This window comes from Oryctolagus cuniculus, chromosome 19, assembly GCF_051225735.1.
Source record: "Oryctolagus cuniculus isolate XC-2025 breed Fujian yellow rabbit chromosome 19, ASM5122573v1, whole genome shotgun sequence".
NCBI lineage: Eukaryota > Metazoa > Chordata > Mammalia > Lagomorpha > Leporidae > Oryctolagus > Oryctolagus cuniculus.
The window spans coordinates 43,742,931-43,810,132 of NC_142885.1; the positions used below are offsets into that span (position 1 = coordinate 43,742,931).

At 54.6% G+C, this 67,202-nt stretch overlaps 4 protein-coding genes across 10 annotated transcripts in view; 3 read left to right on the forward strand and 1 right to left on the reverse strand.

The window, feature by feature from the left end:
- Nucleotides 1-23,546: 23,546 nt before the first annotated feature.
- IL27 (interleukin 27) lies at nt 23,547-29,004 on the forward strand. The gene is made up of 5 exons (XM_070064903.2): nt 23,547-23,668; nt 25,388-25,548; nt 25,639-25,737; nt 26,265-26,423; nt 28,485-29,004. The coding sequence occupies exons 1-5, from the start codon at nt 23,638-23,640 to the stop codon at nt 28,734-28,736; spliced, it is 702 nt and encodes a 233-aa protein (XP_069921004.1). The 5' UTR covers nt 23,547-23,637; the 3' UTR covers nt 28,737-29,004.
- On the reverse strand, nt 28,892-33,250 carry APOBR (apolipoprotein B receptor). Its single transcript, XM_008257948.5, has 4 exons — nt 33,069-33,250; nt 30,154-32,718; nt 29,807-30,069; nt 28,892-29,721 (listed from the first exon to the last, which is right to left on the reverse strand). Exons 1-4 carry the CDS (start codon nt 33,123-33,125, stop codon nt 29,652-29,654), a joined length of 2,955 nt encoding a protein of 984 aa, XP_008256170.3. The 5' UTR covers nt 33,126-33,250; the 3' UTR covers nt 28,892-29,651.
- Nucleotides 32,553-46,730, forward strand: CLN3 (CLN3 lysosomal/endosomal transmembrane protein, battenin). Of its 7 annotated transcripts, none has more exons than XM_089321207.1 (18): nt 32,553-32,691; nt 33,683-33,992; nt 34,787-34,919; nt 35,105-35,227; nt 35,386-35,464; nt 37,595-37,691; nt 38,466-38,537; nt 38,703-38,782; nt 38,895-38,980; nt 39,458-39,530; nt 39,622-39,765; nt 40,938-41,050; nt 42,709-42,755; nt 42,835-42,903; nt 43,004-43,059; nt 43,178-43,271; nt 46,101-46,241; nt 46,331-46,730. In XM_089321207.1, exons 4-18 carry the CDS (start codon nt 35,182-35,184, stop codon nt 46,448-46,450), a joined length of 1,317 nt encoding a protein of 438 aa, XP_089177333.1. In that variant the 5' UTR covers nt 32,553-32,691; nt 33,683-33,992; nt 34,787-34,919; nt 35,105-35,181; the 3' UTR covers nt 46,451-46,730. The 7 variants fall into 7 exon arrangements, 5 of the variants coding, with proteins under 5 accessions (XP_089177333.1, XP_017198052.4, XP_089177335.1 ...); XM_089321209.1 differs by lacking the exon at nt 32,553-32,691 and adding an exon at nt 37,038-37,160 and having other exon boundaries at nt 33,523-33,992; XR_016225901.1 differs by lacking the exon at nt 32,553-32,691 and having other exon boundaries at nt 33,514-33,992; nt 40,901-41,050.
- Nucleotides 46,731-55,308: 8,578 nt separating this feature from the next.
- The window catches only part of LOC100344472 (eukaryotic translation initiation factor 3 subunit C), a 19,872-nt gene continuing 7,978 nt past the window's right edge, over nt 55,309-67,202 (forward strand). Inside the window, exons 1-8 of the mRNA XM_002711877.6 lie at nt 55,309-55,356; nt 55,483-55,622; nt 58,176-58,241; nt 58,335-58,524; nt 59,221-59,346; nt 59,534-59,588; nt 59,718-59,827; nt 60,152-60,279. Coding sequence (XP_002711923.1) covers nt 55,522-55,622; nt 58,176-58,241; nt 58,335-58,524; nt 59,221-59,346; nt 59,534-59,588; nt 59,718-59,827; nt 60,152-60,279 — 776 coding nt within the window. The 5' untranslated portion in view covers nt 55,309-55,356; nt 55,483-55,521. The remainder of the gene's footprint in view (nt 55,357-55,482; nt 55,623-58,175; nt 58,242-58,334; nt 58,525-59,220; nt 59,347-59,533; nt 59,589-59,717; nt 59,828-60,151; nt 60,280-67,202) is intronic.

The following is a 67,202-nucleotide window of genomic DNA, read 5'->3' on the forward strand; positions in this document are numbered from 1 at the left end:
CAGAGGACGGCCCAAGTGCTTGGGCGTCTGCACCCACGTGGGAGACCAGGGTGGAAATCTGGGCTCCTGGCATCAGCCTGGCCCAGCCCAGGCCATGTGGTCATTGAGGGAGTCAATCAGCAGACAGAAGATCATTCGTTCTCTCTGCTATTCTGCCTTTTAAATGAGCAAATAAGTTCATTTTAAAAAATAAATTTATTTTGTTCCAAAAAAAGTTTTAAAATCCATGCATAGTCTTTCTTTTTTCTTTTCTTTTCTTTTTTGTTTTTTTTTTTTTTTTTTTTTTTTTGTTGTTGTTGTTGTTTTTTGACAGGCAGAGTGGACAGTGAGAGAGAGAGACAGAGAGAAAGGTCTTCCTTTGCCGTTGGTTCACCCTCCAATGGCCGCCGCGGCCGGCGCGCTGCGGCCGGCGCACCGCGCTGATCCGATGGCAGGAGCCAGGAGCCAGGTGCTTTTCCTGGTCTCCCATGGGGTGCAGGGCCCAAGCACCTGGGCCATCCTCCACTGCACTCCCTGGCCACAGCAGAGGGCTGGCCTGGAAGAGGGGCAACCGGGACAGAATCCGGCGCCCCGACCGGGACTAGAACCCGGTGTGCCGGCGCCGCTAGGCGGAGGATTAGCCTAGTGAGCCGCGGCGCCGGCCTTCTTTTCTTTTTTGACAGGCAGAGTTAGACAGTGAGAGAGAGAGAAAGAGAGAGAGTGAGAGAGAGAAAGGTCTTCCTTCGATTGGTTCACCCCCCAAATGGCTGCTATGGCCGGAGCAGCGCCGATCCGAAGCCAGGAGCCAGGTGCTTCCTCCTGGTCTCTCATGTGGTTGCAAGGCCCAAGGACCTGAGCCATCATCCACTGCACTCCCGGGTGACAGCAGAGAGCTGGACTGGAAGAGGGGCAACTGGGACAGAATCTGGCGCCCCAAGCGGGACTAGAACCTGGGGTGTTGGCGCCGCAGGCGGAGGATTAGCCCAGTGAGCTGCGGCGCTGGCCCGCATAGTTTCTCTTAAAGTACATTTTCTGTAAATGTCGCTCCCCCTCTTCATGGAGGAACGACACTAAGCCCTGCCTAGGCTTCATATCCGAGTCACGGCACCATTATGTCGCTCCCCCTCTTTGTGGAGGAACGACACAGGACCCTGCGCTGTTCTTTCGTCTGCTCGGCCCTCCCCGGGTTTGCTGCTGGTTCTTCCCGGGTTGGCTACTATCCCTTCCACCTCCGTGGAAGGGCAGTTCCCCCTGGCCACATTCCCCACTTCCGCAGGGGAGCGGCACACCGCCGGCCGGCTCTTCTCGGGGGCTGCACAGGTGTTCCTTCAGCTAGATGTTCCCCTTAGATGTTCCCTCGTGCATGCTGTCTCTCTCCTCCTTTATAGTCCTCCTCCGCCAATCCTAACTCGGCTGCCCACACGCCGAGTACGCTGCTCTCCAATCAGGAGCAAGTCCTACAGTTTATTGGTTGAACTGGAGGCAGCTGTGCGGAAGCTGTTTACTTCTCTCCCAGCACCATATTGTGGGAGAGCAGATGCATAGAATAAGTCTTAATTCCAGTAACTCAGTCCAGTCCGGGCTGCTCCCCACAGTAAATGTTTTAGAGACCCCCTTATTTGCATGGATTTCAAAATTTTCCCACCACAACAAATTTATCTTCTAAATGCCACCTTCCAAGAACTTTCTGAAGCTCCCTCGTGTCATCTAGCCACAGCAATTATTAGGGTCACACTGGATAGCAACCAAAGACTGCAGGAAGGAAAAGACATGAGCCACAGGTCCACCACTGGTCTCAGGCTGGGCCACGAGTGGGCCAGGTGTGGCCCCACTTTCTAGTGAGTTCTGTGGCCTCCAGGGAGTCCTGGGAGGGAGAAAAAGCAGGTCCCCCATCGACAGCACCCAAACCTGAGTGCCTGTGCCATCTGCCAGCATTTTTTTTTCAATTAGGAGTCCACATTGATGCTGTGGCATAGTGGGTAAAGACACTGCCTGCAGTGCTGGCATCCCTTATGGGTGTCAGTTCGAGTCCCAGCTGCTCCACTTCCCATCCAGCTCTTTGCTATGGCCTGGGAAAGCAGTGGAGGGTGGCCCAAGTCTTTGGGCCTCTGCGTCTGTTGGGAGACCTGGAAGAAGCTCCTGGCTTCAGATAGGTGCAGCTCTGGCTGTTGCGGCCATCTGGGGAGTGAACCAGTGGATGGAAGACCTCTCTCTCTCTCTCTCTCTCTGCCTCTGCCTCTGCCTCACTGTAACTCTGCATTTCAAATAAATAAATAAATCTTTTTTAAAAATCAATGTAATGTATTATTTGTGGTGCATTTTTTTCTCTTGGCAAGTACTGGAATAAATGAAAAACAATGAAACCAGGAGACCAAAGTCCATAATGCAAGATGCACACAAATCTACGTGCACTCCTAACGTACGGAGAGATCCTGTGGATGGACAAGGTTTCATGCCAAGTTGCAGCTAGTTTTGATGCAAATGTGATATGTACCACAGCCTACAAGCCTATGGTGTTAGGCAGGGTAGAGTTAAATGCTGTTAAGATTAAGATTTCAAAGTCAAGGCCGCTCAGGTAGTAACAGACCTCACACTTCATAGAGGTGATCCAAACCAAGGGAAGAGGCACCGTGGACAAACACAGTCTCCACTCCAGCTAACCTGGCTACCCCTGCTGAACGGCAGGCACGCTGCAGACTTACGAACTGCAGCTCATGGTAGTGGAAAACCCACTGCAGCATGAAACCGCTGTGCACATTAGCCTGCCTTGCTGGTGGCAGACCGTCCCCAGGGGCTGTGGCCGGCACCAGGCCCCTGTCAACCGGAAACACTTTCTTTTCTTTGTAAAAACCAGCTTCTCTTTGCCAGTCACAAAAGTGGTGGTTGCTGTGACATCACAGGTTGGTCCCCTGCCTGTGGCCTGTCCTCTGTCCCCAGCTGAACTCGCTCTCCTTCCGACTTCTGCAAAGCATTTAAATTGTTTTGTTTTCTTTTGAAAAATTTTTTTTTAATTTAATGAATGCATTTTTTCTTAGATACAACTTTAGGAATATAGTGGTTCTTTCCCCCTTGTCAACCCCCGTCCTGGGTCCCATCCCACCTGCCTCTCCCTCTCCCATCTCCTTCTTCATTATGGTTCATTTTTTGTATGGCTTTACATACAGAGGACCAACTCCATGCTAAGCATAGACTTCAACAATTTGCACTCATGCACACACACAACATATAGAGTACAGTTTGGGGAGAGAATTTGCAGTCGATTCTCACATTACGGTTCATTAGTGCCAGAGTTCCTACATGGGGAGCAAGTGCATAATGACTACTGCTGTTCCTTTAACAATTAACACTCTTTTTTCTGATGTCAGTGGTCATCTGAGGCTCTTGTCATGGGCTCCCAAGGCCATGGAAGCCTTTTGTGACCATAGACTCCATTGGTAGCTGGACACGGCCATAAGCAAGTGGACGTTCTGTCCTCCCTGCCGAGAAGAGTGTATCTTTCTTTGATGGCCCTTTCTTTCCTCTGAGGTCTCACAGAGATCCTCCACATAGGGTATTTTTGGTCACAGAATCGTGGCTTTCCATGCATGTAATACTCTTGCTCATCTCTCAGCCAGACCAGGAAGCCTTAAGGGTTGGTTCTGAGGTCAGAGTGAGCTTTACAGCGATGTCATTCTAGGCATCTGCTGTGTGGACTGCTTTCCATGTTGGTCTTTCCTTCCTTTATAGTTCTATTATTTTTTACAGGGTACTTGATGTTATTGATATCATCCCTTTGAAACTTAGACCAATCTATATGTTACCTTTACCATTAATATGATCATTTTAACTGTGAAGATGGCATTTATACTGCTGATTCTTATGGGTTCGGATCCCCATGACCGGTTCTGAGGCTGCACCCTTAGAGGTAAGTCTGTGTGACTGCATGCAGAACTGGACTGTATTACAGCTACAGACTAGCTCCTCCATCTCTTATTTCCCCTCTTATTTTTAACTAAAAGCCCTTAAGTTGTAACCTAACCCTCTAGGATCACCCCAAGGATGGTCATACCAGCTCTGTGGGACTATATCCTGTTCCACTATCCCCTCCCCCCAACATATTATAGATACATTTGTCCTCAAAGGCAGAGAGAGGATGTGGGGGGGGGGGGATGTGTTCCATCTGCTGGTTCACTTCCCAAATGCCCAGAACAGAAGGGATTCAGCCAAGCCAAAACCAGGAGCCAGGACCCTAATCTAGGTCTCCCACATGGGTGTCAGGGACCTAAGCCCTTGAACCATCATCTGCTACCTCCCAGGGACTTCAATATGGAATGCAGGGCTGGCGCTGTGGCATAGTGGGTAAAGCTACAATGCAATGCCAGCATCCCATATGGACAATGGTTCGAGTCCCGGCTACTCCACTTTCTTTTTTTTTAACTTTTATTTAATAAATATAAATTCCCAAAGTACAGCTTTTGGATTACAGTGGCTTTTTCACCCCATAACTTCCTTCCCACCCGCAACCCTCCCATCTCCCGCTCCCTCTCCCATCCCATTCACATCAAGATTCATTTTCAATTATCTTTATATACAGAAATCAGTTTACTATATATTAAGTAAAGATGTCAACAGTTTGCACCCACACAGAAACACAAAGTGTCAAATACTGTTTGAGTACTAGTTATACAATTGATTTACATAGTACAACACATTAAGGACAGAGATCCTACTTGGGGAGAAAGTGCACAGTGACTTTTGATTTAACAACTGACACTCTTGTTTATGGCTTCAGTAATCACCCGAGGCTCTTGTCATGAGCTGCCTTTTGAGTTCACCAACTCCGATCATATTTAGACAAGGTCATAGTCAAAGTGGAAGTTCTTTCCTCCCTTCAGAGAAAGGTACCTCCTTCTTTGATGGGCTGTTCTTTCTGCTGGAATCTCACTCACAGAGATCTTTCATTTAGTTAGTTAGCTTGTTTGTTTATTTTTTTGCCACAGTGTCTTGGCTTTCCATGCCTAAAATACTCTCATGGGCTTTTTAGCCAGATCTGAATGCCTTAAGGGCTGATTTTGAGGCCAGAGTGCTGTTTAGGACATCTGCCATTCTATGAGTCTGCTGTGTATCCGTCTTCCCATGTTGGATCATTCTCTCCCTTATTTTGTTCTATAGGTTAGTATTTCCAGACACTAGTCTTGTTTATGTGATCCCTTTGACTCTTAGACCTTTCATTATGATCAATTATGAACTGAAACTGATCGCTTGGACTAGTGAGATGGCATTGGTACCTGCCACCTTGATGGAATTGAATTGGAATCCCCTGGCATGTTTCTAACTCTACCATTTGGGGCAAGTCCAACTGAGCATGTCCCAAATTGTACATCTCTTCCCTCTCTTATTCCCACTCTTATATTTAACAGGGATCACTTTTCAGTTAAATTTAAACACCTAAGAATAATTGTGTGTTAATTAAAGAGTTCAACCAATAGTATTAAGTAGAACAACAACAACAACAAAAATGACCAAAAGAGATCCTCACCACGACACGTTGTAATCAAACTCACCACAGTGAAACATAAAGAAAAGATTCTAAAATGTGCAAGACAGAAACGTCAGATTACTCTCAGAGGACCTCCAATTAGACTCACAGCTGACTTCTCATCAGAAACCCTACAAGCTAGAAGGGAATGGCGAGACATAGCCCAGGTGCTATGAGAGAAAAACTGCCAGCCCAGAATGTTATATCCTGCAAAGCTCTCATTTGTGAATGAGGGTAAAATAAAGACTTTTCATAGCAATCAGAATTGAAAGAATTTGTCGCCACTCGTCCAGCCCTGCAAAAGATGCTTAAAGATGTGTTACACTCAGAAACACAGAAACACGGCTGCTCCACTTTCGATCCAGCTCTCTGCCGTGGCCTGGGAAAGCAGTAGAAGGTGGCCCAAATGCTTGGGCCCCTGCACCTGTGTGGGAGACCTAGAAGAGGCTCCTGGCTCCTGGCTTCAGATTGGTGCAGCTCCAGCCATTGTGGCCAATTGGAGAGTAAACCAGCAGATGGAAGACCTCTCTCTCTCTCTCTCTCTCTGCTTTTCTATCTCTGTCTCTCTATCTCTCTTTGCCTTTCAAATAAATATTTTTTAAAAATAGGCATAAAGGGGCTGGCATGGTGGCATAGTGGGTTAAGCCACCACCTGTGACGCCAGCATCCAATGTGGGCATCAGTTCCAGTCCTGCTTTTCCACTTCTGATCCAGCTCTCTGCTAATGCACTGAGAAAGCAGCAGAAGACGGCCCTAGCACACTTGGGCCCTGCACCCATGCGGGAGACCTGGAAGAAGCTCCTGGCTCCTGGCTTTGGCCTGCCCCAAGCCGGGCTTCTGAGGCCATTTGGGGAGTGAACCAATAGATGGAAGATCTCTCTCTCTCTCTCTCTCTCTCTCTCCCCCCTCACTCTCTCTCCCTCTCTTTCTCTCCCCCTCCCCCCGGCTTTCAAATAAAATGACTTAATTCTGTTGTACCTGAGCAAGTGTAGACAAAGGAGCACCACACAGTGATAACATCTGGTGTCCTTTATTGCCGGCAGTGGAGAGTGGGCTCATGCCCTAAAGAAGTCTCAACCCTGAAGTCCAAAGCAACAGGGTTTATAAAGGCAAAAACCAGAAAATCTGGAGGGGAATACACGGTGGCTGGGATCGGGGGGAATACTTGGTTACTGGGGTCAAGCTGACCTAAAACCTATGCAAAACTAGTATCAATTATGATCTTGACAATACCAGTTACAATCTTTTTTTTTTTTTTTTTTTTTTTTTTTTTTTTTTTTTTGGACAGGCAGAGTTAGATAGTGAGAGAGAGAGACAGAGAGAAAGGTCTTCCTTTGCTGTTGGTTCACCCCCCAAATGGCACCACGCTGTGCCAATCCGAAGCCAGGAGCCAGGTGCTTCTCCTGGTCTCCCATGGGGTGCAGGGCCCAAGCACTTGAGCCATCCTCCACTGCACTCCCTGGCCACAGCAGAGAGCTGGCCTGGAAGAGGGGCAACTGGGACAGAATCCGGCGCCCTGACCGGGACTAGAACCCGGTGTGCCGGTGCCGCTAGGCAGAGGATTAGCCTGTTGAGCTGTGGCGCTGGCCCCAATTATAATCTTGACATTAATCCAGGTATTGGTTTTAATCATATGTAGGACATAAGCAATTACATTTTTATCATTAACCCAGGTGCAGCCTATCCACTTCCAAGCTTGAGCGATCATGCTAGGGGGTTTCTATGCTCTGCCAAGTGTGATATAGTGGACTGCTATTGTCCAACTGTTTTAGATCACAGTTCAGACCAGAGTCTCACGGTGGGGGGGGGGGGCACCTTCCCAGAATGGAGTCTCAGGTTCTCCAAAATGGAGTCCCTACTGTCAAGGTGTTACTTCAATTCATTAATAGTATTTAAAAACAAAAACTAAAAATACCTTCGAAGCTTAAAACAACACACATTCATCAACGCACAGTTCTTGTGGGTCAGGTCTGTGGGCCTGGCTTAGCTGTGGGGGTCTCTGGCTCCAAGTCCCTCTCTTGATGGCAACCAATAGCTCAGCCTGTGCTACAGTCTTTTTTTTTTTTTTTTAAGATTTATTCATTTATTTGAAATTCAGAGTTACAAAGAAAGAGAAGGAGAGGCGGGGGGAGGGGGGGCTTCCATCCACTGGTTCGCTCCCCAATTGGCTGCAATGGCCAGAGCTGCTCTGAATCTGGAGCCAGGAACCAGGAGCTTCTTCTGGGTCTCCCACATGGGTGCAGGGGCCCAAGGACTTGGGCCATCTTCCCCTGCTTTCCCAGGCCATAGCAGAGAGCTATGTGGAGCAGCCAGGACTTGAACTGGCACCCATTTGGGATGCCGGCACTGCAGGTGGTGGCTTTACCTGCTATGCCACAGCATTGGCCCCTGCAGTCTTTTTAAGGTGTGGCAAATGGGAGGGGACACGGGCAGGCAGGCTTCCACGGTCACGGTCACTCGGTGCTGGCGTTAGTTTGCTTCTTGCCCTATACTGGAGGGTCGGTTCAAATCCCAGCTGCTCTGCTCCAATCCAGCTCCCTGCTAATGTGCCTGGGAAAGCAGCAGAGGATGGCCCAAGTGTTTGGACTGCTGCCACCCATGTGGATGACCGGACGAAGCTCCTGGCTCCTGGTGTGGGCTGACCCAGCCCTGGCTGTTGTGGGCATTCGGAGAGTGAACTGGCAGATGGAAGATCTTTTTCTTCTCTCCCTCTCTTGTTCTCTCTCTGTCACTCCGCCTTTCAAATAAAGGACAGCCAGAGAGCCTTTCCTGCTTAGGCAACCCAAGTCCTCACACACTGTGTGCACGAGGCTCCAACCCACCCTGCTTTCATGGCTGTGCGATGCCCCCCTCCCCCACCCCTGCCTCTGAGCCTCTGAGGATCACGCTGGGGGCTCAGCCTTCCTGGAGCAGCCTGTGGGAGACTGACTGTGCTGAGCGAGCGGTGTCGGCTCCTCTGCCTCAGTTCCTGTGCCCCTGTTCTTGCTTGCTCCCACCCTCTGGGTTACATGTGTACCAACAAGGCACATAGGTGCACATACGGAACGCGTATGCAGCTTTAAAGCCACTCCAAACACTGCGCTGGTCAGGACATCTCATCAAATCCCATGGAGAGAGCCCCCCACCCCTCAGGAATGCGAAACCTTATCAGATCCCCTCCTATGGGAGTTACTGACTTCAGCCAATACAAACTAGGGCGGGCACCCTGGTGCAGCTGTTCTATCGCTTAGGATGCTCCTGCATCCTGTATCAGAGGGCCTGGGTTCAAGTCCCACTTCTGCTTCTTTCCTTATTTAAGATTTATTTTGTTGGGGCGGGTGCTGTGGTGTAACGGGTAAAGCCGCCGCCTGCAGTGCCGGCATCCCATATGGGCACTGATTTGAGTCCCGGCTGCTCTACTTCTGATCCAGCTCTCTGCTATGGCCTGGAAAAGCAGTGGAAGATGGCTCAAATCCTTGGGCCCCTGCACCTGCATAGGAGACCTGGAAGAAGCTCCTGGCTCCTGGCTTCGGATCGGCGCAACTCTGGCTGTTGCGGCCAATTGCGGAGTGAACCAGCGGATGGAAGACTTTTCTGTTTCTCTGCCTCTCCTTCTCTCTGTGTGTACCTCTGACTTTCAAGTAAAATAAATAAATATTTTTAAAAAAGATTTGTTTGTTTGAAAGTGAGAAAGGAAGAAAGAGCGAGAGAGAGAGAGAGAGAGAGAGAATTTGTATCTGCTGGTTCACTCCTCAAGTGGCCACAATGGCTGAGGCTGGGCCAAGCCAAAGTCAGGAGCCAGGAACTCCATCCTGGTTTCCTATGTGGGTTGCAGGGACCCAAGGACTTGAATCATTTTCCACTGCTTTCCCAGGTGCATTAGCAGGGAAAATTGCAGGACAGCCAGGGACTTCAGCAGGTGCTCCTGTGTTATGCCGGCGTCACAGGTGGCAGCTTAACCCTCTGCCCCACAGTCCGCCCCTCCTCCCACCCCAGCCTCTGCTTCTGATCCAGTTTCCTGCTTATGCACACCCTGGGAGGCTGCAGGCGGTGGCTCCAGTACTCAGGCCTCTGCCTCCTCCGTGGGAGAGTGGGAGACCCAGATTGAGTTCTTGGCTCCTGACTTCCCTGGCTATTGTAGACAGTGAGGGTTGAACCAGCAAATAAAAGTTCTCTCTCTCTCTCTCTCTTGCTCTGCCTTTCAAATAAATGAAAATCAATACATAACTTTTAAAAAAAAATCCGTACAAATTCAAGAGTTTGGCCGACACTTCGAGAGCTTGGGCCATGCAGGGCTGCTGTCTGGCAGCTGCTTCTCCCCATGCCAGGGCTCCTGTTGTGATGCGGTGACACCTGCTTAGCCGGGAAACCAGATCCTCTGGCATCGAGCTAGCTCACTTGCTGTCCAAGATCTGCACAGTGGTGGTCAAGTCAGCTTCTCCTGGGAACTACTGGTACAGAGGTCCACCTGGGGTGCACTGGCTCAAGATGCCACATGCAATGCCTGCATCTCACATTGGAGCACCTGGCTCCAAGGCCTAGCTGGTTCCTGACCCCACCTTCCTCTAATGCGCACCCTGGGAGGCAGCAGGTGTTAGCTCCAGTAACTGAATCCCTGCCACGCATGTGGGAGACCTGGAACAAGTTCCTATCCCAGCCCCAGCCATTGTTAGACATCTGGGGAGTGAATCAGCAGGTGGTAGCTCTTTCTGTCCCTGTGTGTGTGTGTGTGTGTGTGTGTGATCATTCATAGCACAGAATTCCCCCATCCCATGGTCCTATAGGTGTGACTCTTCCAAGAACCACCCCCGTTTGACAGATATAGAAACTGAGGCTCAAAAGGAAAATGAACCATTCAACTGTTTTGAGGCAGAGCTGCAGCTGGAATCAGGTGGGGGGGGGGGCGAGGAGGGGCCAGGGTAGGGTCTCTCTCTCTCTCTTTCTCTGGAAGTCCTCTCCCAGCTTTCTCCCAGGAATGACCCCCGTCCTCACCCTGAGCCGCAGGCCCTTTGCACCTGTTGCTACAGTCTGGCCCATTTTATGGTGGTTAATCAAGGCATCCATTTGAATGAGACCCGAGCAGAGGCACTAGCAGGGTCAGTGTAACTCTGCAGCGTCCATATGTGATACTGTGCCCTCCTCCTCCAGCCTCACGGGGGACACTTGTCTTCTGAGACTCAGATCTGCCAGGCAGGTGGAGAGGACATGGAAATGCTGTCCTGCCAGTTCTTGGGGGAGCTCCCAGAGAATGCGGGACCAGCCCACCCCCAAGCGCCATCCCCCTCAGAGCAAGCGGAAGCTGGGGTGGGGACTGTGGCGGGATAGAGGGGCAGCTGACTATAGCTCTGGCCGCCGACCCCCTACTTGAGATCCCTCGTGGAGGGCCGGGCCCCCACCCTGGCAACCCGGAGGGGCAGGATTTAGGCACCAGCTGGGCACAGGCACAGCGGTTTACTCATCAGACCTTGGCTTTTCAGAGGCTGTTCCGGGAAGGCTGATCTTGCAACGTGGGACTGGGGCAGCTCGAGGACCAGTCAACCAAGGAAAGCGGCAAGAAACCGGTCTGAGTCAGAGCCTCGAACCCATAGCCGAGGGGGATGCGTGTTACTTGCACAGCGAGGGTCCTCCTGCTCCCCACTTTCTGCAGCCTGGACAGCCCTCACCCCAGCCACCACTCTTTAGGGAGCTCTGTCTTCCCGCTGTCTCCCTTACTTGTCCCAAGTCAATGAAGCTGCCCTCCGAGCGGCTCCCACTCGGGGCTGATTATTCGGTGACATCCTAAGTGAACCTATGCCAGCGCCTTCCCCACCTCTTCGCTCCTGGGGACCCCCAGGTATTTCCTGAGAAAGCCTGGGACACACGTTCCCGCTCTGGAATTTGCAAAAGTGGTTATGAGATTTCCGGTGGCGGTGGGAGTGGGGAGTGGGTGGGGGGCTGGGAGAGTTCCCGGGTCCCCGTCTCTCCGCCGCCCTCCCCTTGTGTTCTCTGTCCCCTGCTCCTGGTTTGACTTCTGTTAGCCCCCGTGGTCACACTCCGCCCCCCAGCGCTCCTCCGTGCTGGGAAACTGGTAGTTCCAGCTGCAGGGCGCGGATGGGGGCGGGGCGATCAGGGCTCCTCCTTCTCAGGATCATTTCTTTACAAAGATTGAAACCCCGGTCCGGTTTGGACATTCACACTCGGGGCTGGGCCACCCGCAGGGCGGGGTCCCATTTACACGTGCACACTCGCACTCGGCGCTGGGTCGCCTGCGGGCGTGGGCGCCTCTAGACATGCGCACTTGGGGATGCACCGCTGGTGAGCGTGGTCTCATTTAGACATGCGCACTTGGGGATGGGCCGCTGGTGGGCGTGGTCCCATTTAGACATGCGCACTTGGGGATGGGCCGCTGGTGGGCGTGGTCCTATTTAGACTCGCGCACTTGGGGATGGGCCACTGGTGGGCGTGGTCCCATTTAGACTCGCGCACTTGGGGACGGCCCTCTTGCTGCGCCAGAGCTTGGCGTTGGTTTTCTGCGCTCTCTTTATCCCTTCGTTCGTCACGGGCAGTTCAGCCTAGTGGGGAGGGATGCGGGCTCTCAAGCCAGACTGGGTTCGAATTTCCGCTCTGCCATTGTCCTTTAACCGTCGCTAAAATGGGCTGTTTTCAGGGTGACAGGAGCCATTTGGCCGGTGCCTGGCTCAGAGAGCAGGCGCGGGAGCTGCTGGCTGCACCAGGCTGAGAGAGCCGGCTACGAGCCTCCACTTGCTAGCTCCGAGACTTCAGGCACGACCTTTGTATAAAACAAACCTGATAGGGACCGGCGTCGTGGCACAGTGGTTAAGCCGCCGCCTGCTATACTAGCAGCCCATACAGGCACAGGTTCAAGTCCCAGCTGCTTCGCTTCCGATCCAGCTCCCTGTTAATGGCTTTCTGGCCACCAGTCTTTGGGCCCCTGCACCCATGTGGGAGACCCAGATGGAGCTTCTGGCTCCTGGCTTTCAGCCTGGCCCAGCCTCTGTTGCCGCAGCCATTTGGGCAGTGAACCAGTGGATGGAAATTCCCTCTCTGTGTCCCCCCTCTCTCTGTAACTCTGTCTTTCAATTAAATAAGTCAATATATTTTTTAAATGAGCGAAAAAGTAGTACTTGCAACACAGGATTATTGTGAGGGTTAAATGTGCCAGTGGTTGAAAAGTACCCATAGCCGGTGTTGTGGCCCAGCAGGTTTAGCCACTACTGCAAGGTGTCCGGCACGTAACAAATCTTCCCAGGCAGACAAATCAATTAATTCACAAGCTTTTATTGGGATTCCACTCCCGGGCGAGGTTCCCCGGTCCCAACAGAGCGGGGCCAGGGAAGTCGCCTGTCAGAGGTTGGGCAGGCTCCTTTTATAGATTCAGGGCATGGTGGTTAAAGGTTAAGGCAGGTCTGATCCTCATTGGTTGACCTTTAGGCACCCTTGACAAGGACTTTTCTTCCCCGGAAGTGCGGGTAGGGACTCTCCATTCCCGGAAGTATAGGTCTTCTCTCCTTGCGGATCCCAAAGCTACCAACTACTTGCCAAGTGGTGCCGGCCTCCCATACTGGAGAGCCAGTTTGAGTCCCGACTCCTCCACTTTAGATCCCACTCCTTGCGAATAGCCTGGGAAAGCAATAGTGGATGGCCCAAGTGCTTGGGCCCCTGCCACCCGCGTAAGAGACCCAGATGCAGTGCCTGGCTCCTGGCTTCAGCCTGACCCGGCCCTAGCTCTTGCAGGCATCTGGGGAGTGAACCAGTTGGATGGAAGATATCACTCACTCTCACTACTCTCTCTCTTTCTGTAACTGCTTTTCAAATAAAGAAATCTTTAAAACAAGAAAAGCGGCTGGCACACAGAGCACGTGACTAAATTTTAGCGATGCTTTTTCCAGTCCTGCTCCACTCGCCAATGCCTGGGCCAGCTTGAGTCAGCACCCAGTGAGTCCTGGCCGAGGTACTCTGCACACTTTTCTGTCTGAAGCACTCTCTCCACACTGGTTGCTGACATGATGCCCTTTCGACTAAGTGATTCTATTCACCTTACCGTGATTCCTTACATGATCTGGGATTTTTTAAGGATTTATTTATTTATTTGAAAGAGTTACACAGAGGCAGAGCCAGAGAGAGAGAGAGAGGTCTTCCATCTGCTGGTTCATTCCCCAAATGGCCGCAACAGCTGGAGCTGCACCGATCCGAAGCCAGGAGCTTCTTCTGGGTCTCCCATGGGGGTGCAGGGACCAAAGGACCTGGACCATCTTCTACTGCTTTCCCAGGCCATAACAGAGAGCAGGATGGGAAGTGGAGCAGCTGGGTCTCAAACCGGTGCCCATATGGGATGCTGGTGCTTTAGGCCAGGATGTTAACCCACTGTGCCACAGCGCCGGCCCCAGGATTTTTGATGTTAGAAAACAGTTTTGGGGCTGGTGCTGTGGAACACCAGGTTAAAGCCCTGGTCTGCAATGCTGGCATCCCATATAGGCACTGGTTCGAGTCCCTGCTGTTCCACTTCCAATTCAGCTCTCTGCTATGGCCTGGGAAAGCAGTGGAAGATGGCCCAAGTCCTTGGGCCCCTGAACCCATGTGGGAGACCGGGAAGAAGCTCCTGGCTTTGGATTGGCGCAGCTCCAGCTGTTGCGGCCAACTGTGGAGTGAACCATCGGATGGAAGACCTCTCTCTCTCTCTGGCTCTGCCTCTGTGTAACTCTGACTTTCAAATAAATAAATAAATCTTTTTTAAAAAATCAGTTTTGAGGACAGATCCAAACAAGGGAAAAAATGCCTGCTGCAGGGGGTAGAGGGAAATTCCAGACTAGCTTAAGCCAAAGGAGATCGGCTTGTGGAACTGAACATTTCAGAAGCAATTGCTTCAGGACTGGCTGGATCTAGGCACTCAGTCTCAATGATTTTCAAGATTCTAATCTCCGTCTCCAGCTCTCAGCTCTGCTTTCCCACGTGGAAGCCACCAGCCAGGAACTCACCCCGGTCTCCCACGTGGGTGGCAGGCGCCCAAGCTCTGGGCTGTCTCCTGTTGTCTTCCCAGGCACATTAGCAGGAGCTGGATCAGAAGCGGAACAGCAGGGACTGGAAGGAGTGCTCCGATGTGGATTCCCGGCAGCACAGGGAGTGGCGTTTTAACCCTCTGTGCTGCGGTGCCGCCCCCAGAGAGCCTCTTTCTTGAGGCAAATCCAGGGGCCCACGGCCAGTGAGCCACTTGGCCATCCCTGAACTGTTCACTGCAGAGGGGGCGTGGAGCACCCTGGCTGGCTGGGCCTGCGTCACGCCAGCCTCTAAGAAATGGCAGGTGACTGATTCCCCAAAGGAAATCCATGTCTTCCCTTCCTTCCCTCCCTCCGCACCCGCCCCCGTCTCTTTTCCTTTCATAAGGACAAATGGGGGGCTGGTGCTGTGGCACAGTGAGTTAACACCCTGGCCTGAAGGGCTGGCATCCCATATGGGCTCTGGTTTGAGTCCCGGCTGCTCCTCTTCCGATCCAGCTCTCTGCTGTGGCCTGGGAAAGCAGTAGAAGATGGCCCAAGTCCTTGGGCCCTGCACCCATGTGGGAGACCCGGAAGAAGCTCCTGGCTCCTGGCTTCAGATTGGCGCAGCTCCAGCTGTGCGGCCATCTGGGGAGTGAACCAGCGAATGGAAGACCTCTCTCTCTCTGTCTCTACCTCTCTCTATAACTCTGTCTTTCAAATAAATAAAATAAATCTTAAAAAAAAAAAAAAGGACAAATGGGAGAGCAGGTGAAAATGAAGTCCACCTCTGTCACCAAAAATGCTCTTTTCTCCTCACTCTCTCACCAAATAACCAGTTGACTTTTTTTTTTCTTAATCATTGACTTCTCAAGACAGGCTGAGCATCCCTAATCCAAAAATGCAAGCTCTGAAACGCTCCAGAGTGTTCCTCAACTACTCCAGGGCTGACTCGACTGATGCCGCAAACGAAGAACTCCCCACATGACGTGGCCTCATCGTCAAAACGCAGGTGCAGGCAGGCCTCGCAGTGCAGCGGGTTAAACCACACCAGGGACCCTGGCATTCCGCATCAGAGCGATGGTTCAAGTCCTGGCTGCTCCACTTCCAATCCAGCTTCCTGCTAATGTGTCTGGGAAGACAGCAAGGGGTGGCCCAAGTACTGGGGTCCCTGATACCCACATAGGAGACCTGGAAGGAGTCTCTGGCTCCTGGCTTCAACCTGACCCAGCACCAGCCATTGTGGCCATTTGGGGAGTGAACCAATGGATAGAGGATCTCTCTCTCTCTCTCTTTCTCAATATGCCTTCTAAATAAATAAATAAGTCTTTTTAAAAAAATCATAAATGCTCTAAAAATATTATCCAAAATCACCTTCAAGCTATGTGTATAGGGTATATGTGAAACAGTTCAGTTCCCAAGATATTTCATTATATATATGCAAATATTCCAAAATCTATAAAAAAATCCTAATCTGGAACACCGCTAGTCCCAAGCATTTTGCAGAAGGGGTGCTCGGCTCTTATGCACAGCACACTCCAGTTTCCGGCGCCTGGCAGAGCCTGCCCTGGGCTGACCCCAGAGTCCCTCTCTAGCCCACGCTCTCCCCACAGGGAGGCCATGAGGCCACTGGCTGGGGTGCCCGGGGAGGTGCAGGGAGAGGTGCTGCTGGAGACAGGTGGCACCCAGAGAACCCTCCCTTGTGGCTTGGGACCAGGGTCCCACCCATTGGTCCCCAGATCTGAGGCTTCCAGGCTGACACTGGGTCCCCAGTTGTCTGCCTCCGCTGGTGCTCAGTCAGCCCTGGGACCCACGGCGAGTGATGCTGCACGCACCAGAAGTGGAACAGCCCCCGGCCCAGGGCCCCCGCTGGCCTGGCTCCCTGTGGTGTCTGCTTCAGGCCTCATTTCCGCTCTGGGTTAGGTCTCAGGGCCACTGTCCCCATCTGCCTGTGGCTCCTCCCCACTTGTAACTGCAGCCTCTTCTTCTTACCTTTTTCTTTTTTTTTTTTTTTTATTTAAGAGGCAGAGTTACAGACAGAGAGAGGGAGAGACAGAGAGAGGTCTTCCATCCTCTGGTTCACTCCCCAAATGGCTGCAATGGCCAGAGCTTGGCCAGACCGAAGCCAGGAGCCAGGAGCTTCCTCCAGGTCTCCCACATGGGTGCAGGGGCCCAAGGACTTGGGCCATCTTCTACTGCTTTCCCAGGCCACAGCAGAGAGCTGGATCGGAAGCAAAGCAGCCAGGATTCCAAACAGTGTTCATATGGGATGCTGGGGTGGCAGGTGGAGGCTTAACCTGCTACGCCCCCTAATTACCTCTTCTCTTGCATTTACTAATGACAGCTGACCTCTCTCGAGAACTTCCTGTGGCTCAAGTCTTGCACAACTAATAATAGCTACAACCCAGAGAGGCTGCCTTGCCTGTTTGAAGTCTTTTATGCACTGCTGCTCACTGAATCCTCTAAGCGGTCTTAAGAGTTTGCACCTCTTTCTGCATGTTACAGCTGATGATACTGCGGTCCAGAGAGGTGAAGGAACTCGCCTAAGCTCACACAGCATTCCAGGAGGGGAGCCAGGCTCAGGGTTGCACGCTGGGAAAGGATCCTGGGTGTGTCTGACTCCCAAGCCAGGGACCCATGACCCCTCATAGGCTGAGAGGTGGACAGGATTCACAGGGAAGCTGAAGCACACAGCATGTGGCCATCTTGCCCAGAAGGGCAGCGCGGTGCTGGGACTGGAATGGGGACTTTTCACCTCCGGGCTGGTGTTTTCCTCGGCAGACCCTGTCTCCCGGGCTCCGAGCTCTTCCTTCCTGCACTCCCCGGCCTTGGTTTTCCACCTTCTCACTTCCCTTCCCCACTCCGCCTCCACAGGCCAATTCCAGAGAACGCCCGCCCGGGAGAGCATCCATCAGCCTCTGGATGTCCCCCGTGCCTGCCAAGGCTGCAGGAGTCGCGGGGCTGGGTGCATAGTCCCCCTTACAAGGAACTTGGAGATTGGACCCAGGCTGAGAAACCTTCTCCCCTCACATTCCCAGAGTCACACTTCACATTTGCAAAAAAAAAAAAATTATATTTATGTAGTTTTCATTTGTATTTGAAATTTAGAGAGACAGAGACAGAGATCATCTACCTGATGGTTCATTCCCCAAATGCCCACAGTAGCCATGGCTGGGCCAGGCCGAAGCCAGGAGCACAGAACTCAATCCTGGTCTCCCAAGTAGGGGCAGAGACCCAAGTACCTGAGCCTCCCAGGGTGCACATTGGCAGCAAGCTGGAATCAGCAGAGCCGGGACACGAACCCGGGCCCTCTGAATATGGGTGTCCCAAGCAAACGCTCAGCCCAGACACCACACTTAGGGGCAGCCCGCTAGGCGGCCGGGATGGGGCGGGACACCTAAGCCCCTTGTGGATAGGGCAGAGGCAGGTGTGATGGGAGGTGCGCATGCGCAAAGGGACAGTGGTCAGACATGGCGAGTGGGGGAATTGCGCCAGATCACCTGTGCTTGGAGTTCTGGGTGAGGCCTCGGCTCCCCGCAGCCTTCCTGCCTTCCCTGAAGGCCATCTTGCATTCCCTAAGGACTCAGCTCCAACCCTCAGAGCTGATGTCCCAGAGCCCACTCCCCATCCCCTCCACCCCCACCCCCCTCCGGCTGACACAGCAGACCGGGCTGTGGGCTCGGTGCTGTCCCTGATCTGCCGGCGGAGCTGAGCGGGACCTCCCGGCCCTGATCCCGGTGCTGAGGTCGTCTTCTACGCTCAGCTCCGGGTTGCCCTGTGCACCTGCCGAGTTACCCTCCACAGGCTCAGAGCTGAAACAGGGCCGGGAAAACAGCCATAAGAGAGGAGAAGCTGGGCCTGGCGCTGTGATGTAGTAAGCTAAGCCCCTACCTGTCTCGCTGGCACCCCCTATGGCCAGCGGTTCAAGCCCCGGCTGCTCCACCTCCCATCCAGCTCCCTGCTGAAGGCCTGGGAAAGCGGTGGAAGGTGGCTGGGGCCCCTGCACCCATTTTGGAAACCCATAGAAGCTCCTGGCTCTTGACTTTGAATTGGCCCTACTCTGTGGCCCTACTGTGGCCATTTGGGGAGTGAACCAGCAGATGAAAGACCTTTCTCTTTCTCTGTCTATAACTCTGCCTCTCAAACAAATAAATATTTAAAAGATTGGAGGATCTTCTGATTCCAGCTCCTTGCTCATGCAGGTTTGGGTCCCAGCCACCCACAGGGGAGACCCTGACTGCATTCCAGGCTCCTCTGGCCCGGCCCCAGCTGTTGGGAGCATTTAGGGAGCGAACAAAGCTGATGCAAGATCTCTGTCTCTGTCCCTCTCTGCCTCTCAAATAAAATGAAAAAGATGAAAGGACTGCCTCTCCTTCCTCTCTCTCTCTCTCATCTATATTTTCTTTTTTTAAAAAAGATTTATTTGAAAGGCAGAGTTACAGAGAGAGAGAGAAGAGAGAGAGAGAGAGAGAGAGAGAGAGAGAGAGAGAGGTCTTTCATGGCCGCAACAGCTGGAGCTGTGCCAATCCGAAGCCAGGATCCAGGAGCTTCTCTGGGTCTCTCACACAGGTGCAGGGGCCCAAGAATTTGAGCCATCTTCTACTGCTTTCCCAGATTATAGCAGAGCTGGATCGGAAGTGGAGCAGCCGGGACTCAAACTGTCGCCCATACGGGATGTGGCTCTGCAGGCAGCGGGCTCTACCCGCTACACCACAGCACCAGCCCCCACTGCCATTTTGGCCAACAGCTCCTCCAGACTCCCCCTGAGCCTTTCTTTCCCGAATGAATAATTTATTCATCCAAGAAGTATTTCTTAGTTGCTGAAGGCTTGGACTACAAGGAGGGGCGGATGGAACAGCTGGGACTTGAACCAGCGCCGATAGGGGATGCTGGCACTGCAGGAGGTGACTTTACCCGCTATGCCACAGTGCCAGCCCCAAATCCAGATTTTCACTTCTCTGTGTAGTAAGAGCTTTGCTATCACGTTTCAGTATGGAAACTGAGGTGCAGCACAGATCGGTGACTCACGTGAGGTCCCCCCAGGGTAAGCCACACGCTGGAGTCTGCCCCGACCCCGGGCTTCCTCCTTTCTGCAGGCCTCACTCCTCGCCACATCCCTTCCGTTTCCCACTGGCTCCAGCCCAAGCCTCAGGCCAGCAGTCATCACCCACTTGTGGAAATCGAGGCCAGGGAAGCCAGAGAATGACCCAGGCCCGCTGGCCCTGTGCACTGTGGCCCTGTGGGTCCTTGCTAAGGGGCTTCTCCATGCCAGGGCCGTGCCCGGCAGCCCAGGGGCCCCCTTTGCCATCTCTGGAGCATGGTGCCAGAACAGGGGCTGGAGGAGAGGGCCGACAGTGAGACCCAGCGTGCAGGTTAGCCCCAGGCCTGTTGCTCCATCCGGGTAACTGACATGTCACTGGCCATGAGCACATGGGTCTGGCACATGGGGCAGAAGACGGATTGGCTCAACAACGATTTGTTCAGAGCCTCCTCTTGCTAGCTTCTGGATACACATCAGTGCACAGAACAGGCAAAAGTCTCCACCCTTCTGGAACCCATATTCCAATGCTTGGAGACAGACAAAAGTCTAAATGTGCAGAGGTGAAGTCTCTACAATAAGTCAACACCAGGGGGCCGGCGCTGTGGCGTAGCATGTAAAGCCGCCGCCTGCAGTGCCAGCATCCCATATGGGCACTGGTTCAAGTCCCGGCTGCTCCACTTCTGAGCCAGCTCTCTGCTGTGGCCTGGGATAGCAGTGGAGGATGGCCCAAGTGCTTGGGCCCCTGCACCCACATGGGAGACCCAAAAGAAGCTCCTGGCTCCTGGCTTCGGATCTGCGCAACTCCAGCTGTTGCGGCCAATTGGGGAGTGAACCAGCGGATGGATGACCTCTCTCTCTTTCTGCCTCTCCTTCTGTGTGTAACTCTTACTTTCAAATAAAAAAAAAATCTCTAAAAAAAATGCTGACGTCTCCATGGGTCTCACATGAGACAGAGGTTTGAGGTGCGCTGGGGGACCTACGCCAACAAACCAGGTACAGATGCCCCGGAACTGCGTAAGGGGACGCCCATGCTTCTGGGGCCATGATTTGGCTCCAAAGCCACAACTCGCTGATGCCGCTTCATGGCACACACACTTAAATGGTTTTGCTGGGAGCTGGCGCTGTGGCATAGTGAGTAAGGCTGCTGCCTGAATATGGGCATCCCATAGGGGTACCTGTTTGAGCCCCAGCTGCTCCACTTCCGATCCAGCTCTCTGCTGTGGCCTGGTAAAGCAGTAGAAGATGGCCCAAGTCCTTGGGCCCCTGCACCCACGTGGAGACCTGGAAGAAGCTCCTGGCTCCTGGCTTCGGTCTGGCCAAGCTCTGGCCATTGCAGCCATCTGGGGAGTGAACCAGCAGATGGAAGCACTCTCTCTCTCTCTCTCTCTCTCTCAAGTAAGTAAATAAATCTTTAAAAAACAATGATTTTTCTGTCCACATCCTGGAGGAACAAAGCAGAACCTCATAGGAAATCTACCCCCACGTCATCCAGGAACTTAGACTACTTGTTAAATTTCAATTTATTTATTTTTCACTTGTATTTGAAATGCAGAGAGACAGACAGACAGACAAGACAGAGAGACCTTCCATCCACTGGACCACGCAGGGCTGGTCCAGGTCAAAGCCAGAAGCCAGGAAGTCCAGCCAGAACTGTAACGTGAGCGGCCGGGGCCCTATGGACTTGAGCCATCACCTGCTGCCTCCCAGGGTGCGCGGGAGCAGGAGGCTGGCTCAGCAGCGAAGGAGCTGGCTAGGACTTCCACAGGAGCCACAACGCCTGCCCCGAGGCCAATGTTAAGCCGCCTGGGAATGTGTGCTGCAGAGGTGCGGGGCCCTAACGATGTGTAAATCCCCACGCGTGGGCTTCCCGAGGATTTACTGATGTTGCTGCTGGATGGAAATCCTGATGACAACATAGGACCTTACCCGAGCAAGCTGTCCTTTACGGAGTTCCAACCTTGCAACAGTACCTTGAACTTCACTAAAGGGACTCGAGGGGTGGGTGCTGGACTCAGTGAGTAAGACCCCGCGTGGGTGTGCCCACCCCCATATAATTCCCCGGGCTGGAGCCCCCGCTGCACTTCAGATGTCAGTTTCCTGCTAGTGTGCACCGGGGGAGGCTGCAGATGGTGGCTCATCTGATGGGCCCCTGCCACCCATGTGGATGGAGTTCCAGGTTCCTGGCTTTGGCCTGGCCTACCCCTGGTTGTAGTGGGCATTTGGGGAGTGAATCAGAGGATGGAAGAGTTTTGTCTTTCTCAATCTGTCTCTCAAATAAATAAATTTAAATTTAAAAAGACAAACAAGGGGGCCGGTGCTGTGGCATAATAGGTTAAACATCTACCTGCAGCACCAACATCCATATGGGTGCCGGTTCAAGTCCCGGATGCTCCTCTTCTGACATGGGAAAGCAGTAGGAGATGGCCCTTTAAGAAAACAAAAACAGAAAGACAAACAGGCAAGTTGCTGGACTGGGAAGAAGGTGAGGCGAGGGGGGAGGCTGGCAGAATGTGACTGCGGCTGGGGTGAGAAGGGCAGGCGGAGGGAGGGCCGAGCTCCTGGGCACTTGGGAGAAGCCTGACCACACACCAGGTGGCTGTGATCAGAGAGTGCGAGAGGTGGGGGCTGAGATCTGAGAGGCGCAGCTGCTCGTGGTCATGGCGACTTCGGAGGGACACGGCGAGAGCGGCAGGCAGGACTCTTGTGGTCAAGGGTGAGGGCTGGCCTTGCCCTTGATGACAGCAGGACGTGGGTGTATGTGGAAGAGCCACCAGGGCTTGGTCTGTCCACACCACCAGGCCCGCAGTGCGCGGGACCCTCCCTCCCCAGCGAGAAGCCCCTGCGACCTGGGGCATGAGCTGCCACCACTGGGGGGCGCTGCCCAGCTTCCTGGTCCTCCTCCTCGTCCAGCTGCTTCCGGGGGGCAGCTGCTGGTACTTCCCTGGCACCGGGTCCCGGGCAGCTGCAGTGGGCAGCGCACAGGCAGAGCTGAGGAGGCAGGGTACGGGAAGGGGAAGTCCCTTTGGTTTCTATCTCACAGCAGGGACCTAGCAGGGAAACCCCACAGGTCCCAAAAGGAAAGTGGCAGCAGTGGGCCTTGGGGAAGACCAAGAAACCCCCATCCTCTCCCAGAAGATGGGAAATCCAGGGTGGGGCTGAGGGCGGGGCTGTGCTGGAAGAGAGCTCTGCGGTCACCCGAGCCATGACTGTGTCCTCCGCAGGGTTATTCTGGGTGCTGGCTGAGCCTTGATCCTGGCCATTGAACCCTTATCCCAGCCCAGCCCCAGCCCAAGCCACAGCCTCAGGCAGAACCTTGACCGCAGACTGAGCCCTGTCTGACAGTGGGCTGAGCTCCAGGCCCGACTCTGATGGGCCACACGCGGAGCCCTGGGTCACTGCGAGTGTGCTGACCTGAAGCCCAGACAGAGTCAGGACATTCACCCCAGGCCAGGCTCGGGGTCCTGCTGCTTGCTGTAGACCAGGCTCTAGTCCTGTGTCTGACTCTGGCCAAAGACCAACATTGTTGGTCCTTCCCGGAGCCCTGACCTTGATTCCAGACTTGGCCTTTGACCTGTTCTCTTCTAGCCCTGGCCTGGTTCCTGGCATGCTGGTCCCAGCCCTAAAAACCATCAGACCAAACCCCAGCCCTCCACCAAGCTCCACATCCATCAACCCCTCTGTCAGCCATCTGGTAAACCCAAGAATACGGCTGACTCGAAGTCCCAAGGCCCCTCTGGTGGGCAGTCCCCTCACCTGTCTGTGTATCTTTTGGGCCATGGTCCAGTGATGGCTCTGGGATGATGGTGAAAGGGTGGAGAAGCAAAGAGGTGGAGGAATTCTGAGTGCTTGAGCCCCTCCCAGTGAATAGAGCCGGGCGTTGAGGGAAGGCCCGGGCTCCGGCACTTAGCAATGGGTCAGCAGTTGCGTGGACTGAAACCCCAGCTTCCCGCTACCCCCACTGTGCCTCCCACCCCCTCTGGGAAGGGAAATTACATTTCCCCATTTTAGCAAGGGGTGGTCAAGGAGGGAAGACTGAGTGAATTCAAAGCTGAAAGTACAAGCAGGACGGAAAGTGAAACCGGGCGCAGCCCCCAATATAAGACTCCCCCTACCCAGGAGATGGCTGGCCAGAGAGGCTGGGCCCTGCCATGGGCCAGACAGCGGGCAACCTCGGCTGGCGTGAGTGAGAGGCTAGGGCTGGGGGCAGAGGGATGGAAGGCTTGTCTGAGACTGGGCAGGGTGGGGTGGGGGGAGAGGGGCTCGCCTGGTGGGGACAGAGCCGAGGGGCTGGGGACCAACGCCTTGGCCAAGACGGATGACGGAGCTGGCTGGAGGGGGCGGCAATGAGGGGCGGGGGTGCAAGGCACAGGGGTTTGGCCAGGGCTGGGCAGGGGATGGAAGAGTTTGACTGGCACAAATGGGGCAGGGGTGAGGGGTGGATGGGCAGTGGTTGGGCCAGAGCTGGAAGTCTGGACTGGGTGGTATGGGCAGGCAAATGATGGAAGCAGGGCTAGGCAGGTGAGTGGAGAGGTGGGAGTGAGCGAATGGGCAGGGGCCAGACCGTTGGGCTGAGGCAGCTAGAGGAGGAGCCGACCCAGGTGGGGCCAGCAGCCTGACTCCCCCCTGGGTGTTCAGCCTGGAAGAACGGCCGATCTGCAGTGGGTGGCTGAAGCCCTCAGAGGCTAGAACCAGACAGTGCGGAGGGAGGAACAGGTGACAGGTCCCGGGAGGGGCCAAGAACCGGAGGACGGGGACAGAGGGTTCAAAGGCCAGGGCCGAGAACCCAAGGACCTGCTGCAGAGGGCCAGGGCTGGTGTGGAGGCTCCAGGCTCAGGCAGGAGGTGGACATAGGTAGGGGTGACGGCACAGCTCAGTCTGGGTGGGCAGGGTGTGGGGGGCCCCCAACATGGAGCTAAGGAAGAATCCCATGCTGCTTTAAGTCCCTGGGATGCCCGGGGATCTGAGTGGCCCCCCAAGCCAAGGACCCTGAATGCCGGAGATCTTAGGCATTGCCCACAGCAGGGGCATGGGTATCTCCAGAAACTCCCCTTAACCCTTACTGGGAGGTGGGGGGCACATTCCAGGCAGCAGAGGCTCCGGCACCACAAAGCGACAAGGCAGAGGCACCAGGCACCGGCAGAGCAGGGCCCGGCCCGCGTGGACTCGGGGTCAGTTCTGGTTTGTTTCCAGCAGCGTTGTGTAACTCCTGCGATTGCTGGATTTCCTCTCCCTGGGGAGAAACTGCTGAACACTGCCCCTTCCCAGAGCCGGCCCCCACCGCCCTGCTCCCTGCCCCGCTGCCCTCTCTTTCCAGGAAAACACAAGGCGGGATGCACCCCCAGAAATCGGCCTGCTCCGACTCCCCCCATTTTACAGATCCCCCTCACTCCCTGGGATGGAGCCTCCAGCATTGCTAGTCTGGGCCCTGGGGCCTTGTGGGGTCGCAGCCATCAGAGTCGCCTGGCTGAGTCCCGAGAGTGCTTGGCAGGACACAGCATGCCCACTCCCGGGACAGGCGCCTGCCCCCTCTCAGTTCCTGGCTCTGCATCCCGACGGATCTAGAATCCAGTCCCGGCTCCCCCCTCGCCCTCTGGCCACCCGGCTTTGAACGCGATAGGCAGTTGTACAGTTTGTTCACTGAACAAGGCAGCTGGCCAAGGGTGGTAGTAGGGGTCAAGATCCAGTCTCTGTCTTCTTGCAAATGTGGGCCTTCTGTGTAGAGATGGCACCTGGTGACCTCAATCGCCCCCTCATGTTTTTTGGGGGGAGCTGTGGGTTGATGCCTGTGACACCCCCCACCTCGCAGTGCTCGCATGCGGGGCGGGCTCTCGGCAAAGGCACAAGATCTTCCTTCTTCCACATCTTTCTCCAGCTTCTCGCCCACCCTCACCTCTCCAGGGCTCAGCCTGCTGCTGCTGTCCTTGCTCCTGGTGCGAGCCGGCGTCTGGGGATTCCCAAGGCCCCCGCAGAGCCCGCAGGAGCTGCGCAGGGAGTTCACGGTCAGCTTGCACCTCGCCAGGAAGCTGCTGTCTGAGGTTCGAGGCCAAGCGCACCGCTTTGTGAGTCTCCCTTCTGCAGCCGACGGTGGGGGTGGCCAATCCCCGAGCCCCGAGCCCCTCCGGCCCCCACTGACAGACTTTGCCCTACAGGCTGAAGCTCACCTGCCGGGGGTGAACTTGGACCTCCTGCCCTTGGGGGAGCAGTTCCCCAACGTGTCCTTGACCTTCCAGGTCTGGCGCCAGCTCTCTGTGAGTGAGGGACTAGGGGTGGGGGGGGCAGGGAGCTGCAGACGAAGCTGGGGGTTGAGTTCAGGTGGATTTGGAGACAGCTGAGGCTGAGGATGGCATTGGACATGAACATGAGGCTGGAAGAGGGAAATGGGGCTAGGGAGAAGGCAGATGATGGAACTGTCTGGGGTCCAGGGGATCAGAGGGAAGGGGGACGGGGTTGAGGTTTGGGATGAGGATGGGCGTAGAAGGGGCCTGGAGAGGAGGGTGACGGTCGAGTGGGAGGTGGTGGGGTGGGCAGGGGCCGGGAGGTGGGGGAGGGAGTCTAGAAGTGGAGGAGGTGAGAACGAAGCTGGGACTGAGGAGGGAGAGAGCACAGAAACGTGAGAGCAGATGAGGAGCGCGGGTGGTGGAGAGGGGGTCCGGCAGGGGACTGGAGGAGGAGGAGGTGAGGAGGGGCCGGATCCTGGGGTTTGTGCTGGATGGAGACGGGGAGGGGTTTGACACCGGTCCTCCGGGCCTCTGGGGCTCTCCTCCCCCTGTAATAGGACTCAGAACGACTCTGCTTCCTCTCCGCGGCGCTCCGGCCCTTCCGCGGCCTGCTGGGGGAGCTGGGGAGCCAGGCAGGCTGGAGCGGCTCCGAGAGGATGCGGCTGTGGGCCGCGAGGCTGGACCTCCGGGACCTCCAGCGACACCTCCACTTCCAGGTAGAGCCCCTCCCCCAGCCTGTCCTCCCCCAGCACCTGACCTGCAGGACTGAGGCTCACGCCCCGCCCACGGGGTGAAGCAGCCTGGAAGGGGTTGTTCCAGATTCTCTGAGTGTGAGTGTGCAAGAGCGTGCAGGCGTGAGAATGGATGGGCTTGTGGGTGAGCAGGTGTGATAGAGTGTATGCGTGTGCATGAGAGTATGTAAGAGAGCATACGAGTGCACAGGTGTGATCATGGATGAGCGTGCAAGCGTGCAAGTGTGTGTGGGTGGATGTGCAGGTGTGATAGTGTGTATGAGTGTGCGTGAGTGTGCAGGTGTGAGCGTGGAAGAGGGGTGTGAGTGCAGATGTGAGAGTGGATGGGTATGTGGGTGAGCAGGTGTGAGAGTGTATATGAGTGTGCAAGTGTCTAAGAGGGTGTGTGGGTGTGCGAGATGTGCAAGTGTGTGTGTGAGTAGATGGGTCTGTGGGTGTACAGGCGTGATAGTGAGTGGATGCGCGTGCAAGCGTGTGAGTGGATGGGTGTGTGGGTGTGCAGGTGATACTGTATATGAGTGTGTGTGTGTGCATGAGTGTGCAGCTGCACCAGGCCCTGACTCTGCCCCCTACTCTGACTCCTCTTGCCCACCGCTCCTCAATGAGACAGCTGCTCTGGGGCCCCCAGGACAGCATCAGGTACCAGCAGCCCTGGTGACAACATCGGCTCTCTCCTCCCTCTGATTCTCTGACGTCACCCAGACCCTCCTCAACCTCTCAGGGAAATAGCAACTTCACCTTTAGTAAAAACAGAATAGAAAATGCAAGCAGCAGGAAGAGTAGGTACGTCATCGCTCTGCCCGGCTCTGCTCCCGTGTCAGGTCCAATGAGCAGAAAGGAACCTGCTGGACCCCTCCCCCACCCCCCCAGCCCCCGGGGACAGTCCTGTGGGAAGGGCCCAGCTCTCTGACACCTTGCTCCACAACTTCCAATTTCCCAAACCAAAAAGTCAGGTAGGACCTGAGAGATGGCCACATAACGGAAGATCCAAAGTAGGGGTTGTCGGGGGAAACTGTGGCTCTGTGGTCACTGACGTCATTATGAGCCGTCGGGCACCGGCGAGGGGACTTCAAAAAGTTCATGGAAAATGGAATTAAAAGATAAGCGGCCGGCGCCGCGGGTCACTAGGCTAATCCTCCGCCTTGCGGCGCCGGCACACTGGGTTCTAGTCCCGGTCAGGGCGCCGGATTCTGTCCCGGTTGCCCCTCTTCCAGGCCAGCCCTCTGCTGTGGCCAGGGAGTGCAGTGGAGGATGGCCCAAGTGCTTGGGCCCTGCACCCCATGGGAGACCAGGAGAAGTACCTGGCTCCTGCCATCGGATCAGCGCGGTGCGCCGGCCGCAGCGTGCCAGCCACGGTGGCCATTGGAGGGTGAACCAACGGCAAAGGAAGACCTTTCTCTCTCTCTCTCTCTCTCACTGTCCACTCTGCCTGTCAAAAAAAAAAAAAAAAGATAAGCTTATTTTGGTGCCAAAAATTCTGAAATCCATGCACGTTTTTCATGATGTATATTTTAATGACCTGTTTGAAGATCCCTTGTGTGCATGGATTTTGGTAAAAAAAAAAATGTAAGATTTATCTATTTATTTGAAAGGCAGAGTGATAGAAAGAGAGGGATCTTCCATTCGCTAGTTCACACCCCAAATGGCTACAACAGCTGGGGCTGGGGCCTGGCCAAAGCCAGGAGCCTGGAAAGCCATTTGAACCTCCCACATGGGTGCAGGGGCCCAAGCACTTGGGTCATCTTCTGCTGCTTTCCCAGGCGCATTAGCAGGGAGCTGGATTGGAAGCAGAGCAGCTGGGACTTGAACCGACGCTCCAATATGGGATGCTGGCATCTCAAGTGATGACTAAACCCACTGTGCCACAATGCTGACTCCCCACCCCCACATTTTTTGCACCCCAATAAACGTTATCTGTTCGTTTCAGTTTTCCATGAACTTTTTGGATGCACCCTTGACTAAGGCACGAGGATTCGCTGAGCTTCTCAGCCTGGCCACTGTCTGACCCCTGGGCTTCTCCTACAGGTGCTGGCCGCAGGATGCGACCTCCCCGAGCAAGAGGAAAGGGAAGAGGGGAAGGGGCTGCTCCCAGGGGCTCCAGGCGGCCCCTCCCCAGCGTGGGCCCAGCTGTCCTGGCCCCAGCTCCTCTACAACTACCAGCTGCTGCACTCCCTGGAGCTCGTGCTGTCGCGGGCTGTGCGGGATTTGCTGCTGCTATCCAAAGCCGGGCACCCTGTCCAGGCCTTGGGGCTCCCCACCACCCAGCCCCAGCCCTGACCAAGGCACTTCCGAGCCCGTGCCCCTCACCTTTTAGGGCTGGAATCATGGCCAACGGGACAGGGTCCAGTTCATTGCCTTGGACCAGGCGGGGCCCCTCCACCGGCCCCCAGCCGCAGGCCCCACCCAAAAACTCCAGCCCCTTCAGTCCTTGCCAGTATTTATTTCTTGGATATTTATTTATTTAGTGGGGAGATGATGGTTTATTTATTGTATCGTCCTTGGGCTGGGCCACCATGGTGGGTCCTAATAAAGCCCTCTTACCCTCACTCTGGTCTCTGTTTCTTTTCAGAGAAGGGGGACCGGCGCCTGTGGGGCAGGAGGGCCTGGGAGGGAGTTGGTGGCCCCTATTCTCCCTGGGCCTCTCCCTCTGCACCTTCATTTTTGGGGTTCCTTACCCATCGTCCCCACCTCTGGCCTGCACAGCTGGCGGTTGCCACAGTAACCAGTTCTGAGACCAAGTGACTGTTCCGGATGCTCCAGACACTGGTCTGTTACCCATCAACCTTTGCTTCCTAGCGGTGCTCCCCAGGTCCCCTGAACCTGGCTTTGACCCCCAAAAGTGACAGAGGTGTCACAGTCAGCAGAGTGCATGCAGAGTTTGGGAGCAGAAAGACGAGAATCATCTCTGTCCCCTGTCCTTTGTCTGGGCCCCCGAGCAGGCTGGCGAGGTCGGCAGGGCAGGGACCCGTGGGTGGTGGTTCCAGCAGGGTAGGTGGTCCACAGCCACACTCAGGAAGTTCAAGGTCTTTGCAGATGTCTGCTTTTGTCTGCGCCACAAAGAACACACTGAGAAACTGAGGCTCGGGGAGGGGAACACGTGTGTCTAAGGTGACAAGGGGCGCTGGAGGAGAGCGGGCCTGGGGGTCTTCTGTCCCCTCCTCAGGGTCTGACTCTCGGGGTGTCAGCTCCCCATCACTGTGGCTTCGGCCGGCCCAGGCGGGCTTGCAGCTCCTGCATCATGCCAGGGTGTGCAAGGCCAAACCTGGAGACAGAAGACAGGTCATGCGTGCTGTCCCCAGGGACCCCCCAGCACCCTGTGTGTCCCCACCCAGTGCCCCCACGCCTACCCTTGTCCCAGGGGCCTCCTGGCTGGCACTGGGGTCCCTTCAGGCCTTGGAGGGCTTGGTTCCTGGGGTTCCTGTGCCTGGAGAAGTCTCTCCGCAGGGGCCGACGGCCCCTCCTCGGGTTGCGGGCTGTGAGGTCCCTCCTGCTCCTTGGGGCCGGGAGTCCGCCGGAAGGAGGGCCGGGAGCGACGCTGGGATGAGCTCCGGGACAGGAGTGCGCGGCTCCGTGGGACAGAGACGTCCAGGCGCGCGCCAGGGAGCAGGTCCTGCAGGCGAGGGGCTCAGAGGACTGCTGGGCCGGCTTCCAGAGCCTTCTGGCTCCCGCCCTGCACCCCGCCAGGAGCCCTCACCTCGCTCCAGCTGCTGCAGGCATCAACGCCAGCGTCTCCCAGGGCCTCAGCAGGGGCCAGGGCTGGTGGCGGCCCTGCCTTGCTCTGGATGGCTACCACACCTTCTGGATCCGAGTCTTCGGCCCCCACCCGCTGGTCTCCAGTCACCTGGATGCCCTCGGTAGGGAGTCCCCAGGCCTCTCCCTCTGGGCGATGCACCCCGCACCACCCCTCACTTTGCTCACTTGCTTGCCTTCCCCCCGCCTCTTCTTCTAGATGCTTCCACTCTTCCCCCCTTCCCCCCGCCTCTTCTTCTAGATGCTTCCACTCTTCCCCGAGAGTCTCCACTAGGGCTCCGAGCTCCTCTGCCCTGGCTGCCTGGGAGCCCGAGCTATGGTGACCCATCCTGTCACTCCCTTCTGCCACCGGCGATGCCCCCACCTCGGCCTGCTCCTCTTCCCTGGGCCCCCAGGTCTCCGTGTGGTCCTCTCTGCCTGTCACCTCCTCTGCTGGGCCCTGCGGGCTAAACTCCTGTCCTGCTTGGGTCTCTCCCTCTGCAGCCTGCACCAGCTCCTGGCCTCCGCCAGCCTCCTCCCTCCCAGCTGAATCCCAGCCTCTCTCAAATGCCCCCAGCCCAGCCGCCCCAGCCTCCCTTTCAGTCCCCTCGCTGGCCTCAGCGGTGCTCACACCGGGCACGGCTGCATCCTGCATGTTCTCTTCCGCTGAAGGAGTGGGTGGCGCGGCCCCGCTGTCCTGCAGGCTCTGAGCCCCCTCCTGTGGCCTGCAGCCCACCCCAGGAGTTCCATCTGCCTCCCACTGCCTGTCTGTGGTCTCTCTGGCCTCTGACTGTCCCGGGAACCAGCCTGTCCCTTCCCCTGTCCCGTGGCTTCCGGTCACCTCTTGGTTCTCGGCCTCAGAGGCCTCGCCCTCCCCAGCTCCACACCCAGTTTCTTTTGCTCTCTCCCACTCTCCACCTGCGTTGCCCGGGATCTCCCCGCCTCCTTCCTCCTCGGCCTCGGCCTCCGGGGCCTGGCCTCTTGCGGCCACCTCCGGCACTGTGTCCCCTCTTTCCTCCCAGGTGTCCCTCCTCTGGTTTTCCCAGGCGTCTGCCTCCGGGACCTCGGGCTTTGCAGACCCCACGTGCCTGGAACATTCCTCTGTCCTCGCTTCGCTCAGGGCTGCTCCTCTCCCTGGCCCGCTCCAAGCCCCCTGTTCCTCCTCCAGCAGCTCTGTTGGGGTCTGGGCACCTCCCGTCAGCTTCCAGTCCTGGCCCCCAGAGCCCCACTCCTCCCCCAGTGCTTCTTGGCTCCTCTGCACCTCCTCGCTCTTCCTCTCCCCTGCCAACTCCTCCTCCTCGGGCCTGGTCTCTGGGGCGGCCTCCAAGTCAGCATCAGGGTGCGCCTCTTTGTCAGGCGGCAGCTCAGTCTCTGTGGCCCACTGACTCCCTCTCTCCTCCTGGGTCTCCTCTGCCCACACTGCCTCCTGCACCCTGGGCGCATCAGCCCCGAATTCCAGGTCCTGCCTCTCTACCGCCTCTGCGCGGAGCTGGCTGGCCTGGCCCCCAAAGCCCTGCTCTGCCTCCTCCTGGCCTGCGGCAGCCTCCCCAGCTGCTGTGGGGCCCTCAGCTCCCAGGGCCTGGGTCTGCTTGTGGAAAAGGCTCAGCGCAGCCTCTGTCTTCTCATCTGCCTCCTCCTCTTCCTCCTCCTCTTCCTCCTCCTCCTCCCCCTCCCGGGGGGTCTCCTCTTGGACCCAGCTTCTCCCAGAGGCCTCTGGGGCCTTTTCCCTCAGGACTGGCCCATAGCCTGTCTCCCTGACTCCCAGGAGCTCAGCCTCCTCCCTGCTCGGGGCTGTGCAGGCCTCCGCCTCCTCTTGCTCCTCCTCCTCCCTGGCCAAGGCTGTCCCGCCCTGCTCCTTGCCCAAGGCTGCCCCGTCCTCAGCCTCTGCCCCAGTGCTCGGGCCACTTCTCCCCACTGCCACTCCCTCTTCTCTCTCAGCCTCCTGGGCCCCAGGCTCCTCCGTTTCCTCGATGTCGCCTCCTGCCACCTGCTGCCCCTCCTGGCCAGCAGCACCAGCAGTCCCCTGGGGCTCTCTGTGCCAGGTCCACTCTGGCTCCGCCCCTCTGGCCATCCCTGGCACTCCTGCCCGGACCTCTTCCTCCTCCCCCTCCTGTTCCCAGATCCTCGGCGGCTCCCCCCTGCTCACTTCCTGTTCTCTGGGCTCCTGCCTCTCCTGGGCTTGGCTGCTGCTGTCCCGGTGAGCCCCAGACATCACATGCTCCAAAGAGGCACTCAGCTCCTGGCCCCTGGCAGCCTGGGCTGCCTCCCCAGCCCCCGGGGCCTGCCTCTCTGCCCAGGACCCACGGGAGCTGCCTTCTCCCCACCCCGGGGGCTGTTCTGCCGCTGAGTGTTCCTCCTGGCATCTTCCCGCCTCTCCACCTGCCTCGCTTGGGCTGCCACTAAGACCCTCCAGCGCCTCTTGGGCTTCCTCCTCCACAACCTCCCCCAGCTCCGCGGCTGCCCGTGCCTCCCTCTCTACCGTGGGGACCTCATCTCCCATGAGGTAGGAGACAAAGGCACTGAAGGAATCCTAGGAAAAAAAAAAAAAGAGAGAGAGAGAAATGTGGGCAGAGGCATTAAGGGGAGGCCCAGCCCTTCCCAGAAGGCCCCGGGCCAGGGGAGCCCCCAGGGAAATGAAGCAAGGGTTTTGGATGTGGGAGAGAAAGGAAACAGAATCTGCAGGGGGGCGGGGGACAGGAAAGGAGCCCAGGTTACAGGTGTGTGTGTGTGTGCGCGTGCGCGCACGCGCGTGTGACTCGAAGGACAGAACAGATCGGGCCAGGAGGCTGCCGTGTTTTGCGAAAGGAATCTGTAGCAGGGAAAGAAAGGTTCCCAGGGAGTGGGGTGAAAGCCTTGGACACCTCCTTGCCCCCTTCTCACCAGTGCCCCTCTCCAGGCCTGACGCAGCCCAGGGAGGTAGAGCCGCAGGAAGTCCATTCTGTCTGTCTCTGTGTCCAGAAAGCTGATAATGACCGTCCACACCCGCCAAGGCAGCCCAGGACCCAAGACACTTCCTCTTCCCCTGTCTCTCCCTGACACATCCCCACCCCAGGCCCTGCCCACCTTCCCCACACCCACAGTAGCCTACACCCCAGGTCTGGGTGTGGGTGTGCGTGCATCTCCCAAGGGACACATGTGGAGTTAATGGGCTGGGGAGGGGCGGGAGGAGGGAGGGCAGAAAGGAAAAAGTGGGAGCAGGAGACCTCAGGATTTGGGATGGGGGAGGGGACACGGGGCCACCGCCTCTCTAGTGACTCAGGTCTTGTATTCACACCTCAGCCATTTCCGTCTCCCCCAAGCCACAGCCACTCTGGGAGAGGAAGCTGGGGTTTGTGGTTCCTGTTTTGCTTGGGGACAGGAGTAGGAGTGAGGAGGGGGCGGGTGGCAGGCCTGGCTTCTCATTTCCACACAATTAGTGCTTTCCCAAGGGGACAAAGCGGTTGGGTTCGTGGTGGCTCCAACCCCCATGTCTTCTTTTCGGGTTATTTTTGCAGAAGAGAACTTGGCTGAACTCTGCATTGTTGTATGTCAGCCTCTCACCCTCCTGTGGATTTCCTGAGGGCAGGGGACAGGTACACAAGGCTACTCTATAGGGCTCTGCGCGGGTAGCAGGATCCCGTTTCTCATCGGTTGAGCAACCTGGGAAACACGCCATAGAGGGCACATTTTCAAACAGCAGCGTGAAGAGCCAGTGGTGGGAAAGGGCTGGAAGTGGGCCCAGGCTGTTGGAAGCCATCGCTGAATTTAGCAGGGGAAGGACGTGTTGAAGAGAATTCAGGATGCTGATTTCCCACCTAGAGGAAGGTAAGGGCGCAACTTCTTACTTGGGACTCTGTGACGTGACCTTGATTTTACCTCTGTTCCTCATCCCCCAAGCGCCAAATGTCCAGTTAGGGCACTTGGATGAGCTCACACAATGATCTTGGGCCCGGAATGATCTGGCGTAAGCGTGCTTGGTGGAGTGGAGGCATGGCGTGCTGCCTCTAGTGCTGTGTTTCTTGTCGCTAACTTTGTGTGCTCTTCAGTAACTCTGTGTGCGTGTGTGTGTGTGTGTGTGTGTGTACGTGTACGTGTGTATGTCTGTCTGTCTAGGCTTTCTTATCTGTAAAACCTGGGGCTGCACAACTTCCAGGATATTTCTTGGTTCTAAGAAAATTTGGAATAGAGGATCTCTTCAGGCCCACAATAGATAATTGTGGAGACCCACAATAGATAATTAATGAAACCTCCATAGCAGGCTGTTATCTTTATTTTAGGTTTCTAAAAATAATTGAAGCAACAGAGTCGAATGAGCGACTTTGAGAAAAGTAGAAAGCAGATAAAGGTGAGAGAGAGAGAGAGAGAGAGAGAGAGAGAGAGAGAGAGAGAGAGAGAGAAAAGAAAAAAGGAAAAAAAAAGTGCAGGTGGCCATATTTGTTGTTGGCAAGTGAGGGCCGCGGGAAAGGAGCTGAAGCCGCTCGCAGCCATGACTAGTGCTGGCAGTATTACGTCAAGGCCTTGAGGACAGCCAATCTAACATCGCGGCTCTACTGGCTGCTCCTACCCGTTCCAGTGTAAAAGCAGGGGTTCCTGGCCTCTCCTTTTCTCACCTTCCAAAGCCTACAGCTTAGCAAGGGAAAAGACCCGGAAGTAGGGAGGACCTCCGCGCACGTGATGGGGGACCCGCGAGGGCTATCACGTGACCCGGCAACCCGCTGCTCCGCGGTGCGGAACGCTCGTTCGTTCTTAAAGGTACAGGCCGGGGACGCTCTCTTTCCAGGGGGCGGGGGCAAGTTGGCTGGGCAGGGGCGTGGTGGGGGCGTGGGAGGGCTCGAGACAGAGCCCCGGGCTTGCCTGATGGATTGCGGGGCGCGAACGCAGCAGACCAGCGGGGGCTGCGATGGCCGTGGGGCGTTGAACCTTCTCATCTGTCGCAGACCCTCACCCGCCCGGTGGGAGCCAACCCTGAACTCTCGCCGACTTGGGGCTCCTCGGGGGAGCTGCGCTTGAGGCCATGGGAAGCCGTGCGGGCTCGCAGCGGCGCCGCTCGGATTCCGGGGGTGAGTATTGCGGCGCGTCCTCCGGGAGTGGCCACTTATGCCCCGCGACCCACCCGAGGGGCTCGGGAGCCGGCTCGGCCCCGGGAGAACAGCCGGGGGGCTGTCGTGCACCTGAGGGCGGCGCGAGGGGTCCTGCCTGCTTGTTCTCTCCCTCGCAGGGGAGGAGACGGACACGGAGCCTGAGTCCCCTCGGTGGGACGATCGGACCGCGCATTGGAGGAATGCAGCGGGCTTCTGGTGAGTGGTCTGGGGGTTCAGCCCAAGCCAAAATGGGGTGAGAAGAGGGAAGCGACAGGAGGAAAGGGGGGAAGAAGGAGCTGAATCAAATATTGACCCAGTGCGTCGGTTTGCCCGGGGCAGCTGCCAGCGCTTTTTCAAGCTTCACCTGTTTACTTACCACCTCCGAGCTGGCCGGATCCTCCTGGCCTTGGAGCTTTCCGCCAGCCAGTCCAGCTGTAAAATTCTTTAATGCAATTATTTTTAAGAGAAAACTTTTAGGCCGGCGCCGTGGCTCAATAGGCTAATCCTCCACCTTGCGGCGCCGGCACACCGGGTTCTAGTCCCGGTTGGGGCGCCGGATTCTGTCCCGGTTGCCCCTCTTCCAGGCCAGCTCTCTGCTATGGCCAGGGAGTGCAGTGGAGGATGGCCCAGGTGCTTGGGCCCTGCACCCCATGGGAGACCAGGAAAAGCACCTGGATCCTGGCTCCTGCCATCGGATCAGCGCGGTGCGCCGGCTGCAGCGGCGGCCATTGGAGGGTGAACCAACGGCAAAGGAAGACCTTTCTCTCTCTGTCTGTCTCTCTCACTGTCCACTCTGCCTGTCAAAAATAAAAAAAAAAAAAAAAAGAGAGAGAAAACTTTTATTGATTTATATGAAAGTGTTACAGAGAGGGAGGGAGAGACAGAAAGAGAGAGAAGAGTCTTCCGCGCACTGGCTCACTGTCCAACTGGCCCCAGCGGTCAGGGCTGGGCCAAGCTGGAGCCAAGAGTTTCATCCGGGTCTCCAACGTGGGTAGCAGGGGCCCAAGGACTTGGGCCATCCCCAACTGCTCTCCCAGGCCTTTAGCAGGGAGCTAGATGGATCAGAACTGGGGGCAGCTGGGACACAGACCAGCGCCCATATGGGATGCCGGCACTGCAGGCGGCTCTACTTGCTGCGCCACAATGCCAGGCTGCAAAAGAAAACTTGTGAAATCCAGATGGAAGAACCGGTATTTTTCCTTGGTGCACGTTTAAATAAATGCATCCGGGGTGAAACTTTTTCGAAGGTCATTGCTTGCCTAAGCTCACTTGAATACCGAGCATTGGAAAACACATGGAGCGTGAGTTTTAGCAGCGGGGACTTGAGTGGCACATTTGAGTTGGCCGTGGGTTCCTCTGTGACCCTTGAGAAGACTGACTTAGCATCGCTGAGCCCGCTTCCCTCTCAGTGAAATGGGAAGAGCAGTAGTGCCTCTTCCTAGGATTCTGAAAAGGATGCCTGGGAGACCTGTGGCACGAGATCTAGTTTCTTTCCCTTCACGGTGTGGAACTGCAGGAGAGGAGAGTTAGTGAAAGACACTTTCCAGGGTCTTAAGGGCCTTGGTATTTTTTTTTTTAAGACTGATTTTATTTATTTGCAAGGCAGAGTTAACAGAGAGAGAGAGAGAGAGAGAGAGAGAGAGAGGAAGATCTCCCATCTGCTGGTTCACTCCCCCAAATGGCCACAATGGTCAGGGCTGGGCCAGGCTGAAGCCAGGAGCTTCTTCCGGGTCTCCCACGTGGGTGGCAGAGGCCCAAGCACTCGGGCCATCCTCTGCTGCTTTCCCAGGTGCATTAGCAGGGAGCTGGATCAGAAGTGGAGCAGCCGGGACTTGAACCGGCGCCCTTGTGGAATGCTGGCATCACAGGCAGTGGCTTGACCTGCTGTGCCACGGCGCCGGCCGCAGCTTTGGTATTATCTTATTTTGATCCGTGAGGGGGTCGAAAGAGAAATTAGTGTCCCCGTTTCATACACAAGGGGACTCCAGTAGGAAGCATGGGACAGGAGCACAGTCCCTTGGGTCTCAAGCCCTGGGACATTTATTTATTTATTTTCGTTGCGCCACCCTGTATCAGTGGATGAGGGATGTCCTGGAGCTGAGGGGCAGGCGGGCTCAGAGGAGAGTGACCAAGGATGGTTTCGGGGTGAGGTCTTGGAGAGCGGAAGCGATCCCAGGTCTGTGAGCCCAAAGCCCGTGCTTCTGCTCCCACACCCAGTGAGGACAGGATGTGGCGGTAGAGAGGGGGAAGGGAAAAAAGGAGGGGGTTGGTGGGGGGGCGGTTTGGTGTGGGGACTGTGGTGGGGTCGCAGGCCTGGAGGGGAGCTGAGACCTGCGCTCACCCCAGGATCCTGGGTCTCTGCAACAACTTCTCCTACGTGGTGATGCTCAGTGCCGCCCATGACATCCTCAGCCACCAGGGGTCACCAGGGAACCAGAGCCACGTGAGTGACCCCTGCCCCCTGACCACCACCACCACCACCACGCTTAGTCTCACCCTGGGCCAGAAGCCCCCTTGAAAAACTCACCGAGTGGGTGGCCAAGGAGTGGGGGGTAGGGGGCTAAGTGTCCAGTCTCCTAGGCCTCAGAACAAGGAGGGTCTTTATGAGACCAGAGGGTGGCAGGCGTGCAGACTCACGTGTGACCGGTGGGACAGCCGTGTGTGACAAATTCTGAACCTGGGCCCTGCTGACAGCTGGGGCTGGGTGAGTCTGTTGGAGGCAGTCCTGTGCATCATAGTATTTAGCACCATCCACGTGCCTCTCTCTGCCTACATGGTGCCAGTAGACCTGGAGGGTCTCAGACAGCCAAGGGTGTCTACAGACCATGGCAGGTGTTCCTGGTGGGGGGGGGGGGGGAGTGACACCACCCCCAGCTGAGAACCACTTGTCGGTGGTGAGCAGGAAGCTGTGCGTCCCATCCGAGGGCACCAGCCACCAGCGTACAGGTCCACCAGGGATTTGGCCCAGGAGCAGATTGTTCTGGAACACCAGGTGTCTGTGTGAAAGCCCCTGAGTGTGTGAGCCACACCACACGATGTCTACACGCAGGGCCACCTTTGAACCGTGGGCTGTTATTCTGAGACATCTATAGACAAGGGGCCAGTGGGCTTGCAAGAGGCCAGTGCTGACCGCAGAACCACCCTTCAAGTCAGAGCCGAGCTGGGACATTGCCTGCCCTTCCGTCTTCCTGGGTGACAGACTTGTCTTCCCCATCAGGTGGACCCAGGGCCAGTGCCCAGCCCCTACAACAGCTCCTCTCGATTTGACTGCAACTCGGTCTCCACAGCTGTGAGTGCCCGGCTACTCCTCCTCTGACCCCCTGATCTAGGCCCCCCCACCCCAAGCCATCAGCACCCAGAGGAGACATCAGGGCTGCCAGCTCCCGAGCCCTTCCTCTGTGGCTTGTTGCGTGCTGGGCAGGCCCGGGGGTCTCACTTTCATCTCCTGTCCCAGGCGGTCCTCCTGGCAGACATCCTCCCCACCCTCGTCATCAAACTGCTGGCTCCCCTTGGCCTTCACCTGCTGCCCTACAGGTACGGGCGGACAGGGCAGGAGGAAGGGCAGTGGGGTCTGAGGGTCTAGGGGAGGCTGGCGAGCTGAGAGCGGGGCCTCACCGTCCGCTCCTCTCTCCCCACTCCCTCTCAGCCCTCGGGTTCTCATCAGCGGGGTGTGTTCTGCTGGAAGCTTCATCCTCGTGGCCTTTTCTGGCTCCGTGGGGATCAGCCTGTGTGGTGAGTGTGGGCTTCTGTGGCGGGTGTGGGACCCAGAGCACCTGTGGGGAGCCATCGCCCCAGCACTGCCGGGAAAGGGATTCTGTCTGGAAGCCTCAGAGGTCTGCTGGGGCTGTCACGAGGAGGAGAGAGGAGAGGAGGCTAGTGGGGCGGTGGGGGGGGAGCTGTGAGGAAGTGGCTGTGTTGGATGGAGAGGGAGGTGGCAGGGTCACCAGGACTCTGTGATGGGGGTGGAGGGATGGCAAGGTGGAGCAACTGCTCCTGGTTTGATAACTGGGTGGATGGAGGCACCAGTCTTGCTGAGGTGCGTGCAGGAGGGAGTGGACCATGGGTCATGTCTGGAACCCAGTCTTTCCGTGGGATCTGAGCTAAGCCTCTCTGAACACACACAGAGCAGGCCATGGTCCATCATCTCAGGGAACCGGGCTGTCCAGGAAAGGCTCGGCTCGGCCACCTCCCTGTTTGTCCTCCTCCCAGGTGTGGTCTTGGCCAGCATCTCTTCAGGTCTAGGGGAGGTCACCTTCCTGTCACTCACCGCCATCTACCCCAGGTAAGCAGCAGAGCAGGGTGAGTGGGGAGCGGCCGACCCAGTCCCACTGTTTGTCTGGATCCTCCTGACTGCTGCTGTGTTCACCTAACAGAGCTGTGATCTCCTGGTGGTCGTCGGGTACTGGGGGTGCAGGGCTGCTCGGGGCGCTGTCCTACCTGGGCCTCACCCAGGCCGGCCTCTCCCCCCAGAACACCCTGCTGTCCATGCTGGGTATACCTGCCCTCCTACTGGCCAGGTGAGCTGCTTGGGGCCATGAGGAGGGAGGGGTTCGAGGAGAGGGTGTATGATCATGATCTCGATCTTCAGATCCCCATGGCCGCATGATGGGGAAGTGTTGACTCTGGACCCTGATGGCCCCGAGCGGCCGCTCTTCAGCTGTGTGGTGTTGAACGAGTTACTGTACCTCTCTGATCCTTGGCTTCCCTGTAGCTCCAATGGGCGGTACTTGTGGCTTTCCAGCAAGATGAGAAGCCTCAGCACAGTGTGGTGCCCAAGATGATTTGAATTGGGCCAGGGTAGCCTTGACTGGTTCTGTGTACGAGTATTTTCGTGTGTATTCTACAACAATTACTTCACAGGTGATTTCTGACAGTAAGGCCAGGTAGAAGAAAGTGTTCCTCGAAAGGAAGATATTGCATAGAAAAATATCATAGGCAGGAGGAGTGCAGATGTGGGAAAGAACATGGAGGCAGAACCTAAGTGACTAACATTTGGGACACTCGGGCTCAGCACAGAACGAATGTACAATAAACAGCAACTAGAGAGTCATCCCGGGAAAAATAATGGTGATAAAACAGCACCGATGCTTGGTGGGAGCTGTGGGTAGGGAAAAATAGGATTCGAATTTCAGCTCCAAAGAAAGAAAGGACTTTTCCACAAGGGAGCTCTTCTGGATGGGACAAGGGGCATTGGAGGCCAAGGGACTCCCCCGCCACACACACTGGGGTATGCAGATGGGCAGGGATGCCCCGGGAGGGTGTGGCCTCCATGGCTGTGAGGGGAGGGGCTCTTCTAGCCCAACAGGTTCTTTTTTTTTTTTTTTTAAGATTTATTCTATTTATTTGAAAGACAGTTACAGAGAGAGGTAGAGACAGAGAGAGAGATGTCTTCCATCCGCTGATTTACTCTCCAAATGACAGCAACAGCCAGAGTTGAGCTGATCCGAGACCAGGAGCCAGGAGCTTCTTCCGGGTCTTCCGCGTGGGTGCAGGGCCCAAGGACTTGGGCCATCTTCTACTGATTTTCCAGGCCACAGCAGAGAGCTGGATGGGAAGTGGAGCAGCCGGGACTCGAACCGGCGCCCACATGGGATGCTGGCGCTGCTGGCCAAAGCTTTAACCCACTGAACCACAGCGCTGGCCCTTTGACAGGTTCTTTTCACTCTGTCTTCGTTCTGCTCGCTCCCAGCTACTTCCTGCTGCTCACAACTCCGGAGTCCCAGGACCCTGGAGGGGGTGATGAGGCAGAGACAGCAACTCGGCAGCCCCTGTTAAGCTCCGAGGCCCCAGAGTCAAGACCAGGTAGGAGACGCAGGCCCCCTAAGGGGTCAGTGGTCCCAGATGGGAGGGGACAGGGGTCACGGTGTTGGGAACAGTGGAAGTCCACCACACGCGACAGTTCAGGATCTGCTCAGTGAGCCCTGACTCAGGACACCAGGGCCAGGTGTCCTGATCACTGGGGTACGGTGGTGGCCAACGTAAGGAAATGAAACCGCTCCCTAAACAAACAAATGAGTCAGGAACAAGTTCTTTTCACGCACGGATGAGTGCTGGAAAGAACAAACAGCAGTGATGTGACCAAAGTGATGTGACAATGGGCTGGAAACAGGGAGGGGTTGTGGCTTAGATTTATTTATTTACTTGAAAGGCAGAGTGACAAAGAAGGAAGGAGAGACAGAGGGAGAGAGGGACTTTTCATTCCCTAATTCACTTTCCAAATGGCCACAATAGCCAAGGCTGGGCCAGGCCAAAGCCAGGAGCCAGGAACTCCATCCGGGTCTCCCACATGGGTGGCAGGGGCCCAAGTGCTCAAGCCGCCATGTGCCCCCTCCCAGGCATTAGCAGGAAGCTGGATTAGAAGCGGAATAGCTGGGACTCGAACCGGCTCTGTCATAGGGGTTGTATGTGTGGGGAGCAAACTGGACTAGACTGAGTTACTGGAATAAGACTTATTGTATGCATCTGCTCTCCCACAATATGGCGCTGGGAGAGAAGTAAACAGCTTCCGCACAGCTGCCTCCAGTTCAACTAATAAACTGTAGGACTTGCTCCTGATTGGAGGAGAGCAGCGTACTCGGCGTGTGGGCAGCCGAGTTAGGATTGGCGGAGGAGGACTATAAAGGAGGAGAAAGACGGCATGCACCAGGAACATTTATGGGGAACATCTAAGGGAACCCATGCAGCCCCCGAGAAAGCCGGCCGGCGGTGTGCCGCTCCCCTGCGGAAGTGGGGAATGCGGCCAGGGGGAACTGCCCTTCCACGGAGGTGGAAGGGATAGTAGCCAACCCGGGAAGAACCAGCAGCAAACCCGGGGAGGGCCGAGCAGACGAAAGAACAGCGCAGGGTCCTGTGTCGTTCCTCCACGAAGAGGGGGAGCGACAGTATGCACCCAAGTTGCGGCTCATCCTGTGCACCACGACACCTGCCCCAGAAAAGGTCTTCTTGAAAACGTGGAACTTGGGCTGAAGCCTGGCTAACCAGGAGTCAACCCCATGCACACCCGTGTGAATGGCTTACAGGCAGAGGGAACGGCAGGTGCCAAGGCCATGCCATGGGAGCGGGTTTGGATGTTCTAGAAACAGTCAGAGAGGGAGAGCCAGCAGCATGGTGGCCTGCGATGCCAGCATTCCATGTGGGCACCGATTTGTGTCCTGGCTGCTCCACTTCCTATCCAACTCCCTGCTAACGGCCTGGGAAAGCAACGGAAGATGGCCCAAGTGCTTGGAGATGGCCCAGCTGGGACTCAAACCAGTATGGCATGCCAGCATCGCAGGCAGTGGCTTTATCTGCTGTGCCACAGTGCCAGTCCCTAAATCATTCTTAAGTTTTCAAGAACCCAGTGGCTTTTAAAATGTTAAGTGTGTCCAGCCTGTGGCGTCGGTTAATTCTGGCACAGACACCTCTTGGCTGAGTCTTCAGTGTGGGCAGTTCACCAACCCTGTGCCCCCATTCCCCCGCAGACTCCAGCTGGAACCTCTCCTTCCAGGAAAAGTGGACCGTGTTCAAGGTGCGGTGGTGGCCGTGGCGTGCGCCCCGGGGGTGGTGCCCGTCGCCTGCCTCCCGCTTAGCCCTGCTGCCTCTCGCAGGGCCTGCTGTGCTACATCATCCCGCTGGTGCTGGTCTACTTTGCTGAGTATTTCATCAACCAGGGCCTTGTGAGTTAGGGGGAGAGAGTGGGCAGGTGGGAGGGGTGTGGAAGCAGCCAGAGGGGCGGGCACCCTCCCGACCCCGCCCAACTGCCCCGTCTGGCTGCAGTTTGAGCTGCTCTTCTTCCGGAACACAAGCCTGACCCACGCTCAGCAGTACCGCTGGTGAGAGGAGGACGCGTGGGCGGCATTAGGGTGGAGGGCTGGGAGGCGCCCCCGCCCCTGGGGAGGGGGTGGAGACCTGGGCTGGGAGGGACTGCCCTGCTCCCCGCCCCCACCTCAGGTACCAGATGCTGTACCAGGCTGGAGTCTTCATCTCCCGCTCTTCTCTCCGCTGCTGTCGCATCCGCTTCACTTGGGCCCTGGCCCTGCTGCAGGTACCAAAGGCTGCCTCCCACTCCACTCCCCGCTCCCCCAGGCCCTGCTTGAAGTGTTCGCTGTACTCAAACACTTGGAAGCACAGAGATCGGAGGCCCACAGGGGGACCCTGTTAAAAATGTGTGGCCTCGGGAGCCAGGCAAACCCGGGTGCAAATCCCAGCTTCTGTCCCCAGCAGCTGGGTGACTTGGGACAGGTGTCTGAACCTCTCTGAGCCTCTGTTGTCTCATCCATAAGTCAGGTGTGGCCACTGTCTGTGTTTCAGGGTAATTCTAAGAAATAGAGATGAGAGAAATGCAAGAACAGCATTTACTGTTGGGTTTTGATCAGTTACAGAGGCATGACTAATATTAACATTATTATTAATATTATTCGAGAGAGAGTATCCAACCATGATTCACTCTCCAAATGCCCACAATGGTTGGAGCTGGGCCAGGTTGAAGCCAGGAGCCAGATCTGCATCCAGGTCCCCCATAGGGGTGGTAGAGACCCAATTACTTAAAACATCAACTGCAGCCTCCTGGGGTCTGCATCAGCAGGAGCCTGGAACAGGGAGCCAGAGTCAGAACTCGAACCCAGGCACTCCAGTGTGTGGGGATGCGAGTGTTCCAACCAGCGCCTTAAACGCCAGCAGGACCCCCACCCCAGGAGCCCTTTTCAGAAAAGGATGACTTGCACATGCTCTGTGCAAGGATTTATTTTTTTTAAGATTTATTTATTTATTTGAAAGAGTTACACAGAGAGAGGAGAGGCAGAGAGAGAGAGAGAGAGAGAGAGAGAGAGAGGGAGATGTCTTCCATCCGCTGGTTCACTCCCCAGTTGGCCGCAACGGCCAGAGCTGCACCGATCTGAAGCCAGGAGCCAGGAGCTTCTTCCAGGTCTCCTATGCAGGTGCAGGGGCCCAAGGACTTGGGCCATCTTCTACTGCTTTCCCAGGCCACAGCAGAGAGCTAGATTGGAAGTAGAGCATCCGGTACTCAAACCAGCACCCATATGGGATGCTGGCACTGCAGGTGGTGGCTTTACCCGCTACACCACAGCACCAGCCCCTGTGCAAGGATTTCAAGTCCTATTTCTAACTATAAGAACATGCACAGTTCTTTTTGCCATGGATGATTGATTATGGTACAGTCCATGCATTGTAGTCTGTGGGTTATTTATCTTAGGCAGTGCTGGTGAGCAAAGTCAGCCGTGGCCAGCAGTAGCCTGTGGCTCTCAGCGCACAGCAGTCTGTCGGAGGCATTCCCTGTTTCAAGGTCACACAAGTCTACCATCCCCTGAAGGTAGCTGTTAAACCTGCCACTGTTACAGGAGAGCCCTTCGTCCCTAGCAACTCAATTCGACTTGGTAACAAGACACAGCCTCTGTGTAGCTATAGCAACAGCCACCACCAACCAGCCTCCTCCCTCCTGATTTGTCAAAGCCAGGGGCAGAGAAAGCTTTTTTCTGCCAAGGGCCATTTGGAGATTTATAACACACACAACAACGGACAGAAAACGCAGCCCTGCTGGAGATTTATTGAATTTCAAGTTCCACCTGCGACTGCCTTGGCAGGGCCTGACCACAACAGCCTGCAGGCCAGATGTTGTCCACCCTGTGGCGCTGCTGGCTCAGGGGGTGTGTCCACCGAGTCCTAGAGGACTGTGAGTGACCCCTCGCTCAGACTTCTTCCAGATGCTGTCAAAACGTGTAGCTATGGTTTCGCCTAGACGTATTCCCCTAGGCTGTTTCATAGAATTGGAATTAGGGCTTGCAATTACAGAAAGCGCCTCGCCTGAGAGTCTTCGTGGTGTTGCACCTGTCATGCTGGTGCTGCTGTGACTGCTGTTTTGTGTGTGTGTGTGTGTGTGTGTGTGTTGCTTTGTTTTATTGTTTGAAAGGCACAGTTACAGAGGGGCAGAGGCAGAGAGAGAGAGAGAGAGATCTTCCATCTGCTGGTTCACTCCCCTAATAGCCACAATGATTGTAGCTCAGTCAATCAGAAGCCAGGAGCCTCCTCCAGGTTTCCCATGTGGGTACAGTGGCCCAGGGACTTGGGCCATCTTCTACTGCTTTCTCAGGCCATAGCAGAGAGCTGGATGGGAAGTGGAGCAGCCAGGACTCGAACTAGCGCCCATATGGGATGCCAGCGCTGCAGGCGGCGGCTTTACCTGCCACAGCGTGGCTGCTGTCTTGAGTGCAGAGCTCTGAGCCCACCTGAGGTGTACTGAGTCAGGACTTCAAGGGGGAGCCCGCATGGCGCATTTGTAACAGGATCCCTCCGGGGGGACCAGGGGCCTCTGTCAGAGCTGGGCACGCCTAAACCAGGGTTCCTCAGCCTCAACCCTCTTGGCATTTGGGGCCTGGTGATTGTTGCGGGGGTCCTGTGTGCTGTCTGCTGTTCAGCCACATCTCCGGCCTCCACCCACCAGACGCCAGTGGCCAACCCCGGGTTGGGACCACTGAGAATGGCTGGAGCCCCCTGGGTGACACGGTGGCCTTCCTTTGAGAATCACTGGTCTCTGGCCTGGGGGATGGGTACTGTTTTAAGGAGTCCTTGGGAGGAAGAGATGAGATTGCAGAAGAGGGGTCGCATTCAGAGAGTGGGAGGGATGGGGGCAGAATCCTGGAGCCGGGGCCAGAGGAGGCTGCCAAGTACATGGTGCTGGGGCTGGGGCGTGGGGACGCCTACCCCAGCTCCCAGGCTCTGGTGGGCCCAGCCAGGTGTTGGGGCTTTATCCAGGCCCGTCAGCTCTGTTTCTCCAGCCCCTCCCAGAATGAGGGTCCGCAGCCCCGTCGCTGCCCTGCCGGAGCTCCAGGCTCAGCTCTCCCTCCCCCTGTGCCCACAGTGCCTCAACATGGCCGTCCTGCTGGCTGACATCTGGCTGAGCTTCCTGCCCAGCATCTACCTCGTCTTCGGGGTCATTCTCTACGAGGGGCTCCTGGGAGGTGCGGCCTACGTGAACACCTTCCACAACATCGCCCTGGAGGTCAGCTGCAGCCGGGGGGTGGAAGGGGGGTGGCCAAGTCCAGGAGGAGGGGCTCTCGGGGCCTTCACACCTGCTCTGTGCTCTCCCAGACCAGTGACAAGCACCGGGAGTTTGCCATGGCTGCCGCCTGCATCTCTGACACCTTGGGGATCTCCCTGTCAGGGCTCCTGGCCTTACCTCTGCACGACTTCCTCTGCCGCCTCTCCTAACACCGCCCCCCACCCCACCCCACCCCTCCACCCCCAGCCAGGGATACAGAATGCAGAACACTCCGGGCTGGGTGCAGGTGGGCAGGTCAGACACCCAGCTGCACCAGCGAGCGTGTCCATGAGCTCTGATCACCACTTTTCCCACGGGGCTGGGACAGGGAAGTGCCAGGCCTTGTTCCCCTTGGGCACTGGGCGGCTGTGTCTCCCACTCCCAAGCTGGACTCAGGGAGTTTCTTCGTGGCCTTGTGCCATCTAAATAAATGCCTATTTTATCAATGGACCTCTTGTGCCATTTTTTTCCCTCTGGTATTCCTGTATTGTAAAAGCATACAACCCACCTTTACGTAAGCGTATAAAGGAAGCATTTCAATAGATTTCTGCCCATCTTTGAGGCTCTATTTATGCCTGTCTCTATTATGTGTATATGTAGATATATTTTTTTCCCAACACAAACATTTTCATCTATGGAAGTTGAAAGACTTGCACAGTGAGTCCTGCGTCCACCATCTCCTGAGTTCGGGATTAACCTTTCACTCTCGTGGCTATATCGTGAAGCCAAGTGCTCCATTCACGTCTGCCCAGTCCTCCGTCCATCTTGTTCTCCTGATGTTTAGAGTAAGGCAGATGTCAGTAGCTTCCCTGGAAACACTTCAGCATACACATAAAAGGTTTTCATTCCTTTGAAAGACAGAGAGAGAGAGAGAGAGAGATCTTCCATATGCTGGTTCATTTCCCAAGTGCCCACAGCAGTACAGGCTGGGCCAGAGCTGAAGCTGGGGCCCAGGAGCTCCTTCTGGGTCTCCCACATTGGGGATGGTAGGAACCCTAGTATTTGGGCCATCATCTGCAGCCTCTCAGGCACATGAGCAGGAAGCTGGACGAGAAGTGGAGGCAGGGCTCAATCCCAGGTGCTCCAGCAGCCACCATGCCCCCACCTCTAGACTGCTACACATTCAGACAGTAGAGGCCACAGTAGCAGTGTTCCCCACACTTCGTTGTTAGCATCTCCATGTCTGCCAGTCCTCTGATTTAATTCTTATGGTTCATTATAGCAACTTTTAATATAAATTTTTTTATTAAAGATTAACTTTTTATTTATTTGAAAAGCAAGAGTTACAGAGAGATCTTCCATCTGCTGGTTCACTTCCCAAATGGCTATACAATGGCTGGGGTTGGGCCAGGCTGAAGCTGAGAACCCAGAGCTTTATCTGGGTTCAGGCGTCCAAGCACTTGGGCCATCTTCTGCTTTCCCAGGTGCATTAGCAGGTAGCTGGATTGGAACTGGAGCAGTGGGGACTCGAACCGGTGTCCATATGGTATGCCAGCACTGCACCTGAAGGCCTAACTTTCCACTCCACGACCCTGACCCCGGCTGGCCCTAATTCAGTTATTTTAAAGAGAAACAATGTTACTGTTGAAATCATGAGTATGAAATGCTAGTTGTGTATTTTTAAACATGTTAAATATGTATTATATGGTATTTTGAAAAGGTTTATTTATTTATTTGAAAGGCAGAATTATAGACAGGCAAAGAGAGAGAGAGGTGTCTTCCATCCACTGGTTTACTCCTAGGATGGCCACAATAGCCAGAGCTGTGCCGATCCAAAACCAGGGACCAGTAGCTTCTTCCAGGGGCCCAAGGACTTGAGCCAGCTTCTGCTTTCCCAGGCCATAGCAGAAAGCTGGATCGGAAGTGGAGCAGCCGGGACTCAAACTGGCATCCATATGGGATGCTGAGACTGCAGGCGGCAGCTTTACGTGCTATGCCACAATGCCGGCCCCTACATGTTTACAAAATACATAGCTATTCAGGTTAAAAATGAACATCTAGGTAAGCCAAGAACAGTTCATCCCCACGATGCTGTGTGTGGGCCGGCTCAGGGGAATGCTAGTCTACTGGCTAACAACACCTGGCTTTGCAGGTGCAGGGAGCTGGCACTCAGCACCCAGCTCTGTGACCGTGGGAAAGTCACAGCAGCCCAACTTCTGGTCTTCCAAATGCAGATAACAGGACTAGCTTTCAGGGCAGGCATTCGGGCTGGTGGTTAAGAAACCTACATCCCACTTCAGAGTAACTGGGTTGAAGTCCTGATTTGGGGGGCTGGCGCTGTAGTGTAGTACACTAAGCATGTGCCTTTGTAGCCATCTGGGGAGTGAACCAGCGGATGGAAGATCTCTGTCTCTTTTCTCTCCTTCTCTCTTTCTCTCTCTGCCTTTCAAATAAATGTTTTTTAAAAAAGAAAAATTTATCTAAAATATTGAAAATCAAGTCATCGTAAATTGGATCAGTTTGTGTAGATAAGAATTATGTCAGGGGCTGGCGCTGTGGTGTTTCGGGTAAAGCCACCATTTGCAGCACTGGCATCTCATTGGTGTCGGTTCAGGTCCCGGCTGCTCCACTTCCAATCCAGCTCCCTGCTAATGCACCTGGGAAAGCAGAAGATGGCCCAAGTCCTTAGGCCCCTGCAGCCATGTGGGAGACCTGGAAGAAGTTCCTGGCTTCGGATCAGCACAGCTCCAGCCATTGCAGCCATTTGGGGAGTGAACCAGTGGATGGAAGACCTCTCCCTCTGTCTCTCTGCCTCTGCATCTCTGTAACTCTGCCTTTCAAATAAATAACTAAGTTTTTTTAAAAATTACATCAAAGGGCTTCCAAAAGTTCATGGAAATGGAGTTATAAATGACTTTTCCATGATATTTAAACATTTTTAAGTTATTTTCATGGCAGCAAGACAGAAAGAGTGCGTGCTCCCCAAATGTCCACAGTGGCTCCCAGCTGGAGCCAAAGCTGGCAGCCGGGACCCCATCCAGGTCTGCCACATGGTGGCAGGGGCAGGAATCCAAGCGTTTGCACCTCGCTGCTACCTCCCAGAGTCTGCAGTAGCAGGAAGCTGGAGGCAGGGCTCAGCTGGGGAGCAAGTCAGGCACTCTGATGGGAGACTGGCATCTCAGCTGCGAAGCCGAGACCCGCCCCTTCCGTGAACTGTTTGAAGCTTCCTCACTTGCACGTGTATATGTCCGTGTGTGTGTGTAAGTAACCAGATCTCGATCCATTTTGCCTGCATCTTCCCTCATTTATTCATATGTGTTGCAGCTCACTCCATGTCAAGGTCAGTGGATCTGCCTCATTCTCTCTGAGGCTGTTCCATTATAGGCACGCCATACAATGTATCTCTTCGGAATCCCCTCGAGGGCTGCCTCCTTTTCTTTCTTTCTTTCTTTCTTTCTTTCTTTCTTTCTTTCTTTCTTTCTTTCTTTCTTTCTTTCTTTCTCTCTCTCTCTCTCTCTCTCTCTCTCTCTCTCTCTCTCTTCTCTTTCTCTTTCTCTTTCTTTCTCTCTTTATTTCTTTCTCTCTCTCTCTTTCTCTCTCTCTTTCTTTCTCTTTCTTTCTTTCTTTCTTTCTTTCTTTCTTTCTCTCTCTCTCTCTCTCTTCTCTTCTCTTCTCTTCTCTTCTCTTCTCTTCTCTTCTCTTTTCTTTTCTTTTCTTTTCTTTTCTTTTCTTTTCTTTTCTTTCTTTCGACAGGCAGAGTGGACAGTAACCCTGCAAGGCGGGCAGTATGGTTCCACTTTAGAGAGGAGAGTGGGTCTTCCCTGGCGAAGCCGAAGCATCAGTGCAGAGTGCCCTGGAGCCTGCGGGATGGGGAGAGGATGCAGGTGCAGCAGAAAGGGAGTGCGTGCTGTGAACTGCGAAGTCGGTGATTGCATGATTAAAAGCATTGCAAGTTAGAGAGAGAGATGCTGGCTGCCTAAGAGGTCGAGTGATAGCTCATGTTCCAGTTCACAGCTCTCTGAACTGTCGAGAGTCTGCTGTTTGTAGAGCTAGATTCCAGCACATTTCATTATTATCATGTTTTATTTGAAAGGCAGAGAAAGACACAGAGAGAAATGAGAGAGAAAGAGTGAGTGAGTTTCTGTCTGCTGGTTCACCCCCCAAATGTCTGCAGGTACTTGGGCCACCTTCCAATGCTTTCCCAAGTGCATTAGCAGGAAGTTGGATCAGAAGTGGAGAAGCCAGGACTCAAACTGGCGCTCTGCTGTGCCACAATGTCAGCCCCTAGACTCCAGCAATTTTTGAGTTGATGCAACCTGGGCTTGTGAGTAGCACAGATGGGAATGAGGGCATCTGATTAGAAAAACCTTAAGAATTCCTTCCATTACGAGCCTAACTAGACTGTGAACTGGAGCTGAAGGTAGCACGGGTTTCTTTAACAGGTGCATTTTGCTAATGCTTAGATTTTGATGGGGTCCCTAATGGTCCCAGAGCAGGAAGTGGATCCTGAAGGAACTTGGATCAGTCTGCAGTTAGTTCCTGAGGCTGCACACGTTCCATTAGCATGTTGCTTCTGCCCAGTGGCCTGTGATAACACACAGCATGCGGAGAGACAGTAATCACAGCGGGGGCTTGCATAGCGATTTCAAGTGTGCAAAGGCATTTGAAGCTCATGACAAACTCTCAGATGGATGGGAGCAGCAGCTTCTACTGATCTCATTTTACAAATGAGAAAACCTAGACACGGAAGGGCGGGCCATGGCTCAGCCAGTGACGGCGTGAGCTCCCAGCCCTCTACTTCGTAAGCTACACCACACGCCTCCAGACTCTGCGGTTTTATTTTTCTGTGGAGAAGGAATGCGAGGGGGCCGGCATTGTGGTGTAGCAGGTTGAGCTGCCCCCTACACAAGAAAGGATCCAGATCCTGGCTTCAGGCTGGCCTAGCTCTGATGTTGGGGTCATTTGGGGAGTGAACCAATGGATGGGAGAGCTCTCTCTCACTCTCTCTCCTTTTCTCCCTCTCTCAGTGTAATTCTGATCTTCAAATAAATAAATTAAAAAAAGATATGGGTGGGCATAAAATGAGTCTTTTTTAAAGATTTATTTATTTTTGAAAGAGTCACACACAGAGAGAAGGAGAGGCAGAGAGAGACAGAGAGAGAGGTGTTCCATCCACTGGTTCACTCCCCAAATGGCCGCAATGGCCAGAGCTGGGCTGATCCATAACCAGGAGCCAGGAACCTCCTCCAGTTCTCCCACGCAGGTGCAGGGGCCCAAGGACTTCAGCCATCTTCTGCTGCTTTCCCAGGCCATAGCAGAGAGCTGGATCAGAAGTGGAACAGCCAGGACTCAAACTGGTGTCCAGGCGGCAACTTTATCCACTACATTTGTGTGCTGGCCCCACAATGAGTCTTGTTCATGAAGACCTCCATCTACCTAGGGTGCCCCAAGTGTGTTTTGTTGTTGTTGTTGTTGTTTAAAAAAATGAGCCACAGCAAATACAGTGTGTTCTATAAAGTTTTGATGCTGTTGGCTGGATCATACGCAAACAAATGTCCATTGGAATAGTCTTCACTTGATGCTGTGGCAAAGGTTAAGCCGCCAACTAGAGCACCAGCATCCCATATTATGGGCATTGGTTTGAGTTTCTGCTGCTCCGCTTCCGATTCAGCTCCCTGCTAATGCACCTGGGAAAGCAGTGGAAGATGGCCCAAGTGCTTGGGCTCCTGAACCTACTGTGAGAGACCTGGAAGAGGCTCCTGGGTTTGGATGGGCTCAGCTCCAGCCATTGTGGCCATCTAGGAAGTGAACCAGCAAATGGAAGACCTCTCTCTACCTTTGCCTCTCCTTCTCTGTAACCCTGCCTTTCCAATAAATAAAATGTTTTTTTTTTTTTTAAATAGTCTTCATTGTCTCCATGTTTTAAATGTTTCACAATCAGAGATAAAATTGTAGGGGCTGGGGCTGGGGCATAATGGGTAAGGCTGCCACCTTCAGTGCCAGCATCCCATGTGGATGCCAGTTTGAGTCCCGGCTGCTCCACTTCTGATTCAGCTCTCTGCTATGGCCTGGGAAAGCAATGGAGGATGTCCCAAGTCCTTGGGCCCCTGCACCTGCATGGGAGACCCAAAGGAGGCTTCTGGCTCCTGGCTTTGGATTGGCACAGCTCTGGCCATTGTGGCCATTTGGGGAGTGAACCAGTGGATGAAAGACCCCTTTCTCACTCTCTTTCTCTCTGCCTCTCCTCTCTCTCTGGGAGGGAGGAAGGGAGGGAGAGAGAGAGAGAGAGAGAAAGAGAGAGAGAAAGAAAGAAAGTTGTAGGAATGGGTGTTTGGCGTAGTGGTGAAGTCACTGCTTAGGCAGGTGGGTGCTTGGCACAGCAGTTAAGTTGCTCTGTGAGACACCTGTGCCCCATGTCAGAGTGCCCGGCTCAAGTTCCAGCTATTCTGCTTCCAATCCAGCACCCCGGGAGGTGTGCATCAAGTGCTCAATGGCTCAAGTACTTGGGTCCCTGACACCCATGGGCAACACCTGGACTGAGTTACGGGATCTTGGCCTCAGCCTGGCATAGCCCTGACTTTTGGGAGCATTTGGGGAGGTGGGAGATTTCTTTCTATGTCTCTGTCTCTCTCTGCCTTTCAAATAAAAATGAAAATAAACATTTTGAAAGATGCCACTCGGGGTGCCTGAGTTCAAGTTCTGACCCCACTCTTGATTCCAGTTTCCTGATAACGTGCACCCTGGGAACACAGGTGGTGGCTCATGCAGCTGGGTCTCTGCTGTCCATTTGGGAAGTTTGTGTTGAATTCCTGGCTCCCAGTTTGGGCCGGACCCAGCTCTAACCATTCCAGGCAGTTGGGGTTGAACCAGCCAATAAGAACTCTGTCTCACTGCCTCTCAGATACATACAGACATACATCAAACAAACAGACAAACAAATCGAGACTGCTGGGAGTGACCGGACGGGAATATAGGAGGAGAGCTTGGGTAGGGGACTGGTCATGCTGTGTGTCTTGATGTGGTCGCCACTTAAACAGATGTTCTTGCTCTGTGAAAACTTGTCGGACTGTGCATTACTGCCTGGGACGCGTCTGAGCTGCCTGGGGCGGGCGTTGTGGTGCAACAGGTTAAGCTGCCTCTTCGTATGGCAGAGCAGCGGAGTGCCTGGGATTGAGCCCCACCTCCGCTAGTGATCCAGCTCCCTGCTAATGCTCCTGGGAGGGAGCAGGGATGGCCGCCCACGTGGGAGACCCAGATGGAGCTCCCGGCTCCTGACTCGAGTCTGGCCCAGCCCTGGCCGTTGCTGGCATTTGGGGAGTGAATCAGTGGCTGGAAGATTCTCTCTTACTCTCTCTCCCTCTCTCTGTCACTCTGCGTTCCAAACATTTTTTTTAAATTTACTAAATGTTTTATAATGACTTTATAAAGGGATTAGGAAAAAATAAAGAATTTGATGCTTTTTCCTTCACAAATGATCAGGTTCTTGGGAGTGACAGGAAGTGGTTTCAAAATCAGTCACTTGGACGCACATTCACATTTCTGCAGTGACATTGAACTTCACCTCACTCAACCTCCTTTTCCCCTTCTCTTTTGGCTTCCTTGACAACGTTCTTGCTTTCTGGTTGGGGAGAAGACAGGGACCATGGCAGAACTGAGGGGGTCTGTAGGGTGTGGGCAGAGGGAGAGAGTGGGGTGGAGGAGGGAGGGAGGGGGGAAAGGGGTGAGACTAGGGTGTGTGCAGGGGGAGAGAGTGGGGTGGAGGAGGGAGGGAGGGGAGGAAAAGGGGTGAGACTAGGGTGTGTGCAGGGGGAGAGAGTGGGGTGGAGGAGGGAGGGAGGGGGGAAAGGGGTGAGACTAGGGTGTGTGCAGAGGCCCAGCGCTCCAGCCCCTGAGCTTCCTCGCCTCCAAGACTTTGGCCCTGATGTTTCCTCTGTCTCAAGTGGCCTCCCCCACTCCCCATAGTCTGCTAAGTCCTGCTTTTCTTCCAGGGAAGCGTTGTGCCTCCAGTGCCAAACTCAGGGTGAGACCCTCAGCAAATGCTGAATGAATAAAACCACCTTTATAAATGCAAGCCTTCTGACAGCTTCTCCAATCCACCTGGATTTAAATTCACCCTCACCTTAATCCGAATTCATTTTTTTTTTTTTTTCAAAGATGTATTTATTTGTTGGAAAGGCAAAGTGGTAGAGAAGCGGAGAGGGAGAGAGGGATCTTCCATCTGCAGATTCACTCCTCAAATGCCTGCAATGGCCAGAGCTAGTCCAGCCCCGCACTCCATCTGGGTCTCTCACGTGGGTGCTGGGGCCCGCGTAGTTGGGCCATCATTTGCTGCTTTCCCAGGTGGGAAGTAGACTTGAAGCAGTGCTGCGATATGGTACACTGCTGTCACAAGCGGTGGCTTCACCAAACCCACTGCACCGCAATGCCGGTACCCTGACCTGGATTTAAATCTACAAGCCTGCAGCCGGCGCTGTGGCGTAGCAGGTGAAGCTGCTGCCTGCAGTGCCCGCTTCCCATATGGCCACCGGTTCCAGTCCCGGCTGTTCCACTTCCGATCCAGCTCTCTGCTATGGCCTGGGAAAGCAGTAGAAGATGGCCCAGGTCCTTGGGCCCCTGCACCCGCGTGGGAGACCTGGAAGAAGCTCTTGGCTTCGGATCAGCACAGCTCCAGCCGTAGCGGCCTTATGAAGACGGTGTTATTATTGCCTTTATTTTATAGCTTGAGTAGACTTTATGAAACACGCAGGGGTTAGGAAATTTGCTTAAGCAAGTAGCTCCTCTGGGCCTGGACCCCAGGTAGTCTGGAATTTTGCTCTGAGCCTAGATTCAAAACCCAGCAGCTCATCAGCATTGCCTGGGCGCTGGCCCTTAGATTCCAATTCTGCAGGTCAGGAAACCTGCGGGTTTCTAAGCTTGAGGCAAACCCGCGGTCGGAATGGGGAAGACTCCCGCCCAAGGTTTAGGGCAAGTGACGTCATGATTGTCCCCGCCCCTGCGTGCCGCGAAGATGACTGGGAGTTGTAGTCTCCCAATCTAATAAGCCAGCCCCCTCCCGGAAGTGACGCAAGACCCTGTCTCTTCCTCTCTCGGCATTTCCGCCGGTTCGGCTTCGCGGTGTGACTCGCGAGCTCAGCTGGTTCGTATTTCTTGGTCCTCGTGCTTGGAGGGATCGGATTGCGAACGGGGACCGTGAGGGGTCGGGGGTCGAGCGGCCGCGGCCCCTTCCTTCCTGGCGGCCCGTGACGCTCTGGCTTTCCCGCAGGTCGGGCCGCGCGGGCCGTAGCCCCTCAGCGCCATCGCCATGTCGCGGTTTTTCACCACCGGATCGGACAGTGAGTCCGAGTCGTCCCTGTCCGGGGAGGAGCTCGTCACCAAACCCGTCGGCGGGAACTACGGCAAACAGTGAGTTGGAGGGCCTCGGCCGGCTGCAGGAGGGCGGTGGGAGCCCGTGGGGAGCCCGTGGGGCCGCGGCGGGAGCGGGGCCGGGGGATGCTGAGCGTGTGCCGGGGACTGGGGGAGTCCACCCACCGGCCACCGGAGACAGAGCCCCAGGCCCGCAGCTGTTGCATCCGCTTCCCGATTGCCCTCTAAGCTTACCTCCCCTGCGCTGCCCCGCACCTCTGCATCCCGCTGGTCTTACCCAGAGTGCAACCCGCAGAGGAAGCTTCGAGTGCCTGGTTGGCATCCGGAGCCCTCCCGGCGCGGCAGGCAGGCTCCTAAACATCTGGTACTCTCTAGTTGTTCATCGCCACTAAAATATCTGTTCCTCTGCGCTGCCAGTTAAAACTCTCTTAGCCTTTGAAGCAGTGGAATGTTGGCTCTCTAACAACTTAGGTCACTCGCCTGCCGCCTTCGTTGTTTTTGCTGTATTCTTGGGCTGCTGTTGAAAATAGGTATATATGCCTACACATACAGGAGGGGGCTTCCAAGAGTTCATGGTGAAACTATATTATGGAAAAGCTTTGCATGGATTTTGAAAACGTTGCTGTAACCAAAATAAGCTGCTACGAACTCGCAGGACCTAGTTTGCACCAGTTTGAAAAGAACACCTGGCTGGGCGCCGTGAAGTCTGCTAAATTCGAAGCAAGAACAATCAAATTTTGGGAGAAATCGCTGATGTTTTATGAAGCTTATGGGGACAATGCCCCAAAGATATCAGCTGCTTACAAATGGATAACTCGTTTTAAGTAGATATGAAACATGGGCACTGGTTCGAATCCCGGCTCCTCCACTTCTGTGTGGAGCTCTGTGCTGTGGCTTGGGAAAGCAGTAGAAGATGGCTCAAGTCCTTGGGCCCGTGCATCTGTGTGGGAGACCTGGAAGAAGCTCCTGGCTCCTGGCTTTGGATCAGCCCAGCTCCAGCTGTTCGGCGAGTGAACAAGCAGATGGAAGACCTCCCTCTCCCTCTGCCTCTGCCTCTTTAACTCTGCCTTTCAACATTTTTAAAAAATTATTTATTTATTTATTTGAAGGACAGAGTGGCAGGGAAAGACAGAGTTCTTGCACGTCACACGCTGGTTCACTCCTCCAATGGCCACAACCACCTGGATGAGGCCCGGCTGAAGCCAGGAGCCAGGAACTCCATCCAGGTCTCCCACACAGGCGGCAGGGCCCAGGGGCTTGGCCCATGGCTGCTCCTTCCCCCGCTGCATCAGCAGAGAGCTGGAACAGGAGGAGTGTGGTCGGCGCTCGAACCAGCATCCGGGGTGGGATGCGGGCCTCGCAAGCCGCGGCTTACCCGTCTCTACCGCCATGACAGCCCCCGATGGAAACCTTAAGCAGCTGGAGTCAAAATTCTGAAGAAGAATTTTGGTTACAGATAAACACAGTCAAAGCAGTGGCTACCAAGAGTTGGCAGTGATCCAGTCATGACAGAAGCAGGCCAGCCAAGGGCGAAAGTCATGACAGCAGCTTTTCCCACTGAGTTTGTGAAGGGCAAAAAAAAAAAGAGAGAGAGAAAGGCAGTAACATCTGCTTGCTGTGAGTATTTTGAGAAAAGTCAAAGTTCTCAGGAGAGCTTGCACCGGCGTCCTCCACCGGCACAGTGCTCTTGCTCATGCCGCCGTCAGAGGCGGTTTTGTGCGAGTTGTGATGGGAGATCCCCAGGCCTGCTTAGGCTCATTACGCCTTCTGTTTCTGACTTTGAAAAAATATTTAAAGGACACCCAGTTTTCTTCAGTTAATATTGCTTAAAAAAAAAAGTGTTGGCATGAGTGAATTCTCAGGAGCCTCAGTTCTTTAGGGATGGACTCCATGGTGTCTGTCAAACCTGACGGAGCTTCGCTGGAGAGCTGAGAGTTTAGGTTGAGAGTTTATTTATTTTTTACTTTATCTTCTGTTTCCATTTTTCTGTGAACTTTTTGAAGTCTCCTCCTATGCACCACATTCATATATTATCACATTCTTATTGCTGCTGCCACTTCTTACTGCCATATTGGAGAACCAACAGCACTTGCTATACAATAGAAAGTAATTGGAAGAGTTGATAAAATGGAAAGAAACGGTGGAGGTAACTGCTGCCATGTGGGTGCCTGGCTGTGCCTGGCCGTATTAATGAAAGACACCAGCAGTGGAGGGCTCTTGGCCTGTGGTACTTTTGTTGCTTTCCAGGACCTGGTTCCCCACGCCCTCCTTGAAGCCTCTTCCCTTCATGTAGCTGAAGTACACTTTTCCCCTAACTCTGGAGTATTTCTGTAGCTTGCATTTGTCTGTTTCTGAGAGGAAAGACGCTGTCATCTTTGTACTATAACATTTGACAAAACAACCCTTGAAGTGGATAAAAAGTGAGTGTTACGTGATGATGCTATGAGGAAGAGGAGTCAGAGGAAGCCGGGTGGGGTGCGGTACAGCTGGCCTGAGTCTCCGTTCCACCTGCCCTGTCTGAGGAGAGATGTAGGAGTCACTTGGAAAGCCTGGAACTAGGAGAACAAGTTGACAGGCTCTTCTTCCAAACAGGCCATTGCTGCTCAGCGAGGATGAAGAAGATACCAAGAGAGTTGTCCGAAGCGCCAAGGACAAGAGGTAGAGTCCGGGGGCCGCGAGGGTTCTCTGGGGGCAGTGGTCAGTGTGGTCGGCGGCGGAGATGCCCAGTGTGGCGTTGGCCCTGCCACCCAGGTTCGAGGAGCTGACCAACCTCATCCGGACCATCCGCAATGCCATGAAGATCCGGGACGTCACCAAGTGCCTGGAAGAGTTTGAGCTCCTGGGAAAAGCATATGGGAAGGCCAAGAGCATTGTGGACAAGGAGGGTGTCCCCCGCTTCTATATCCGCATCCTGGCTGACCTGGAGGACTATCTTAATGAGGTGAGATGCCTGTGGGTGAGGGAGAACCTAGAAGAGGGTGTGGGCCTGGCCGCCATCCCCGCCTACTTGTGGGGTCATGTCTTCCCCAGGTTCTTGGCCTTATTATGTAGTGTTCCCTTTCCCGAGCACAAGGAGACAAGGAGAGTCCTCTTCTTTGACCAAGAACCTTATGTTTATGACTACTGCTTCTTCGTTTTGTATTTATTGTGGGGACATATATAACATTTTTTTTTTAAGATTTTATTTATTTGAGAGGTAAAGTTATAGACAGAAGGAGAGACAGAGAGAGAGATCTTCCATCCACTGGTTCAAAATTCCCCAAATGGCTACAATGGCTGGAGCTGAGCTGATCAGGAACTAGGAGCCAGGAGCTTCTTCCGGTCTCCCATGTGGGTGCAGGGGCCCAAGCACTTGGGCCATCTTCCACTGCTTTCCCAGGCCACAGCAGAGAGCTGGATTGAAAGAGAAGCAGCTGGGACACAAACCGGTGTCCATATGGGGTGCTGGTGCCTCAGGCAGAGGCTTAGCCTACTGAGCCACAGCGCTGGCCCCTATAAAGCACATTTAAGAAATACGTCTAATAGGTGTACTGAGAAAGCAGGGGAGATGGTATATGGGAGCAGACCCCCTAGAAAGTGGTGAAATCTGGAATCCAGGGGATGCTGCGTAGTCTCAGGCCGCCGTCCTCCCTTTCAGCTCTGGGAAGATAAGGAAGGGAAGAAGAAAATGAACAAGAACAACGCCAAAGCTCTGAGCACCCTGCGCCAGAAGATCCGCAAATACAACCGAGATTTTGAGTCCCACATCACCAACTACAAGCAGGTAGGGGTGCCTGCGGCAGACCTGGTGAACGGTGGGGATGGTGCCTCCGACGCACTCAGGAGAGCAGCGGGGAGGAACCGTGGTGGAACTCGGAGGCGGAGGGCTGGGCTGGGCTGGGCTGGGCTGGGCTGGGGCTAGGCTGGGGCTGGGCGGCCTCCTCAGTTGCTCTCCGTCTCCCTCTGTCTAGAACCCTGAGCAGTCTGCAGATGAAGATGCCGAGAAGAACGAGGAGGACTCGGAAGGTGAGAGGAGCACCCACGGCAAACAGCTAGGCCGCCCCCAGGCCGTGGTTCCCAGGTCGGGGCCCCTGCTCGCCCTCGGTCTTGCCCTTGGTCTTGCCCTCAGCCGTTTTTCCCTCCCCGTCTCACCAGGCTCCTCAGATGAGGATGAGGATGAGGACGGCGTCAGCGCTGCAGCTTTCCTGAAGAAGAAAGCGGAAGCTCCTTCTGGGGAGAGTCGCAAGTTTCTCAAAAAGATGGAGGTAGGGGCCAGGGCGAGGCCGTGGGGTGAGTCTCCGGCTGGCCCAAGGCCGCTTGGGAAGGAGAACCCTGGGGTTGGTGGGGGTTGGATTTAGTGGAGTCTGATTTGGAGTGAGAGATGTGGAACGTGGAGACCTGGATGCTGGGCCCAGCTCTGGCCCTGGGGAACCGGCTGCCTCTGGGGCAGTCAGAACTTGGGCTTGGTCCATGGCAGCTCCTGCTGACCTTGATGGTACTGCCGCTCTGGATCCGTTCCTGTGTCCGCAGGGAGAGCAGAGAGCCAGTCTCCTGTCCCCTTCCTGCTGACCCTGTCTTCTTCCCCTAAGGACGAAGACGAGGATTCGGAGGACTCGGAAGATGACGAAGAGTGGGACACCGGTTCCACGTCTTCAGATTCGGACTCAGAGGAGGAAGAAGGGAAACAAACCGCACTGGCCTCCAGATTCCTTAAAAAGTAAGGATAACGGGCGGGGTGGGGGGCAGGGGGCAGAAAGAGAGCCTTTGGTCCTCTTGAAGGTTGCTGCTTCCTTCCAGAGTCCTTTTAGGTTGGAGAGGCCCAACTGCTGCCGTTTTTACAGGGGGACTCATTGTCAAGTACATGACTAGTTGGCTAGGGTCACAAGGCTCACATATACCCTGAAGGTGGCATTGGGAGGCTACAGAGTCCAGATATCACATGTGATTCACTGCTTGTAGACTGGGTGCCGTCTGCTAGTCTTCAGTTCACTCGTTTGTAAGATGTGGCCAGGACCCCACCTCCCGGGAGTACGGTGAGAATACAGGGAGGTAATGCAGGGAATAGAGTGAGTCCAGGACAGACAGGTGGTAAGGCCTCTGAGGTAGCTGTCATCCATGCTGAGAATTTTGTTAGTATGTAGTGAGTAGATGGGCGGCGGGAAGCCTTCGGGACATCTGCTGGGACAGTCCTGGAATGGGCGAGGCTCTCAGCCTCAGTCTTCGGGCTGGGTGACCTGTTAGGTCTCAGGTTCCTCTTTTTTTTTTTTTTTTTTTTTTTTTGGCAGGCAGAGTGGACAGTGAGAGAGAGAGACAGAGAGAAAGTTCTTCCTTTACCATTGGTTCACCCTCCAATGGCCACTGTGGCTGGTGCACCGCACTGATACGAAGCCAGGAGCCAGGTGCTTTCCCTGGTCTCCCATGGGGTGCAGGGCCCAAGCACCTGGGCCATCCTCCACTGCACTCCCTGGCCACAGCAGAGAGCTGGCCTGGAAGAGGGGCAACCGGGACAGAATCCGGCGCCCCGACTGGGACTAGAACCTGGTGTGCCGGCGCCGCAAGGCGGAGGATTAGCCTATTGAGCCACGGTGCCTGCCTCAGGTTCCTCTTTTAAAACAAGGTGATAATCTGCCTGGTGGGTAAAGTCTCGAGCCCACAGAGAGCAGTGCTATTTTCACAGGGAGCTCTGTTCCTGCACTTCGGGTTGCTTTCTTGCTTTTTGAAAGGTGGAGTCACGCTGCTTCGGGAAGTGTTGAGCTACCTGACACTAGAGGCTCTGCATACTGGTTGAACAGCCACTGGTGGGCATTTTGTTGAGAAGCGTTTGTGGCTGAGTGTTCCAGGGAACACAGAGGGCAGGGCCCGGGAGGTACTGTCTGTCAGGTCTCCTTGGAGTGTTTGCAACTCTACAAATAGAGCAGAGTAAGAAAGTATCCATCAAAGTAGATATGCCTGGTTTTATTTTATTAGTAACTGTTCTCTCAACTTTGTTGATCATGAAACTTTCTTTAAAGATTTATTTGAAAGGCAGAGTTACAGAGAGGTAGAGGCAGAGAGGTCTTCCATCTTCTGGTTCACTCCCCGAATGGCTGCAACAGCCAGAGCTGGGCCAATTCAAAGCCAGGAATCTGGAGCTTCTTCCAGGTCGCCCACGTGGGTGCAGGGGTCCAAGGACTTGGGCTGTCTTCCACTGCTTTCCCAGTCACATTAGCAGGGAACTGGATCAGAAGTAGAGCAGCCAGGACTCTATATAGGATGCCGGTGCTGTGGGCGGCGGCTTTACCCACCAAGCCACAGCGCCAGCCCTGGATCATAAAACTCTTTAAACCTATTGATGTCGTAGGTAAGTATCAATGGTTCAGATCTGTGATATCTACTTGACTTTTTCTGGCTTTCAGTAATTGCGTGTTGAAGTCTTTAGGCCAGTGTGTGCGTTGTGCACTGCGCATGTGTATTTCACAAAAGCTTCTCTTGTTGCGAAGAAACAAGTGAGGACTAAAGTGAAACGTAGGACATTACAAGGAGACTGCAGACTGCTATCTGTTATGAATATAGACTCAGATTCTTCAGAGGGGTGAGCATTTGGCATACCCCACCCCCTGTCAGCTTCCAGTCCTGACTGCTGATTCCAGCAATCTGCTAGTGTGCACCCTGCAAGGATGCCACTTGAGGAGCTGAGTCCTTGCCACAGGCGAGGCCCAGGCTGAGAACCAACAGACGGGCTCTGTCTCTCTGCCTCTCAAATAAATTAGTTAAGTTTTTTTTTCTTTTAAACATTTACTTATTTATTTGAAAGGTAGAGTTAGAGAAAGAGAGATCTTCCATCTGCTGGTTCACTCCCCAAGTGGCTGCAATGGCCAGAGCTGTGCCAGTCCAAAGCCAGGAGCTAGGATCTTCTTCCGGGTCTCCCACGTGGGTGCAGGGGCCCAAGCACTTGGGCCATCTTCCACTGCTTTCCCAGGCCACAGCAGAGAGCTGGATCAGAAGTGGAGCAGCCGGGACTCGAACTGGTACCTGTGTGGGATGCCAGTGCTGCAGGCAATGCCAGCCTCTGAATTAAATTTTTTAAAAATGGATTATATATCATAATGTAAAATTCGTTTAACATAACAGAAGTCAACTGATAGAATAATATAACATCTCAGTAGAATAAGGAGGATGAACATAGTCATCTCAAAAGAGGTACAAGAAAGCATTTGAAAAAATGCTACTGCTCCTTCATGATGAAGACACTGAACAGTGGAAATCAGATGAGAAGTCCGCATAATCTTTCCCTGCCTTTTATTTTGAACTGTTCCGTGTTTTTTAGAGATCTCTCTTCTGAACACAATTAGATTTTGTTTTGTTTAAATCTCATATAATTGCCTCTGCTTCTCCCTCCCCGCTCCTCCCTTCCCCTCGCCCTGTTTTAGTGTGGTCCATAACAAAATTTGCTATTTGAGCCATTTTCTTAGTGTATAGCTCAGTGGCATTAAGTGTATTTGTGTTGTACAATCTCGCTGTTCCTCCAGAACTTGATCTGTGCTTTTTGTTTGACACGTTGGAGCCAATGCTCTGAGCCATTACCACTGCTTCACGGGGTCTGCATCAGAGGAAAACTGGGATCTGAGGCTGGGGCTGAGGCTGGGGCTGAGGCTGGGGCTGAGGCTTGACCCAGGCACTCTGATGTGGGATGTGGGCGTCTTAAATGCTAGGCTAAATGACTGTTCCGTAAGAGTGTGGTTTTTTTTCTTTTAAGATTTATTTACTTATTTGAAAGACAAAATTACAGAGAGAGTGTGAGAGAGGTCCTCCATCTGCTGGTTCATTCCCCAATGGCCACAATGGCCAGGGCTGGGTCAGGCTGAGGCAAGAGCCTGGAATTCCACCTGGGTCTCCTATGTGGGTGGCAGGTCCCACGTACCTGCACCATCTTCTGCTGCCTTCCCAGCTGCATCAGCAGGGAGCTGACATGCTCACGTGGGATGCCAGTGTTGCCTCAATCAGCAGGCCATAAGAGTGTATGCTTGGGGCTGGTGCTATGGTGTGGTGGGCTAAGCCTCTGTCTGTGGCGTCAGCATCCCATGTGGGCACCAGTATGAGTACTGGCTGTTCCATTTCCAGTCCAGCTCTCTGCTATGGCCTGGGAAATCAGTGGAAGATGACCCAAGTGCTTGGGCCCCTGCATCTGTGTGGGAGACCTGGAAGAAGTTCTTGGCTCCTGGCTTCAGATCGGCCCAGCTCCGGCCGTTGCAGCCATTTGTGGAGTGAACCAGCAGATGGAAGAACTCTTTCTGTCTCTCCTTCTCTTTTTAACTCTGCCTCTCAAATAAATAAAGTCTTTTTTTTTTTAAGTACATTTATATTTCTCATGTTTTTCTCTGTTAGATTGGAATTACATGTCAATCTTTTAGAAATTACCCTTGTGGATTTTCTTAACCTGTGAAATTTTAGCTTGTATGCCTATCCAAAAAACATTTTTTAGTAGTTAAATCAGTGTTTTAAGGAAAGCTTTTGAGGAAATAATATTAGAATTTCAAATGTCAAAGGTTTTTCTGACATTGAGAGTTTATGACTTTGTATGTCATAGGGTAATTCAGACTGTTTCATTTGTATAACAAAGGAGAAATTTTTTTTAAAGATCTATTTTATTTATTTGAGAGGCAGAGTTACAGAGAGAGAGGGAAAGACAGAGAGGGCTCTCAGCTGCTGGTTCTCTCCCCAGATGGCCACAATAGCAGGGCTGGGCTGATAAAAAGCCAGGAGCCAAGAGCTTCTGGGTCTCCCATGTGGGTGCAGGGACCCAAGCACTTGGGCCATCTTCCACTGCTATCCCAGCCCATCAGCAAGGAGCTGGATCAGAAGTAGAGCAGCCAGTCCTGGAACCAGTACCCATATGGAATGCTGGCCCCACAGGCAGAGGGTTAACCTGCTGTGCTACAGCACTGACTCTGGGAGAATGATTTTTAAAATGATTTCCAACCGAGACAAAAGCAGGATTTACAGATGGTCCCTCCTTTGTGATGTTTGGCTTAGGGTTTTTCAAAAACCAATCCGTGCTCAGTAGAGACCGTCCTTTGGCTTTCAGTCTTTTCCCCAGGCTATGGCAGCCGTGTGCAAGAAAACATCTGTGATGCTGGGCAGTGGCTGCGGCTGCAGCGCCCACTCAGCCCTGAGATCATACGACACTGAGGGGCTGGACCAGCTGATTCTCTTGATGTTCAGTGGGTATAGGGTGGTTTTTTGGTTTTGTTTTTTTTTCTTTAAAGATTTATTTGTTTATTTGGAAGGTAAAGTGATAGAGGGAGGGAGAGAGAGCAGAGAAAGAGATTTTCTCTTCTGTCTGCTTGCTCACTCCACAGATGGCTGCAATGGCCAGACTGACCCAGGCCAAAGCCAGGAGCTCAGAACTGGCTGAACTGGTGGGTGCCCAAGTACCTGGGCCGTCTCCCACTGGCTTCCTAGGCACATTAGCAAGGAGCTGTCGCTCCCCCTCTTCGTGGAGGAACGACACAGGACCCTGCGCTGTTCTTTCATCTGCTCGGCCCTCCCCGGGTTTGCTGCTGGTTCTTCCCGGGTTGGCTACTATCCCTTCCACCTCCGTGGAAGGGCAGTTCCCCCTGGCCACATTCCCCACTTCCGCAGGGGAGCGGCACACCGCCGGCCGGCTCTCTGGGGGCTGCACAGGTGTTCCCTTAGATGTTCCCCTTAGATGTTCCTGGTGCATGCCGTCTCTCTCCTCCTTTATAGTCCTCCTCTGCCAATCCCAACTCGGCTGCCCACACGCCGAGTACGCTGCTCTCCTCCAATCAGGAGCAAGTCCTACAGTTTATTGGTTGAACTGGAGGCAGCTGTGCAGAAGCTGTTTTCTTCTCTCCCAGCACCATATTGTGGGAGAGCAGATGCATAGAATAAGTCTTAATTCCAGTAACTCAGTCTAGTCCGGATTGCTCCCCACAGGAGCTGAATGGGAAACCGAGCAGTCTGCACTCAGACTGGCACGCCAGTATGTTGCAGCGGGCAGCTTCGCTCATTGCACCAATACCAGCCCTGGGGAGAGGGCATTGAATGTGGCTTTGATGTGGTGTGGGATGAGACTAGGGTTGTGGCGTAGCTGGTAAAGCCACTGCCTGCAATGCCAGGTGGAAGATCTCGCTCACTTGCTCTTTTTTTTTTTTTTTTTTTTTCAAGATTGATTTATTTGAAAGAGTTACACAGGGGAAGAGACAGACAGCTCCTCTGCTGCTCATGCAGGAGACTCAGATGGAGTTGGAGGCTCCGGGCTTTGGCGTGGTCCAGCCCTGGATATTGTAGGCAGCTGGAGGTGGACACGAAATTTTCTTTTTAACTTGTAAAGCAAATGTGAGGAACCTTTTTTTCTGCTCCAGCTATTGTGGCCATCTGGGGAGTGAATCAGCGGAAGGAAGACTTTTCTCTGTCTTTCCCTCCCTTTCACTGTCTGTAACTTTACCTCTCAAATAAATGAATAAAATCTTAAAAAAAAGAAAAAAGCAGACCCATCAAACCAGGCTGGCTTACTCAAGGAAACCCAGGGTTTACACAGAAGTGCCAACAAAATCAAAATTCACAATTACCAGTGTAAAAATTAGTCTGTTCTCGGTGTGTGGAATTTGAAGTCCTGCCTGTGGCTGCCTCAGCCAGACCAAATGATGTGCAGGCCTCTTGCAGCTGTGGGCCGGGTGCTCCCCACCCTGCAAAGGAAGTTATCGCTAGGAAGCTGTGTACTGGGGAGGACTCCAGAAGCTTAATATTTATTTCATTTTCATCTACTTGAAAGAGAAACAGATTTTTTATCCACTGGTTCATTTCTCCAAATGCCTACAAATAGCCAGGAGCCAAGAACTCCATCCAAGTCTCCGTGGTTGCCAGGGGCCCGAGCAGTCAAACCATCATCTGCTGTCTCCTGGGATGCATTAGCAGTAGGCTGCATAGGTAGCAGAGTAGCTGGGACTCAAATCAGGCGCCCGAATAGGGGATGCAGTCATCCCGAGCCGCCACCAACCTGCTGTGGCTTTATTAATACAAACACACGAACTGTGAAACAGTGAGAAATGCAAGCATCCACGTCGAGACACAGGATCACCACGCAGGGCCGAAAGAATGCTGGAAGGAGATGGCAGTAGGTCAGATCCCGTAGTGGAGAGGCCGTCGTCGTGGGCGAGGGGCCTGGCTGGAACACTCATCCAGGACCACGAGAGGCACTCCGTTCAAGGGGAGGCGTGCAATCTGGCACTGCTCAGGGGCTCAAAGCTCTCGAAAGTTAGAGGATTGGAGGGAGAGGCTTTTCCGTTCTGGGTAGGTGTCTCTGAGGCAGGCAGAGTTCCTTGCTTTAATGGTCTTGGTTATCCTTGGGGCAGAGAGGCTTGACTGGGTGTGTGTGGGAGTCTGTTCGACTTCCCTGACTGCTGTTGACAGTTCCCAAAGCCTTTGCTGCAGCCTTAGGTAAGGCTGGTGGCGCCTCAAGCCTTTCAAGTAGGTTTAAGCCTCGGCGCTCCCATCTAAAGTTTTTGCTGCTGGAGCAAGTCTTACAAGGCCCAGACCCAGCTTCTGCCCGTCCTTAGGAGCCATGTGGGTGCCAGGTTCTTTGTTCTCCTTATCAATGAAGACCAGAGTAGACGTTCTGGAGCATTCCAAGATTCTGCC

What these genes read in the sequence shown, in the direction of transcription:
- CLN3 (XM_089321207.1), top strand. Translation starts at nt 35,182, where the DNA reads ATGGGAAGCCGTGCGGGCTCGCAGCGGCGCCGCTCGGATTCCGGGG. An exon ending in GCGCCGCTCGGATTCCGGGG is followed by an intron (nt 35,228 to 35,385) that starts GTGAGTATTGCG and finishes TCTCCCTCGCAG; the next exon opens with GGGAGGAGACGGACACGGAG. An exon ending in CGTGGGGATCAGCCTGTGTG is followed by an intron (nt 38,981 to 39,457) that starts GTGAGTGTGGGC and finishes TCCTCCTCCCAG; the next exon opens with GTGTGGTCTTGGCCAGCATC.
- APOBR (XM_008257948.5), bottom strand. Translation starts at nt 33,125, where the DNA reads ATGGACTTCCTGCGGCTCTACCTCCCTGGGCTGCGTCAGGCCTGGAGA. An exon ending in AGGCCTGGAGAGGGGCACTG is followed by an intron (nt 32,719 to 33,068) that starts GTGAGAAGGGGG and finishes TTTTTTTCCTAG; the next exon opens with GATTCCTTCAGTGCCTTTGT. An exon ending in AGGAGGCCCCTGGGACAAGG is followed by an intron (nt 29,722 to 29,806) that starts GTAGGCGTGGGG and finishes TTCTGTCTCCAG; the next exon opens with GTTTGGCCTTGCACACCCTG.
- IL27 (XM_070064903.2), top strand. Translation starts at nt 23,638, where the DNA reads ATGGGCCAGACAGCGGGCAACCTCGGCTGGC. An exon ending in AGCGGGCAACCTCGGCTGGC is followed by an intron (nt 23,669 to 25,387) that starts GTGAGTGAGAGG and finishes TCACCTCTCCAG; the next exon opens with GGCTCAGCCTGCTGCTGCTG. An exon ending in AGGTCTGGCGCCAGCTCTCT is followed by an intron (nt 25,738 to 26,264) that starts GTGAGTGAGGGA and finishes CCCCTGTAATAG; the next exon opens with GACTCAGAACGACTCTGCTT.